Here is a 72089-nt window from a genome sequence, read left to right on the forward strand (position 1 = left end):
GACCGTTACATCCCAGCGGCTCCGATTCCATCAGCGACTAGACGAGACATTACTCACGCGACGTCCCGATCGTGCCGCTGACCGCCTGCCGGCCGATGTAAAACGATGCTAACGCATCGATCTAGCATTGCATCTGATCGCTACAATAAAACCCTAAAACTAGGATTTTACTCCAGTATAATCTCTCATGCACTTGTACCTCACCCTTATGACTCATTTGACATTTGCGCTTCATTTTCCAGCCCTAGCCTACTTTGCCTTTTGTCTGCGTCCTGCCCCTGATGTACCATATCTGGCGTCAATGTTCGGGTATGCGCTCGGCGTCCTTGTCCTCGTTGCCTTATCCACGGTCCCTCGGATGCTCCATCCTTCACCGGACCCGAAGCCATCAACCTGAGTCACATGTGTATCCTGCAAACCTACACAACTCAAATACACATATCAAATACAAGGGTGAATCTAACTTAAACCCTTTGCATAAACACCAAAACACATGGTCTCGCGGACCATCGGGATTGCTCCAACAGAGAGTTCCTCTTTTGTAAAATTTTGAAGTTTCAATGAATGCTGGCCCGTTCGGCTAAGCTTTGTCTTCTATTATTGTTTTTTCAACTCATCTCTTGAACTTTGCATAAACTTGTGGCCTCGTGACTCCTCCGATCGGCAACGACTAGTCTTATCTAGCCGATCGTTTCGCTTTGATTTTAGAGATGCTCATTATGACTCTACGACCTTCCAATCAAAGAAGAGTGTTTTGAAGAATAATCCCGAATGGTTATCGTACTTTGAAGACTTGAAGCTTTTTGAGTAGCTTGTATTCATGGTCGGTCGTTCATCGCTCTAGTATTAGAAGACCGGTGCTTGCCCACTCATTGAGCCAAGGGTTTAAGGTTGTCGCTCAACCGTTGGGGAAGATGAGGGTTTAAGTGTTGGAGCAATCCCAATGGTCAGCAGGACGATGTGTTTTGGTGTTTGGGCAAAGGGTTTAAGTTAGGTTTACCTTCGTTATTTGATATGTGTACTTGAGTTGTGCAGGACTACAGGTGACACATGTGACTGATGTGAAGGATGAGCCCGAGTGGACCGGACAGCTGCAGAAGCAGGCGACGAGGAGGCATGAGCGCTCTTGAGTGAAGAGTTGCAAGGATGACTGTGCACTAGCGGTGGGCGACTGACAAGTGAAGGCTGAAGTACGAAGAGGTGGAAAAAATCAGGCAGAGTCGTGGTCGTTGAAAGAAATGTTCTGGATGGGAACCCTATGTATAGGGTTGTACCGATCACTAGACTCCGATCCGGTGGTGAGTATAGAGGTTCTGTGCCCCTAAAACGTGGATCATCACCGATCGACGATCCTTGAGGTCACGAACCGTTGGTGGCAGACCGCAGGACGGTGCGGACATTGGTGCAACGAGCAAATCAGGTTGCTGATTTCTTCCAAGCTCTATAAGAAGGAGCTTGGGATGGTCGGCCAAGGCGACGAAATTAGACTTGGTTAAGGTCTAATTAGTAGTCTACAAGTGCTCAAGAGTTTCCCTTGTGTCCAAGAGGTCTTGGTGAGTTTGTGTTGAGGTTTCTCCACTCACAAGGAGGTTTGAGCTAGCCGGAGGTCTTCCGGGGAGTAATCCACTATGGGATTGTCCACCTTACGGACACGCCGTGGAGTAGGAACTTTATCTCCGAACCACGTAAATCAGCGCGTGTTGGTTTGCTTGCTCTTTCTTGTTCTTTGTATTTGTATTTAGCTTTCGTATTTGTGTTTGTATTATTTATATTCCGCTGTGCAACTAACAAATACATAGAAAGCGAGCAATTTGGGGGCGCCGTCTATCCAACCCCCCTTCCAGCTGGCCGTAAGATCCTCCAACAAGTGGTATCAGAGCGAGGACGCTCTCCGTTGGACTATCTGCCAAGGAAGCACAAGATGACCAGCTTGATATAACCGCCAAAGTTTGAAGGAGGAAGCCTTGGGGACATCACATTTTGGATGATGAAGATGGAAGTCTTCTTCGACACGGATTGGGATACAATGATGGTGATCAAGTACCCGTTCGAAGTCCCAAGAGACAAGAAGGGAAAAAGGCTCCGACCACGACATTGGACGGAAGAGCAAACCACACGATTGGAGGCAAATTCAAAGGTAATATCTATATTGATTGATATTTTGCCTAATCATGTGATAAATGGTGTAGGTGAGTATAAGAACGCCCACGAGTTGTGGAGCAAGGTGAAGATGGTTCTACAAGAAGAACCCAAACCTACTCAAGAGGAAGAAGAACCCATTGAGATGGGTCTAGTTGCTCAAGTTGAAGAGGAGCAAACGGAAGTTGAGTCATGCTCAACTTCCAAGGAGGAGAAGGAGGATGAAGAAGCATCGTCAACATCGTCAAGGGTTGAAGAAGAATCCAAGACGGAGGAAGAAGAGATCTTGGAGGTCAACCTAGTGAGCACCTCCACCGAAGCAAAGTCAAAGGACCATATCATTTGCTTCGGGTGCAATGAGAAGGGACACTACAAGAGTAGGTGTCCATTGGGTAAGAAGAAGGTAACTCCTAAACCCAATCAAGTTATTTTGAATACTAACATGGGTTGTAGGAATGAAGAAGCCCAAAGGAGGAGAATGTGCATTACATGCTTCACGTGTGGGGAGAAGGGACACTACCACACCAAATGCCCCAAGAAGAGGGAAATCAAGAAGCTTGCACATTTAAAGAAATGGGAGAAGAAGAAGAGGAGCTTGAGTCAAGGGGGAGCTTCAAGGGTAAGGGAGGTATACCCTAATTTGAATCGTAATTCAAATTCAAATTCAAATTCTTATGTTCTCATGCATGCTAGGAAAAATAATGATTATCATTTTGTAGCAATGAAAAATTTTGGTTTTAGATATCTTGATAGGAATAGGGTAAATGTCGATCAAAACCCTAGGAGACCTATGCATGATAGACCTAGGCAAGTTAAATTCTCATTACCTAAGGAGAAGAAGGTAATAGAGAACCAAGGCATTAATCCCAAGAAGGGGAGACATATGTCTAGAAAGGGTAGGTCTAGGAATGTCCAAGGTGGACAAATTAACTCTAGGGTTAGGAACCTAGAGAAGGAGAATCAAGCTTTAAAGGGAAAGCTTGATAAGTTAGAACAATTCCTTAAGAGATTCAATGTTGGATCTAAGGAATTAAGTATGATGTTGGGTAGTTAAAGACCCAACAATGATAGATCGGGTTTGGGATACCGATCTAGTCCCTCTAAGGCCAAAAGGAGACCATGTGCTAGGGTGGCACATGATAAGGGCAAGGCAGAGTCATCTAAAGCCAATGAGAAGAAATATGCTAGGGTTGCATATGATTATGGTAAGGATGATGTGTCCAAGGTGCACCACTGTGGTTTAGCCATAATGGAGAAAGCATCTATGAAAATGGCTAAGGTTAAGAGCTCTAGGGGGAGCTCAAAGAGTCAAATTGGGGCTCATGGCCAATGAATCTCAAGTGAGTACTACTTAGGAGTCTAGAGGAGCCATGGAGTGTGCCAAATGGTTTGGAGACGGACTTGAGTCTTAAACCTAGGGATTTGACACATATGGTTTGTGTTTCATGCAAGAAATATGACATTTGGGGTCATATAGCATGATAATTGGTTTTGGATGTATAGATACCATATAAATCAATTCTAGGGATGCATTGTGGGTTGGTATGGGCAAATACATCAAGAGGAAGCCAAAACTAGAACTTTAGGTCAAGATTCAATTGAACCATTTAGCTAGTTTTGGATTTTGTGTCAATCTTGGGATTTGTTATAGATACATTTTGTAATGTATTTTTCCCAAGTAGACAAGGGTACAATAGACCTCTCCACAAAATTTGGAGATTTTTGGAGGTCTAGGGAATTTCTGGTGCATTTCTGAAGTTGTCCTGAAAAGGTTGATTTTTGCATAATTAAGGTGCCAGTCGACTGGTGCAGATACCAGTCGACTGGTAACAATAGATTTCGACCACAGAATGCTTCTGTAAGGTTGTGTCGAGGGGGCAGTCGACTGGCACTTGGGGTAGCCGACTGATACCAACCTGAAAGTGTTTTTCAACGCTGATCTTGACCATGTCAACTCGTTTAGATGTATGAGATCCATGTGGGATAAATACATGAGTTTAGGGTCAGTTTGGATGATAAGTTTTCAACAATTGGGATATTGTTGGAGAACTTTTTGGATGTCAGGCAAAGGGAGAGAAGTAAGATTTAGTTGGGAAAACCTTAAATGCCTTTGCATAGGGGGAGCCTTGTGATAGGTTCTTAAAAATCCCTGTGGGAAAATCCTAGCTCATTGGGGAGCTTAGGTGTAGGGGGAGCCTTGTGATAGGTTCAAATGCATGTTGCATTGTTGTCCTTTCGGTGGTTGCCAAGTGTGTAGCCTTGGCAATATAAGTCCATTCGGCGGTTGCCAAGTGTGTAGCCTTGGCAACGTAAGTCCATTCGGCGGTGTAAGTCTAAGTGTGTAGCCTTGGCATCGTAAGTCCATTGTTATTAGCATGTTTATTTGCTATATGTTTTCCCTAACTTAAACGTATTGCCAAACACCAAAAAGGGGATATTGTTGGAGCAATCCCAATGGTCCGCGGGACCATGTGTTTTGGTGTTTGGGAAAAGGGTTTAAGTTAGGTTTACCCTCATTATTTGATATGTGTACTTGAGTTGTGCAGGACTGCAGGTGACACATGTGACTCAGGTTGACGATTTCGGGTCCGGTGAAGAATGGAGCATCCGAGGGACCGTGGACAAGGCAGCAAGGACAAGGGCCGATGGAAGCGACTTCGAGGCATACGCGAAGGATGACATTGGGGATGAGCCGCGGGCTTGGATGCATCCGAGGGACGAGAGCCGAAGGAAGTAGGCTTGAAGGCAAGAGGTCAAGGCTGCAAAGAAGAGTCAAGTGAGTCGTGAGGGTCCGAGTGCTGAGAGAAATGTACTCGGGATGGGAACCCTAGGTATAGGGTTGTACCAGTCGACTGGTACTAGGATCAGTCGATTGGTACTAGGATCAGTCGACTGGTGGTGAGCACAGAGAGGTTTTGTGCCCAAAACGGCTGGGATCAGTCGACTGGTCCTGGGACCAGTCGACTGGTAGAGAGCCGTTGGAGTGTCGTTGGGCTGGCACCAGTCGACTGGTGCAAGGACCAGTCGACTGGTAACGAGCAAATTAGGTTGCTGATTTCTTCCAAGCTCTATAAGAAGGAGCTTGGGATGGCCGGCCAAGGCGACGAATTAGACTTGGTTAAGGTCTAATTAGTAGTCTACAAATGATCAAGAGTTTCGCTTGTGTCCAAGAGGTCTTGGTGAGTTTGTGTTGAGGTTTCTCCACCCACAAGGATGTTTGAGCTAGTCGGAGGTCTTCCGGGGAGTAATCCACCGACGGATAGGGATCATCCACCTTACGGGCACGCCGTGGAATAGGAGCTTTATCTCCGAATCACGTAAATCGACGCGTGTTGGTTTGCTTGCTCTTTCTTGTTCTTTGTATTTGTATTTAGCTTTCGTATTTGTGTTTGTATTATTTGTATTCCACTGCGCAACTAACAAATACGTAGAAAGCGAGCAATTTGGGGGCGCCGTCTATCCAACCCCCCTTCTAGCCGGCCGCAAGATCCTCCAACATTAAGGTCGCCGCTTGACTGTTGGTGTAGATTAGGGTTTAAGGTAGCTGCTCGAGCGTTGAGGAAGACAAGGGTTTAAGGTCGCCGCTTGACCGTTGGGGAAGATGAGGGTTTAAGGTCGCCGCTCGACCGTTGGTGTAGACTAAGGTTTAAGGTCGTCGCTCGACCATTGGGGAAGACGAGGGTTTAAGGTCATAACTCAACCGTTGGTGTAGACCAGGCGAAGACTGGGGTTTAAGGTCGTCGCTCGAGCGTTGATGTATACTAGGTGAAGACTGGGTTTAAGGTCGTCGCTCGACTGTTGATGTAGACTAGGATTCACTACAAAAATAATCGCAAATAACGACTGAATATTCCGTCGGTATTCCGTCGGTAAATGCATTTTCCGACGGAATACCGACGGAGTTTTATCTATCGGAAAGAATTGGGTCGGTGGTCAATTTACCGACGGAAAATATATTCAGTCGGTAATTACCGACGGAATTATAAAATCCGTCGGTAATTATTACCGACAGAAAAGTTTCCCGTCGGAGAAAGGGCCAACGGCGGGTAACGGAGTTTACCGACGGATTATTATTCCGTCGGCAAATTGCCGACGGAATTATGAATTCCGTCGGTGATGTATCGTAAATGTCTATTGGAAATTCGATATTTTCCGACGGAATAGTAATTTCCGTCGGTGGTTACCGACGGAATTTAAGTTCCGTCGGTAATATACCAATGGAATTTAAGTTCCGTCGATAATATACTGACAGAATTTAAGTTCCGTCGGTAATATACCGACGGAATTAATAATTCCGTCGGTGATTGTATCGTAAATACCTGTTACGATTCGATAGATTACCGACGGAATGAATATTTCCGTCGGTGATTTCCGACGGAATATAAATTCCGTCGGTAAAATCCAGTAAGTTTTGAAATGTCTGCTCTGCATTTTCCAATTATCATACATACAAATTTTATACAATAAAAACCATCACAAATGATGGTAACACAAACTCAAATCATATATAATAACAATCCATACAATACACAACCAACACAACATACAATATGCTCACAAACAAATAATAAAACTGTATAAAAAACAATACAAAACATAGTAACAAGTGCCCATATCTCCAAAATTCCAAATATCCAAAACATACTGACAATCAAAAATATCCAAAAGTACTAACAAGTTAACATCAAATACAAAATATCCAAACTTACAATGATACATCACCTACACATATATCCAAATATAATCCTGTAAAAGTCAAATATAAAAGATTATAATCAGACTGAATCGATATAAATGTAATATATACCTCAAGAATTGTAATATATAAGTAATTTTGCATGTAATAAAATACCTGGATTATATTGTAGATATCTAATGATAGTACGGTGGTGATTGTATCAATACGAACTCCTGCAAAATGTAATACAATTTAAGATAAATATCTAAATTTGTTAAGAATCTAAAACCTAATAAGAATATGAAATTGTTATGACTACTCTATCTTATAAGAGATAAGGAAACAATTAATCATATTCAAGCATTAGTGGAAAGCAAGATGTATGCAACATGCTCATGGTAGTGTCAGATTTATTTTCAGCATGCATTTGGTATTTGAAATTTGAAAATACACAAGACATAGCAAAAACTTGGAAGTATGTATCTTGATACAATAGTTCTATCATTAATGAGTAATAATAGCTTTGTTAGCAACTACTATATATACCATAAAGCAATTGAATAAGCTTACTATAAGTTTTAATAGTTGTGTTATAATAAGAGCAATTTAACTTTACAGATATTTTAGTCAGAGGTGATGGGATTTTCAAATCCTTGCTTTACAACAATATGCAAAACTGAAAGTGATATAAATTAAACTCATGCTTTAACTAAAAATGAAACTTAAGTTGTACACTGCACATTAGTGAAACATGAGAAGAAAAATTAAAAATACAATAAATAAACATTAGAATAAGACAAATGACAGAAAAAATACTATGATTTAAAAATATAAACAATTAATCCAAATGGTTATTAAATGTTTATGAGAAATTTTATGATGGGGAAAATAAACCATATGTTCGGTTCACAATCAAACAACAGTAATATTGAATTAATAACAACTAGAATGCCGGCCAAGCTAGCTTGGGAACCAAGCTAGGGCCGACCTAGGTATAAATTTGGGTGGTCGACCCTAGCTTGAAAGCTAGTGGGGGCCGGCCAAATTAAATTAAAAAAAAATTTTAATTTTAATTTTTATTATGTGGAAGAAATAATTTATTAAAGAGAATTAAAATTAAAATATCTCTCTTGTAAAAGATCTACAAAAGATTAAAGAAAGAGATTAGATCTCTTTCCTTATTTGTAGATTGGTGAGATATTTTATTTTCTCTTTAAAATTATCCACATGTTGATAAAATTAAAATTATAGAAATTTTTTTTTATCAACCATGAAGAGATTTTAAAGAGAAATTTTAATTTTTAAAATTTCCGGAAACAAATTAGGAAGTTTTAATTTGTTGATTAAACTTGTCTAATTTATTCCTTCATTGATGTGGTCGGCCATGATTAATTAATTAGGAAATTTTATTTAATTTTTATTAATTAATTGTTGTCAAGGAAAATTAAGGAAATTTTATTGTAATTAAATTTCCTAATTTGCCAAAGCTAAGGAATATAAAAGAGGGGGTTGGGGTGCCTTCATGGGAGATAACCTCTATTATTTTTCTCCCACTTTTTCCTTAGTATAGTGGCCGGCCCTTCCCTTTCTCTCATCTCCTCTTGATGGCCGAAACCTATCTTTTTGGTGGAGCTTTTGTTGGTGGCCGGATCAAGGAAGGAGAAGAAGGAGAGAAAGCAAGTCTCGTCTCTAGCATCCTTTGGAGCATTGGTGGTGGCCGAAATTCTTCATGCTTGAAGAAAGTTATTTTGGCAGGCCATCTTCTTCTTTTCTTCCTCTTTGTGGTGGCCGAAACTTATCTCTTGCTTGGAGCTCTTGTGGTGGCCGGATACTACTTGGAGAAGAAGAAGAAGAAGGAGAGGAAGCTAGCATCTCTTGGAGCTTGGTTGGTGTTTTGATTTTCTTCCTTGGTGAAGCTTCCTTGTTGTGGCCGAACCTAGCTAGGAGGAGAAGAAGGTGGTTGGTGGTTTCTCATCTCGGAAGATCGTTGCCCACACAACGTCCGAGGTTAGAAGAGGAATACGGTAGAAGATCAAGAGGTCTTTCTAGAAGGTATAACTAGTAGTTTTTCCTTTTCCGCATCATACTAGTTATTTATGGAAATAATACCAAATACAAGAGGCTTACGTTCTAGTATTTCGAATATGTTTCTCGAAGTTGTGTTCTTTTGTTTTATTTTTTCCTTGTGATTTGATTGTTCTTTTCGGTTAACCTAAAGTTATTTTAGGAAATTAAATATTAGATTTCTATAAAAGGTTTTGTCTAGTCGGTGGTGGTTGCTCCCATATCCAAGAAGGCCATGTGCCTCGCCACGTCAGTACTGGGAACCAATTATGGAAATTAATATTTAATGGAATTAATGACTTAAGGCGATTTGGGTCGAACGTGTTAAGTTTCGCAGGAGACCCAAGTCAAAACCTAAAAGAACAAATAGATTAAGTTTTGGATCAAACGTGTTAAGTTCCGCAGGCGATCCAAAATTTAATTTAAAAGAACACATGGTAGCTAGGAAAAGGTTCAGACCTTTGTACAAATTTTTGTACAGTGGAACCTCTAGGTTTTCCGAGTAGCAACCAACACTAACAAGATATTTATTTATCTCATCAGAATTAGGCTGAGATACTGGGAGAAATCCATAACTATCTATTTGTTCAATGATTTCTTCACCCGAAGCATGGACTGCCGGAGGAGGTTTTCTGACTACAACATTCTTTAGAAAATTTTTCTTATTTCGCCTAAAAGGGTGATCCAGTGGTAGAAATTTACGATGATTATCAAACCAAGATATCTTCCCACTGCAAAGTAATGAAAATGCATCGGACTCTGTCATACAATGTGGGCATGCTAATTTACCCGCCGTGCTCCATCCCGACAACATTGAGTATGTTGGAAAATCACTGATCGTCCATAATAAGGCAGCATGCAATGTAAAATTAGTTTTACTTGCAATATCATAAGTCACCGACCCTACATTCCATAATTCATTCAGCTCAGCAATTAGAGGTTGCATGAAAACATCTATCTTATCTTTTGGATTAGCTGGACCCGGAATAAGCACGGTAAGGAACATAAATTCATCTTTCATGCACATCCATGGCGGTAAGTTATACGGTGTTAATATAACTGGCCAAGATGAATATTGTTGTCCCGACTGGCCAAATGGTTGAAATCCATCTGCAGAAAGTCCCAATCTCACATTACGTGGTTCCATTGCAAAAGAGGGAAACACAGTATCAAGATGTTTCCATGCAGGAGAATCACAGGGATGACACATTATACCTCCATCGTGCTCATGCTCATGCTCATGATGCCACAACATGTGGCCAGCTGTAGCTGCAGATGCATACAAGCGTTGCAGTCTAGCAGTTAATGGAAAATAATACATCACTTTTCAAGCAATATTTTTCTTTTTCTTCCCTGGTATGCGAGTACGATGCTTAAAACGCGGGTGAGTACATATTTTACATTCATTCAAATCACTATCTTCATTCCAAAATATCATGCAGTTGTTTATACAACAATCAATCTTCTGTACAGGCAAACCTAAACCTCTGATCAATTTCTTTGTATCATAGAAGCTATCAGTCATTATGTTATCAGCAGGGAGCAACTCTGACATCAATTGACAAATGTCATCGTAACACCTTTCTGAGAAATGATGTTCTGCTTTCATATTCAATAACCTTGCAGTAGCGATAGTTGAGAATGACCGAAGGAATACCTTCCCACACTTCTCTTTCACTAGCCTGTAACATTTCATATATTTGCTGATATTCAGGGGTTGGTATTTCATCTATATTTGAATAATCAACTGCATTCATCGCATCTTGAACCATTGATTGCATTGAAATATCAAGATTATTTGAGTTTTCAGGAGCGGTAATAGTAGTCCCGGAAGATGAACCAGCTGAAGACCCAATTGGTTCATATAAATAAGCCTCTCCGTGACGGTACCAATTGTAGTAATTTGGCACAAAACCATTTCTACATATGTGCATTTTTACAGTATCCTCATCACGAAATGCTCTATTTTGACATTTTTTATGATTGCAGGACACCGTAACTCAGCACCATTCATACATTCTGGATGGTCAACTTCAGCAATAAAATCCTCTCTAATAAAACCATTATCTAATCGATTGTACATCCAAGCTTTGTTCATATACATTGTTATAACCTAAAGAGAATATAATTTGAAACATTATTAAACTTATATCACTTGAAATAATTTTAAATGCGCACAATTTCATCTCACAATCATCGTATCATATTACAATAAATCTCCTCTACACTAAAGCAAATAAATGAAACTAATATATCTCCGAAATGCAAACTATAAAGTAATGCCTGTTTCGTTCAAAACCAATACGAAGGGACTTCTTATTGTTGTTGAACAACTAACATATCATATATCCGAATTCAAAGTGAAAGTTTAAGCAACAATTTCTTTCCAAGCATTAGAACTTTATACAACTAAAGAAAGAAATAAGGGCAGGTTACAATAAAACACTAGAACCAAGGAAGAGAGCTAGTGATCCAGTGATCCATTACATAAGCAGAATCAAATGATATATCGTAGTGCAGTTGAAGATTTGCTACAAGACAACTTTTTCTAATTATACCATTAAAAGAGAATACATGCTTTTGTGTACATATCAAGTTTGCATCAATTTCACTTGGTTTGTTCAATAGCAGGATAATTTAGATATGGAGGAGAATGAACAAAGTGCTTAACAGTTAACACTAACTTTATCAACTTCACTTGGCTGGCCGCGATTAGGCGGCGAGCGGTGCCTGCGACCGCTGGGATGCCGCAAACAAGGGAAGCTGGGCTACAATTGTTGCTGCTGCTGCTGCTGCGTGTGGGTGGAGGGGATGAGGGCGCAGGCGGCGGCGGCGCACACGCGGGGTGAGCAAGAGGAAGCGGCGGCGTGGGTGTCGGAGCCGCCTGCCGCGGAGCCGGGAGAGGTGGCCGGCGACGCGCCGGAGTGGCCGCGCGGGCCTTCGACGCGGCCGCGAAGCCTCCGCGGCGCCGCCGCGCGGATCAACTTCCCCGACCAGCTCCCGGCAGTCACGACGGCGGCCTCGTCGCACGGGCCCAGCCGCGGCGGCACGGCCGCCAGTAATCAGGCGGAGATGGAGAGAGACCTCGCCGGCTTCGCCGGCGCTTGTAGGCGAAGAATGCGAGCACGACGACTGGTGCGAAATATCCGTGGCGGCGGGGAGGAAGCAGATCGCACGAAGAGGAAAGCGGTCGATTTGGTGCCCTAATACTGAAATACCGACGGAATTATAATTCCGTCGGTAATTGCCGACTGATTACAATTCCGTCGGTACTTACCGACGGAATAAAATTTTAACGGGTTTAAAATTAGTGGGTGCGGGCGAAAACTCACCGACGGAAATATAATTCAGTCGGTGTTTCCCGATTGAATTCTAGGTCCGTCGGTAATTTACGAAGACCGCTAACCCGGATCTTCCAGATCCGTTGCCTATCGTTCGTATTCCCGACTGAATTAAATTCCGCCGGTAATCGCCGACTGATTATTTATATCAGTCGGTAATTACCGACGGAATATAAATTCCGTCGGTAATTTACCGACGGAATATATATTCCGTCGATAATTATCGACGGAGATATATTCCGTCGGTATATTCCGACAGAATTAAATTCTGTCGGAATATACTGACGGAATATAAATTCCGTCGCTACTCCCGTCGTTAATTACGGGTATTTTTGTAGTGATTTAAGGTCACCTCTTGACCGTTGGGAAAGATAAGGGTTTAAGGTCACCACTCGACCGTTAGGGAAGACGAGGGTTTAAGGTTACCACTCGACCGTTGATGTAGACTAGGGTTTAAGGTCGCCGCTCGATCGTTGGTGTAGACTAGGATTTAAGGTCGCCGCTCGACCGTTGATGTAGACTAGGGTTTAAGGTCGCCACTCGACTGTTGGGGAAGACGAGGGTTAAAGGTCGTCGCTCGACCGTTGATATAGACTAGGATTTAAGATCGTCGCTCGACTGTTGGGAAAGATGAGGGTTTAAGGTCGCCGCTCGACCGTTGATGTAGACTAGGGTTTAAGGTTGCCGCTTGACCGTTGGAGAAGACAAGGGTTTAAGGTCGCCACTCGACCGTTGAGGAAGACACATCTCAAGAGTGACATTCTTTGCTTTTATTCATATTTTGCCCTGTGTTCAGGAGACATACAAAAATACATGTATTAATTTACTCGCGCACCTCTCATTCGGCCCTGTAGGGTTGGAGATGATTCGTGCTCCAGGCCTCTCGAGCTGCCTTCCCCCCTCATCCTCCAAGTAGTAAGCACCCGAACGGAGCTTTTGCGTGATCTTGAAAGGTCCCGCCCATGAGGCTTCGAGCTTGGTGACGTTGCCGACCAGCTTCACTTTCTTCCATATGAGATCGTCGACCTGTAAGGATCTCGGGATTACCCTCCGGTTGTAGTTCTACTTCATCCATTGTCGGTACGCTGTTAGCCGAATAACTGCTTTCGCCCTCGTTTCGTTCACCAGGTTGAGCTCCATGAGCCTCCGTTCGGTGTTTCCTTCATCGTAGTAATGCACCCGATCGGATTCTACTCTGACCTCCACGGAGACGACTGCTTCACCGCCGTATACCAAGTGGAAGGGGGTTACGCTGGGCGCCTCCTTCGGGGTCTTGCGAAGAGCCCACAACACACTGGGGAGCTCGTCGACCTAGCTGCCTTCGACGTGGTCGAGCTGAGCACATAGAACTCTGAGGATCTCCCGATTGGCGACTTCGGCTTGTCCGTTGCCCTAGGGGTAGGTCACAGAGGTGAAATCCTGTTGGATGTCATAGCCCTCACACCATTTTCTGAGCCCCTGATCGACAAACTTGTTGGAACCCCAAGGTTGTTTTGATGTGATCAACAAGTTAAGTTAGGTTCTATCGTGTTTTAATCTTGTGTCTAAGTGTGCAAGAGCTTAGGAGAACAAGGAGTCGAGCAAAAGACGCAGCTAGCGAGAAGAATGACATGGGAGGGAGTCGACGGGCTCAGTGCGTCTGAGGTACGAGGCGCTGCGGAAGAGTATGCGGGCGGACAAGAAGGAGGCACGCGACATTTCGGAGGGACGAGAAGCCAGAGCGGAAGGTTGCTCGAGAAGGCTGAAATTGGATTCGGGTGAGCCTTATTTCGCTTGGCTGAAATCACCCAAGCGAGCGGTGTCGGAGCGGAAGATCCGGAACGAGACGAGCAGCACCGGAGAAGAGGACCTGGACTAAACTGGTCCGGGCGCCCGGAGCCATTCCGAGCGCTCGAAATCAAGTTTTGACCAGGATTGCGTTAAACGCGATCCGTTGCAAAGGGGATGAAAGTTTATCCCCTCCCAGGCGCTTGGAACCCTTCCAGGCGCCCCGACCAAGGCTATAAGTACAACCTTGGTCCAAAAACATTAAATCAACTCAAGAATTAGCAATCCAACACTTGTGTGCTTTCATTTCTAGTTTAGCTTCTATTTTTTGTGCTTTCACTACTATAAGAGGCTTCTTCGCCTGAAGGAGATATTCTAGTGCATGTTTCATTCCTTGGATCAACAATCTACTTGGTTGTAACCAAGTCAAGCCTGTGAGCCTCTTTCTGTTTATTTAATTTATGCAAGTGTTTATTTGAAAGTTCGAGAAGGGTTGTTCTTTTTATTTTTTAGGCTATTCAACCCCTGCTAGCCGACCCAACGGTCCCAACAACTGGTATCAGAGCGAGGACGCTTCAGGAGAACTAACCGCCGATCAAAGCAAAGATGATGGCCGAACCGAGCATATACCCGCCGAAGTTCGAAGGAGAATTCACTACTTGGAAAAAGCGAATGTAGGTATTTTTTAAAACGGATTTTGAGTTATTGTTAATTATGGAATTCGATTTTACAATACCAGAAGGTAAAGAGAAATATCAGTGGACAAAAAAGGAGTAGGCCAACTACGTGGCAAACGGTAAAGCAGAATACCATCTGCTGAGCGTTCTTCCGCCACAAGAAGTCAACCGAATCGGCAACTATGACTCCTTGAGATATATGAAGGGTGTCCGAAGCCAAGCTCGCAAGACGGGATCTACTTCGCAACCAGCTCACCAATTTGCGACTTGGAGAAGACGAAACAATTGCGCATCTGCACTCGAGAGTTAAAGAGCTTATCACCAAACTTTCGAATCTCGGAGAAAAGGTAAGTAACCGAGATTCGCTAAGGTACGCACTAAATTCTTTTCCTAAAAATATGAAATGGGCATCACTAGTAGATGGTTTTTATATTTCTAAAGACTTAGAAAAAATTACTTTGGAAGAATTATTCTCGACATTTGAAGTGCATGAATCAAGATGTGCAGGTACGAAGGAGTCCAAGCACAACGTCGCCCTCAAAGCATTGAGAGACGAACCTGAGTCAGAGCCTTCTCTCGACGATGAGGAAATGGTTATGATGGTAAGATATTTTAAGGAACTATGTAAGTCTAGAAATACTAACCATCCGCAGGGTAGAAAGAAAATGACGATCCGCTGCTACCACTGCAACGAAGAAGAGCACGTCAAGGACAACTGTCCCAAGCTAAGGAACAAGGACAAAGACAAAGGTAAGAAGCATGTCCAAAAGCGCAAGGTCTTAAAAGCGACGTGGGACGATACGTCATCCGAATAGGAAGTCAAGGCCTTCTCCGGACTTGTATTAATGGCAAGTCATCAAGACGACGACTGCGATTCAAGTTCTTCTGAAATGAGCATCGAGAGCATCGATAAAGGGGGAGCTACTTCGGAAGAAAGCAGCAGTTCTGGGGGAGACACGGATAATGAGATTGACAAGGTAAGTTAGGTACGATCTCTTCCTCCCGATAAACTCTTTAAGTTTGTTAAATTGTTAACTAAAGACTGCTGCAAGTTAGAAAAGGAAATTAAAAATTTAAAAGTAATTCTAGCTAAGTCTTGCCCATTAGAAGAGTTAGACAAATTAAAGTTAGAAAATGAAAATTTGAAAAGACAAATAGATTTTTTAAAAAATCATGCATGTTCCCATAATACAAATTTTAAAAAATACAATAATTTAAATTGGTATTTTAGATATCACCAGGGATAAATTAGAAATATTTCAAAAAGGTATGTCCCTAAGAAATTTTTAGTTAATCAAGTAGGCTGAAACCTATATTGGGTTTCAAAGTCATGTTTAACTTGAACTATTAATTAGATTTAGTGCTTTCAGCAAGAAAATTAAACAATTAATTTCTTTATGAGGTTTTGTCTAAGAAAGTGGTTATTGCTCCAATAACCAAGAAGGTCTAGTGCCTCGCCACTACTTGGAAGCCAAAATATTGAAATGAAATGTTTAATTAACTTTCTGATAAAATATTAAAGTTAAAATTAAATAATGCTTTAAAAGTCTTTCAAATATTTTTTTTTGAAAATTTAAAAAAGTTTAGAAAATTTGCTGGCTTAAGTTTTTTACTTAAAAAATTCTCAAAAATAATTTTTGCTTGCAAAAACTTAGAAATTTCTCAATTTCTTTTTGCTTAGAAAAATTTTCTTGCTTAAGTTTTTTTGCTTAGAAAATTCTCAAAAATAATTTTGATTGTAAAAAAACTTAGAAATTTTTTAAAATATTTTTTTTTCATGCAAAATTGTCTAACTTAGATTTTTTTTCTAACTTAGAAATTTTCTTTGAGATTTTCTTTCACTTAGAAATGTTTTCTAAAAATCATTGAAATAATTTTTAAAATTTTATAAGTTTTAACCCTTAGATTTTTCTTAGAACCCCATTTTTTTATGTGATCAAAGGGGGAAAAAGGAAAGTATAAGTCTAGGGGGAGGTAGACCAATTTTTTCCAGAGGTAGATTAATTTTTGTTCCTACAATTTTTCTATCTTTTTGTACTTTATTGCAATATTAGTTATTTCTTTTTATGTCTATTTAACCTAACTTAACTTGGTTTGCTTACATCAAAAAGAGGGAGATTGTTGGAACCCCAAAGTTGTTTTGATGTAATCAGCAAGTTAAGTTAGGTCCTGTCGTGTTTTAACCTTGTGTCTAAGTGTGCAGGGGCTTAGGAGCACAGGGAGTCGAGCAAAAGACGCAGCTAGCAAGAAGGATGACATGGGAGGGAGCCGACGGGCTCGATGCGTCTAAGGTACGAGGTACTGCGGAAGAGTACGCGGGCAAACGAGAAGGGGGCACGTGGCGTTTCCGAGGGACGAGAAGCCGGAGCGGAAGGTTGCTCGAGAAGGCCGAAGTTGGGTTCGGGTGAGCCTTATTTCGGTTGGCTGAAATCACCCAAGCGAGCGGAGCCGGAATGGAAGACCCGGACCAAGGCGAGCAGCACCAGAGTAGAGGACCCGAACCAAAAGTCAACTTTATTGACTTTACTGGTTTGGGCGCCCGGAACCATTCCAGGCGCCCGGACCAGTCTAGGCGCCCGGAATCAAGTTTTGACCAGGATCACGTCAAACGCGATCCATTTCGATGGGGATAAAAGTTTATCCCCTCCCAGGCACTTGGAACCCTTCCATGCATCCCGACCAAGGCTATAAATACAACATTGGTCCAGAAGCTTTAAATCAACTCAAGAATTAGCAATCCAACACTTGTGTGCTTTCATTTCTAGTTTAGCTTCTGTTTTTTGTGCTTTCACTGCTGTAAGAGGCGTCTCTGCCTGAAGGAGATATTCTAGTGCGCGTTTCATTCCTTGGATCAACAACCTCCATGGTTGCAACCAAGTCAAGTCTGTGAGTCTCTTTCTGTTTATTACTTTCTATTTATTTAATTTATACAAGTGTTTATTTGAAAGTTCGAGAAGGGTTATTCTTTTTATTTTTTAGGCTATTCAACCCCCTTCTAGTCGACCCAACGGTCCCAACAGAACTATCTTCCATTATCTGATATGAGTCGACGTGGGATGCTGAACCGGCATATGATATTCTACCAAACAAACTTAATGACCATATGCTCAATTATTCTTACAAGCAGCTCGGCTTCCACCCACTTCGAGAAGTAGTCGACCATAATAAGCAGAAATTTTCGCTGACTGGACACCATGGGGAATGACTCAACAATATCCATGCCCCATTGGTCGAACGAGCAAGATACCATGGACACCTTCATTTCCTCTGTCGGTCAGTGCAGAAGGTTATGATACTTTTGGCAGGACAAGCAGGTGGCCATCATCTGAGCGACATCTTCTTGGAGGGTCGCCCAAAAATATCCTGTCAGGAGTATCTTTCAAGCTAACGCACTGCCACTCGGATGGCCTCCGCAAGAACCCTGGTGTACCTCCCATAGAATGTATTTGATATCTTCCGATCCGACACATTTGAGTAGGGGCCTAGAGAAGACTCTCTTATAAAGCTGGTCCCCGATCAAAGTGAACCGTCCGACCCTCTTCTTCAGTAGGAGAGCTTCTTCTTGATCGGCAGGCGTTACTCCCGACTGTAAAAACTCTATCAGAGCTATCCTCCGGTCGTTCAGGAAGGTCATTCCTTCCATTTGGTCAATATGCGCCACTAACGAGACCTGTTCGATCGGCTGCCCTATGATGATCGACGATAATGAACTGGCTAATTTTGCCAACTCATCTGCTGCCTGGTTCTTTGATCGGAGGATTTTTTATATAATGACCTCTTGAAAGTTGATCTTCAGCTTCTCGAAGGCCTCCGCATAGAGCCTGAGTCAGGCATTGCTTATCTCGAATGTCCCGGATAGCTACTGAGTGGCCAACTGAGAGTCCGAGTGGATGAGGACTTTAATGGCTCCAACATGTCGGGCTGCTTGTAGGCCAGCTATCAATGCTTCATACTTAGCTTCATTATTGGTGGATCTATAGTCCAGCAGAATGGATAGCTGCATTTGGTCTTCCCATGGTGAGATGAGCAATATGTCAATTCCGCTACCTTGCCGAGTGGACGAGCTGTCAACATATATCCTCCATGTTGCCTCCGACTCGTCACTCTAGACCTCTATAATGAAATCCGTCAAGGCCTGAGTCTTGATTGTCGCTCAGGGTTGATACTGTATGTCGAATTTGCTCAGCTCGGTCGTCCATTTGATTAGTCTTCTTGATGTCTTGGGGTTGAGAAGAACTAGTCCCAAGGAGCTGTTAGTCAGCATGAGTGTGTGAGGAAATATGGACGAAGCCTGCGAGCGGCGATAATCAAAGCATAAGCTAATTTTTCTAGACCGGTGTAGCGAGACTCTGCATCCTTTAATATATGACTTAAAAAGTATACAGGCTGTTGCTCTTAGCCGTTCTACATAAGTAGAGCTGACCCAACCGCATACTCGTTGGATGATAAATAGATCCAGAGTGGCTCACCAACAATTGGCTTGGCTAATACAGGTAAGGAGTTAAGATATTCCTTAAGCTCTTCCAATGGCTGATCACATTTAGCGTCCCACTGGAATTTTGTAGCTTGGGGAAGCACTTTGAAAAAAGGCAGGCTTTGGTTGGACGACTTGGATATGAATCTGGATAACGCCGTGATCCAACCGGTCAGCCGTTGAGCTTCCTTCAAGTTCTGAGGTGGCGACATGTCTTGCAACGCTTTGACTTTACTTGGATTGGCTTTAATGCCCTGCTCGATGATGATGTAACCCATGAAGCGACCACTCTTCGTGCCAAACAGACACTTGCTCGGGTTCAGCTATATTTCATAAACCCTCAGCGTTTGATAGGTCTCCTCAATATCTGCGCATAGGTCAGCAGCTCGGAGGGATTTAATTAATATGTCGTCAACGTATACCTCCATATTACAGTTGATCTACCGTCGGAACACCTTATTCATTAGCCTCTGGTAAGTGACTCCTACATTCTTGAGTCTGAACGACATGACATTGTAGTAGTACGTTCCGTCGGCCGTAATGAAACTGACCTTTTCCTTGTCCTCTCAAGCGAGCGGCACTTGGTGAAACCCTTGGTATGCGTCGAGCATGCAGATCAGCTTGTAACCCGCCGTCGAGTCCACCATTTGGTCTATCTTAGGCAATGGATAGAAGTCTTTTGGGCACACCTTGTTCAAATTGCGGAAGTCGATGTAGACCCTCCATTTATTGCCCGGCTTGGAGACTAACACGATATTGGCTAACTAGCTTGGGAATTGAACTTCCCTAATATGACCGGCCTCTAGCAACTTCTCTATTTCCGCCCAGATGATCAAATTTTGCTCCGCGCTGAAGTCCCTCTTTCTTTGCTTCACCGGTCGAGCATCCGGTCGGACATGAAGCTCATGTTGAGCCACACTCGGGGAGATACCGGGAAGCTCATGTGTCGACCATGCGAATACATCATGATTCTGTCTAATACAGGCGACCAACTCTGCCTTCTTTTCCACCTCCAGGTCGGTTGCGAAAAAGGTGGTTGCTTTCGTTCAGCTAGGGTGGATCTGAACCTCCTCCTTCTCTTCATACACCAATGTAGGAGGTTTCTTAGTGATTGCGTTCACCTCCAAGCGTGGATTCTTCCGAGCGCTTCTCGCTTCGGATTTGACTATCTCGACGTAGTATCGCCGAGCGGCCAGCTGATCGCCTTAACTTCGCCCACCCGGTCGTCCACCGGGAACTTGATCTTTTGATAATAGGTAGACACTACCACCCAGAATTCATTGAGGGCTGGGCGATCCAAGATGACATTATAGGCCGACGGTACGTCCATCACAATGAAGTTGGTGGTCATGGTTCTCCTCAGTGGCTCTTACTCGAGTGAGATGGCCAATCGGGCCTGTCTGAGCGGCAGTATCTCGTTGCCTATGAAACTGTATAGTGGGGTCGTCATGGACAACAACTCATTTCAATTGATTTGTAATTGATCGAATGCCTTCTTGAAGATGATGTTCACCGAACTCCCTGTATCAACGAAAGTTTAGTGAATAGTGTAATTAGCAATTTCCGCCCGAATGATTAGCGCGTCATCATGAGGGATCTTCACTCCCTCCAAATCGCTGGTCCGAAGTTGATCTTGGGCCCTTCGGCTTTCTCCCTGCTGCATCCCACAACGTGGATCTCCAGTTGCCGAGCGTAAAACTTCCTGGCTCTGTTGGAGTCGTCGTCGGTCGGCCCACCGGTGATCATGCCAGGATCAGCGTTGTTCCTTCCCTGGTGCCGATTGTGTCGTTCGGGCACTCTTCTTTCGTCCTCTTGTCGCTAGGCAGATCATTGTCTATGTTACTGGTCGGGAGTTGGAGATCAGTGGTGGTATTCTCTCGGAGCAGGTCGGCTGTCGATCGGTGTCAGATCGTAACAGTCGCGCGTGTTGTGCGTCGCCGACTGGTGAAAGAAGCAGAACACGGGCGTCCATACCTTGCCTTTTGTAATTTTCTACCGACTGGAGGCCACATGTTGCACGACATGTGTCATAGCCTCTTGGTGTGGCCGTGCTCCCTCCGCCCTTAGCCCTTTGGGTGGTTGATGCCTGCTCAACGGTCGCCGTTCGGGAGTCGACGCGGGCTCGGTCGACGTCTCCTTCTTCCTTGCTGCCTGAGCTTCTTCCACATTTATGTATTCATTGGCCTTTCTGAGTAGGTGGTTGAAGTCCATGGGTGGATTTCGGATGAGTGATTGGAAGAACTCTCTTTCAACCAACCCTTGAGTGAAGGCGGTCATCATTATCTCGGATGAGACCGAGGGAATATCCATGGCTACTTGATTAAAACGCTTGATGTACGCTCAGAGCGCTCCTCGAGCCCCTACTTTAGGGCAAAGAGGCTGACACTCATCTTTTGATAGCGTCGACTGTTGGCGAAATGATCCTGGAATGTAGCTTGGAAGTCCTTGAAGCTATGTATTGAGTCGTCCAGCAGCCTTTGGTACCAGCGTTGCGCCAAGCCGGAGAGAATTGTGAGAAAGACTCGACACTTCACCCTATCTGTGTACTGGTATAGCGTGGCCACATTATCGAACTTATCCAGATGATCATATGGATCGGTCGTTCCATTGTATTCCCCGATTGCTAGTGTGGTATAGTGCCTGGGTAAAGGGTCACTCAAGATCGCCTGAGAGAACTACAGATTGATCCATTCGGGCGAGGTGTGACTTCTGGGCGCCTTTCCTTTTTGCGCATCCTGAACGGGAGCGTCGTCCGAGGATGACCCCTCTCTTGGTTCGTCTGAGCTATTTTTTAGGGGGTTTGGAACAGGGCGCAATGAAAGGGGATGGGCGTGGGCGACGCTTCCCCTTGCATGCCGGTCGGGCATCTATTCTGCCCCCATATGGAGACTATCTAGTTTTGGTCGGTCTTCCAGTTCCCCTCGCCCTCCTGCTACCGACGTCACCGGCTGTTGTACTAGCCGATCGACTAGTGCCTGCTATTACTACTGCTCGAACATGTTTGCCACTCGGGCTTGCACGAGCATGTCGAGCTCCTCTTTGGTGAGCGTCACGGCTGTGAGTCGTCTAACGTCCTCCATATTCTCAACTCGGATGGAGGTTAAGATCCCACAGACGACTCCAAATATGATCCTGTTTGAAAGTCGATGAGATGGAAAGCTGGGGATGTGGCGCTTCTGCTGACCACTTGTAGACTCCACTCCGACCTGCAACACAGATTATGTCAGTGTCGAGCAAGGGAAGGGGTCCCCAACGTTGGCCATCTGACGCTCAAGTCAATCATCAGCGATGAAGTAGAAGACAGAGCAACATGAATGAACAGTAGCGAGAACAGTGTCTATCGTGTATTGCGTACCTCCGCCGATGCTTGGACCCCCCTTTATATAGAGCTCCTATAACACGCGTGCACGCTCCCCAAGGCAATCATGCTTCCCAAAGTTTTTCGCAAAAGACTTGTCAGTAAAGTGTCCCTGACACAGTATCTTAACGGGTCGAGCATATCTCTGAATTGACAGTGGAAGCTTCCGCCGAACGATCTTCTGATTGTCTATGCCCGGTGTCAGCGATACCAACTCCCAAAAGGATGTCGATTGATATCAGAGGGAGTGTACTGCTAGGCCGAGCGGGTTGACCGCTCGGCCAGAATTTCGCTGCCCCTGTACCCGTCCGCTCGGCCGTAATTATGCTGTTCGTGCGGCTCGTCCGCTCGGCCGAAGTTCCTCTCCATCAATGCCGAGACCTGCTGCCTGGCCGAACGGGGTAGCTGCTTCACCGAAGTTCCTGCACACCATTTCTTCTTCCATCCGACATCCGATACTCCATTAGGCGCTAGTCATTTGACCTCCCCGTGTCGAAGGAGGGATCAGACCGGGACCTTCTGCCCTCGGTCGGGGCATGCTCGCCCGACCGGCCGATGCTATCTGCACATTGACCGCCTTGACTTTGCCCTCCACCATGGCCGCTATCCTCCGCGAGGTAGGGCCCCTCATCATGACCGCATTAATACCCCTTTGAAGTGTAATTCAAATAATGTTGGATAGGAATTTGCGGAGTTAGTGAATCCTAATAATTTGGATAAGTTGAAATATAAGTTGTGTGGAAAAATTACTAGTGGTGGAATTTATAGAATCAAATAACATGTTGCCCATATCAAGGGAAATATTACCTTGTGTAAGAATCCTTTGTATGAGGATAAAGTGAAGTGTAAGAATGTCATTGAAGAAGCAAGAACAAAAAGGAAATAAAAGAATATGAATGAAATGGAGGTGAGAGAAGTTGTTCTTGAAGAATATGAGGAAGATAAAGGAAATCTAGGGATAAGGAGAAACTCACTTACTCTGTGCCCTATGGATCGATTTGCATTCATTATTGATCCAGAATATTCATTGAGTGCAAGTAAGAAGACAAAACAACAATAAAATATTATTGATGCACTTTGAAAGCAAAGGACACACAGTGTGCACCAATATTTAACTCGATGGGTGTACGAGTCCGGTATTTCTTTTCATACCATTAACAATGATAGCTTCAAGAGGTTTGCAGAAGTGGTTGGTCAATTTGGCTCGGGTTATCGTCCTCCAACTCAATACCATTAAGGGAGCCCATATTGAAGGAAGAGGTAGATAAAACTAAAAGTCTATTAAAGAAGCAAGAAGAAAAATGTGCTTTGAATGGTTACTCAATTTTGACCGATGATTGGACCGATTAGAAAAGAAGAAGTATCATGAATTTGTGTGTCAATTGTAAAGAAGACACAACTTTCATTTCTTCTAGGGAAGCATCAAATGAAGCACACATCGGGAATTATATATTTGAATATGTGGACAAGTGCATTGAAGAAGTTGAACCCCAAAGTGTAGTTCAAGTGGTAACAGACAATGCTTCGAATAATATGTTCACAAAAGATTTATTGAAGGAGAAGATGCCACATATATTTTGGACTTCATGTGCAACTCACACCGTGAATCTTATGTTTCAAGGAATTGGGAACCAACCAAAATTCAAAGGGGGATTGAGAAGGTAAAGAACTTGACAATCTTTATTTATGCACATCACAAGACATTGTCCATAATGGGAAAGTTACAAAAAAAGGGACATAGTGAGGTCGAGAATTACACGATTTACAACTACTTTTCTAACTTTGCAAAGTTTGATGGAGAAGAAAAGTGAACTAAGATCTATGGTTGTTAGTGAAAAATGGAATACATGTAAACATTAAAAAAGTGTAAAGGGGAAGGCGACACATAATACTGCTAGTAAGTTTTTACTTGAAGATGTTTGCCCCTTTAGTTAAGTTGTTTCATCTTGTTTATGGGGATAAGAAGCCATCTGTATATTTTGTATATGAAAAATTACTTAGAGCGAGAGAGGAGATTAAAGTGACATTCAAAAATCAAGAGCTTCATTATCTTCCGATTATTGATATTATTGATGAGAAAAGTCATAATCGGCTTGATAGTCCACTACATTTGGCGGCCTACCCCTTGAATCCTTATTACTCCTTCAATGATCGGAGCATAGGAAGTGAAGAAGTGGTCATAAATAGCATATTCACTTGTATTGAAACATTCTTTCCCAATGATATTGATAGCCAAAGTGAGGTAGTAAATGTGAAGTCATTGAAGTATATCAACAAGACGGGGGGATTTGGAAGACCATTGACTATAGTTGGATGCACAAAAAATGATGAAAAATACGATCCGGGTAAGAACTAACTACTTACTTTTTTATAATTTTATTATTCGTTTGTTGTTTCTTGATTTTGCTTATTGTTATTATTTGATTTGTTTTTATTTAGTTGGATGTTGATAACTTTTTGGACATGGTGCACTTAAATTACAAAAGATGGCTAAAAGAATTCTTTCTTTAACTACAAGTTCTTTTAGTTGTGAGAGAAATTGGAATACTTTTGAGGGGATAAGTACTTAATTAGTAATTGCTTATTGACTTATTGTTTATTGACTTAATAATTAATATACTTATTTAATGTAGATCCATACAAAGAAAAGAAATAGACTAGATACTGGAAGGTTGAACAATTTAGTCTATATTCAATTCAATGCCAAGATCATAAAAAAAAAAAAACAAGAAGAAAAAGGAGTAGATGTGTTACTTGCTAGTGAAGCAACTATGACACAAGGATGAATTGTTGATGGTGTAGATGAAGATATTGAGACAAATATTGAAGATGTCAGAGAACTATAGAAAGAAAAATTTGTATTAGATGAAGAAGAGGAAGATGATGCTATGAATTTTGAGTTTGAATCTGATACAGAAGAAGTGTTGAAGAAATATGTAGATGAACTATAAGAAGAATTAGGGATATAGAAGATTATATGAGTTATGTTGTGACTTGTGAGAAAACTTTTGTTGTTTTGTATGACTTGTCTGTTCCAGACTTTCAGTTTGTAGTTCGTACTTTGGTCTTTTAGTTTGTATATTTTACTATTTCGGTATTTCTATTTATCTATTGGGATCAAATTATGTATCAATTTCAGGATTATGCATTGTCGCAAAATCATGCCGAATTGATCGATTCAGCAAGATTCTGCGACAAACAAAATCTTGCCGAATCGATCACATGATCGATTCGAAAGTATTATGCGAGTCTGCGACAAACAGAACCCTTTCGAATAGCTGATCGATTCAACATGGTTCTATTTGTTGGGAAAACTTAACTGAATCAATCAACTGATCAATTTGGTAGGCTCCCCCAAAACAAGGTGGTGCCTAGGCACCCAGGCGCTAGGTGGTGGGCAACCGTCCGTCTACCGCCTAGCACCTTTTTAAATACTGATGTGAATATCAACTCGACTATATCTATGAGGTAGATCCTTCCTTAAACGTTAGATTATTATTTTAATAAAAATTTATACATATTTAGAAAAAATATTAGCTAAAAAAGAATATATACTTTTAAAAAATTAGAGGCGTATAAAAAGTTGATTGTTATTTTAATAAAAATTTATACATATTTAGAAAAAATATTAGCTAAAAAAGAATATATACTTTTAAAAAATTAGAGGCGTATAAAAAGTTGATTGTTATTTTAATAAAAATTTATACATATTTAAAGAATTTATACTTTTAAAAAAGAAAAATGATTTAGAAAGAAAAATTGTAAGAAACAATGATGAGTCCATAAAAATAAAAGCAAAAATAGTGAACTATAAATTTATATATTTATTCTTTATTTTTTTTTAAATTTTTTTTCCCTTTATATATCATTACTCTTAACAAAATCAGAGATATATAAAAAATTTCAATTTACAAGGGAATCTAAAACGTCGAAAAAAGATGCCTCATTGTTTTTTTTGAAAAGTCAATAGATAATTTTATCCCAAAAATATTCTTTATTATAATATTATTGGTACCAATTACAATATCAAAAACTGACAATCTCATTTTAATTAAAATTATTATACATAGAATATTCTTTTTAATTGAATTAAAATTATTCAAATATTATTAAAATTATTTTAAAATTAGATAGCTGCTACACAATTATAATTACACCTTAAATTTTAAAATTTTAAATCCTAAATTATGTATTCATTATATTAAAATATTCTTTATAAATTATTTAAATTTTATTCAAATTATCTTAAATTAATTAAAATTATTTTAAAATTCTTGTACCTACGCTACTATAATAATGCTGTATTAATTATTAGATGTTGACGTTGTGACATCTACAATAATATTGAAAGTAAAAAATAGTCTTATAATAGCTGATAAAAGTATTTTTGAGATAAAATATTATATATATTTATTTGTTATTTAATTTAAGGCAATAGAGACGTTTTATTTATACAAACTATGGGACGCAAGTGAGAAATAATATGACGTTGTATTTAACTAATTAATTTAAAATCATTCTAAAATTTTTAATTATGAACTATAAAATAGTATTTTCTTTAATTTCTAGACACATTTTGAAAAAATAAAGAATATATATAATGTGAATATTTTTTTACTAAATAACTTTAAACCCCCCTATGTTTTTCTTCCAAAAGTAGTTTGCCCCCCTATATTTAAAAAATGACACTTAGTCCCCCTATGTTTTAAATAAAAAAGGAAAAAAATAATAAATGATCAAAATAACCCTTACTTTGCTATTTAAATATTAAACTATGGCTAAATAACTTTAAACCCTTTTTATTTTTCATCTAAAAGTAGTTTCCCCATATATATAAAAAATGACACTTAGCCCCCTATGTTTTAAAGAAAAAAAGAAAAAAAAATAGTAAATAATCAAAATAACTCCTTTACTATTCTAAATGTTAAAATTATTCTAACTGAAACATCCTTATTCAACGTAACCTTAGATTTTTAGACAAAAAGAAAAGTAAAAAATAAAAAATCTCACATAATCGTTGAAAGCTTAATCTTAACCAAACCTGATTGATATATAGGTCAAAAATTTCACTTGTTCTTAAAAAAATTCTCACAAAATTTATACGTACACCAGTATAAACAATAGATAAGCAACGACTCTAAAAAAAATAACTATTCAAAAACTCATTCCACCACCCTTACCAAATAAAAAAAACCAAAATTTTAAATTAATGAACCAAAATCAAATAAAGATGGAATAAAGTTCATAATTAAAAATCTCTTTCTTATTATCAAATGTGACATACAATAAAGCAGCAATGAAGTGTTGGTGTGACAAAATTGTACCAATACAAAAATAAGGGTAACCTCAGATTTCTAGAAACAAAAGAAATATAAAAATAAAAAATCTGGGATGGAAAAGGAAAATGGCTTAAAGTTATTTAGCCATAATTTTAACACTTAAATAAAAGTAAGGGTTATTTTGATCATTTATTATTTTTTTTCTTTTTTCTTTAAAATATAGGGGATTAAGTGTCATTTTTTAAATATAGGGGGGCAAACTGTTTTTGGATGGAAAACACCGGGGGTTGAAAATTATTTTTTTTTAAAAAGGAACTTTAATTAGACACAACAGCGACAAAAAATGGTCCAAAATCAATCTTAAAATCGTTAGAAATCCGGAGCTCACGCCGACACATGATAAACGATCGACTCTCCTCTACCCTATCAAAGTACCCAATGTTTTGATTGGCGGTGCTTGACCGTTAGCTGTACAGGTAGTCAGTCGAAAAGTGGGAGAAGGGAAGATGATCAGTGGCTGCCTATTTTGCCGGTAACGACAACTTATCGCTATTCCTGACGAGTTTGCTGCTGGTGAGTACACGCGTGGTTTTGTGAGAGCGAAAGGGAGGGTAGCGTTTGGGTTTTTGTTCTTATGCTGATCTCACTCTTCCGCCGGCGCCAAATCTCTTGTCCTTGATCGGCAAAGCCCTTTCCCGAAACCCTAGCCGACATGGCGGCCGACGAAGTCGACCCTGCAGTGTGGAAGGCCTGCGCCGGCACTGCCCCTCGCGTCCCCGCCGTGGGATCTCGCGTCTATTACTTCCCCCATGGCCATGCCGAGCAAGCCGCGTCGCCACCTGATGTCCTCGAAGCCATCCCCTCCATGATCCTCTGTTGCGTGACAGCAGTCCACCTCCTCGCCGATCACGACACTGACGAGGTCTTCGCCCGTATCCAGCTCGACCCCTGCTTCCACCTACTCTTTTCGCAGGCTCCGAAGGAGGGTCTTCCCTCCTCACAGGAGGAAGATGGCGTCTTCCTGTCGTTTTCCAAGATCCTGACCGCCAGCGACGCGAACAATGGGGGTGGCTTCTCGGTTCCGCGATTCTGCGCTGAGACCCTCCTTCCCCCGCTCGATTACGAGAAGCGTCCACCGTCGCAAACTATCTACGTGCGTGACCTGCACGGGAATTCCTGGAGCTTCCGGCACATCTACCGCGGGACGCCGCGGCGTCATCTCCTGACCACGGGATGGAGTACGTTCGTTAACGAGAAGAGACTTGTTACAGGTGATTCGGTTGTTTTCATGAAAAAATTGTCGGGACAGCTCCTTGTCGGTATCCGCCGCACCAGCCAGTCTCGCGGCACCACAGAGTATTCGCCTTATAATCCAAAAGCAACATCGTGGAAGATAGAGAAACATACCGCGGAGAAGGTACTCCCTAAAAATGCTAGGGGTGAAGTTCTGGCCTCGTCCGTGGCGGAGATAGGCAGATTGGCTGGGAGGGGCATGCCTTTTGAGGTCCTGTACTATCCTAAGTCTGGCTATCCGAACTTCGTAGTGGCGGCGGAGGCTGTTGATACCGCGATAAAGCTGCATTGGACCATTGGATCGAGAGTTAAGATGTCAGTGGAATCGGAGGATTCAGCGAGGATGACTTGGTTTCAGGGCACCATTTCCAAAGTGACACAGGGTTCACCATGGCGAATGCTTCAGGTGCTTCACTTTCTTAATCTCTTTATATATATTTTTTTCGTTCTTTCGTTTTGATGATCAGATGCGGCTCTAGACTTGAAATCAGATTTAAGTGTTCGTTTGTCATTTTGGTATTGATGGAGCTATTGATATATCGTTCTTTAATTTTGAAGTGTTGAAATTTATAAATTAGAATCCTCTTATCATTCTTGGAATTTCGTTAAGGAAGAAGCGCCCAAGAACAAGTTTTGATTTTTTTTTCCTGAAGGGAGTTGAAATGATTTGTTTAATCTAGTTGAGGCGCAGAAGTCTCCATGCGGTCATGTAAGAGAATATTTGAGAATCTTTGCTGGGCTTGGTTTCAGAGCTTTAAGTTAATAAATTACAGTCAAATGCAAGAAGATGTTTAGCAATACCATCTGCCTGAATTCCCATTGCGAAGGATGTGATTTACTTGTACATGTCACTACTTGTTTAGGATCTCTATAAGTGTAAAGATCTCCGAGTCAATGGGCTGGTAGAAAGAATTAGGAACATGCTTTTTGTTTAGTAGCTGTGAAGCAAACAGTGAGTCAGTTTCGTCTGTCATTCATTAATCATAAAGAAAAGCGATCCCTCTTTTATGCTCAATACATCTTCCTAGAGAGGGGAAGGTTGCCAATAAGTGGGAATAACCTCTGGGACATTGACCCATTTGATCTCTTATTATCCCTCCAGTGTTTGCAAGTCCCTTGATGATCTTCATGTTGCATCCAGAGTTCAGCCTCCATGTTCCAAGCTGAGCCAACAACATGAACTTGTGGCCGTAAGGTTAATGAAATAGTCTAGATGTCAGTTATTTCAGGAGCTATTATGTGGCAGTATGGGGACATTTAAAATTATGAGTCAGGTACTGTTTTGTTTCTACAATGTCAAAGGAAAGGCAGGATGTTGTACCAAAAAAAGATTGCCCAAGGGGTTTTGTGTATGAATAACCTATGTTGGCAAAAGTCTAACAGTGCAAATATAGAAGTTGGAATTGTCTAGGAAAGGATGGAAGGAACTCCAAACACTTAAAGCTCAAGAGCAATGTAAGATATGCAGTGCCAACTAGCTTCTTGTTGGATAGAAGTGACCAAAACTGTTGGTGTGATAAATATAGCTTGATTAACATTGGTGAGGCCTTCATGAGGAACCAACCAAAAGAAAGCGTCAAACTCATTGTGGGACAGTTCAGCTTCCAAATGCACTTCAACAAGATGTTGCTTTTTGAGAATTAGAGAAGTTTTTTTTTTTTTTCATATTCTGATATATAAAGACCATAATTTGAGAGAATCCAGAATGGCAGGTCCTATGACTGGTGATCAAGGCAAGTTGAAATCTGTAATTTTAATTACTAACAAAGCTGCAAGGATAGTTTGAATTAAAATCATTCCATTGACCAATGGGTGCTTTGACTGTAGCTACATATGCTCCAATTAATCCTCTCAGAATGGATCCTACAAGAAACCCAGGGCCAAGACCCAAGTGTTGTAGATCCCTCACCAAGTTGGATAAACTACAGATAGGTTGTAAGGAACCACAGAAATATATTTAGGCCTCTGTGCTTATTCAACAAGCTTGATACAATAGCTAGGATTAATCTACACTAGATTACAGTGGAGTTTACCAAGCGATACTAGATTAACCTTGGATTCCTCCTAATGCTGAGTTGTGTGGTAGGGTAAGACTTTTCAGTTCTAGGAGACGAAACTTCTTTTGGCAAGTAGAACCTCCTTATGTAATCTTGTGCCTTGCTTTCTCACCTGATTGTGTAAGGATAGAGGTAATTCTGGAAACTCCATTCTACAAAAGGATAAACTGCAATGGGTGACAGCATCACTTGAGCGAGAGTAATCCTTCCTACAAAAGGAAAGGTGTTAGAACTTAGAAGTCCTCCTGCAAGTTTAGCATTGATTTTTCCCATTGTACATGTTATATGTTTTGTTGCTGATTGATTCAAAGGTCACCAAGCTGCTACTTCTCCATGTTGTTTATAGTTTTCAAGCCACTTGGTACATAATTTTTGTTTGACATCACCAGCTTTTCCACGCTGTTGCTTCAGAAGAAAGGTGAGATAATCCTTCTTGACACATGATGAAGATATATGGTAAAAGTGGGGATCCTTTATGGATGCCCCATGAATCATTGGAAGAGTTGGAGGGTTGTTTGGTTGAGCATTGTTGTTGACTGTTTATTAGGTAAAGATAGTTATGGTGTTTGCTCTAGTGTTGGTGGTAGTGTGTTATAGCTTCTCAATGACCAAACCAGATGGCTCGATACATTATTCTAATGTCAATTAGACTCACCAATACTCTTCCCATTCAGATGAACAATAAATAGATGGAACATATGAATATTGCTTCTTAGATGAACAACTGAATTGTTGTGTGACACTTTGGATTACATTTGAAATGGGGCTGATCTTGACACCAAGATGTTTCCTCAGCACTTGAGTTATGGCAGATTCTCAATCCTTGGATGCACTTCAAGAACAAAAAGTAGAAATCCTTTGTTTTGCCATTTAAATCAATGTCTCCACCAACTAACCTATGTTGTTCATAATTATAGTGTTCGAATCAAGACTCTTCTTGATATTGTTCTTAAATGTGAAAGTCCAATACAAGAAATAAGTCTTTGATTAAACAATAAGATGGGCAATGATATGAGATGGGCAATGATATGAGATGTGGCTTTAATACTTTCAATAAACTAATTGATCACGTAACTCTGGCTGTCATTTAGTATTTCATTAATTCAATGGAAATGATAAACTAATAGTATGTTGTTGATTGTAAAAGTGTGATTCTCTGATAACTTTATCATTGTTTATTAGGTTACTTGGGATGAGCCGGAGGTTTTCAAAAATGCCAGAAATGTTAGTCCATGGCAAGTTGAGTTGGTTTGTGTTAGTTCTCAGATAGATACTCCATTTCACCCTATGAAGAAATTGAAGGGAACAGAAAGTTCAGAATTTTTTCATCATCAACTCATTGGAATGCCCAGTTTTCAGATGACTGGATTGGATGGTAGAAACCAAAGACTCTTCAATTACCATTTATCTCCTCCTAGCATACAGGGAGCCAGGCAAGATGCAGTCAATGCATTAAATATATGCGACTGTATCAACCAACCTAACAAATTGTTAGTCAATGGTTTAGCATCACTTAAGAAAGATCTCTTCACAGATTTGGGTACTAATATCAGCACACATTCAGTTTCCTGTCCCCCTAGTGAGAATAGCACCCAAACTTCAGATGAAAAAATTAGTGAACCAGAAAATAGCACGGTCAAGTCTTCTACACAATCATTCCTGCTTTTTGGTAAAGTTATTCACTTGGGGCAGCCAAATAATGGTGATACTGTTGATGAACATCAGCTGTGGGCCATTTGATTCTGAAGGGATTCTTGTCGGGAGCTTTGTTAAGGTATTCCTTTGATGCATCCTCTGAATGGTTAAATTATTAATACTCTATTGCTAGTCTGAAATTGCTCATGTTTCTGTAAGACTAAGACAAGACTTGACATATATTGTATGCGAAATTAACAATAAACTTCATATATTTCATATTCATTATATATTATGATTGTAAAGCTGGAGCATGGATGTATCTAGTCATTGGTTGATTTATTTTTATTTTCCCTCATAGCTTCTATTGTTTTGTCTAATTAGTTTGTTAAAATGTTCATCTAGTTCATTTAAACTAATTCATTCATGCCTGAAAGTTAAAAGCTAATTGCTGGTATAGTTGAATTTCTTGTATGGTTACCATGTTCTTTTTCATTGTTTAGTTCATAGTTCCATGATATCTTGAAACTATATTCATTGAATGAACATCTGATTTAAGACGATAAAGTGAATGAATTTTACTGGCCAAATGTGACCTGCAAATTAGATATTTTATTAGACATAGATCCGAATAAATTCTTCAGTTTTTTGAGTAGAAACAAAAGGCAATACGTAATTAGCCATACAAGTAGTGAACTGAGGTTTCAAAAATATAAGAAACCTAAATTTGAATTACTTAGCAGTATAATCTTGTCTGCAACCCAAAGTATTTTAGAGTAGGTTGATTCATCTGATAATTTAAACTAAACTCTGAAGGTTTCTTGTTAAATTTTTACAAGAGAAAAAGATTTTTGTCAGAGATGGCATATGTTCTGTTCCACCATTCATTCGATAAACGTTAAACCAAAGTGACCACACAAATAGATGAATTCTCAGTCAACATTCTAGTTAACTAACTTGTTCGAAAGGGGATAATAGTGTTAAATACTACTTGTAGTAATTGAGGATTAGAGAACATGGCTATTAACCACAATATCTGGGTGTTGAATCCCTCCTCACCCGCAACCTTCCCTTTTGGGAAGGGCCTTTCCCTCTAGGGATAGAAAAATAATAATCAGGATAGCAATATAACTATTGATCTTGGGTGCATTTTTTTTGGAAATTGAATGTCCTTTCCTTTTCATTTATGTGAAAGATTTGATCATTGCATATAGGAACAATGTCTGGAATCAACATATTTTTGCTCTACTCCCTGTAGGCTTGGGCAGAGTACCAGAGAAGTTATTAGTAGCATAATAAAAATGTGTTCCTTGTAATTGATATGTTTACTCATTGGTGTAATAAGTTAGAACTGTTATATAACACGAATTGCATTGTTACTGGAGTAAGTAGCTGATATTCTAACTGCAACAGATGACCTGAAATAAGATGTAAATCTAATTCTATTGGCCATATTGGCTAGCTGGGAATGCAGGAGTTGAATGACAGCTTTGAATTAACTGTGTCGAGAAAGGAGATTATCTTCCTACTCTTCTACTTTACTGTCTTCAATGCCAAAACAACTTCTTGATTGATCATAATTTCCTACTATCTTGAAGTCTAATTTTTCTTCAAAATTTTTCTTTTTTCACCATAGTTTTTCCATTATTGCAATATACAACATCCAGTAGACTTCAGCTTTATGTCTTATGTATCATTTTGTCATTCAACTATAGAAAACACTATTGTTTCTATCAACTGTAATCAGTCGTAATCTCGTCTCACACTTCTTGTCTTGTTTGATCTCTAATTGATGGGAGGCTGCAGGTCTGATATAATAAATACAACCTTCCTTATGCTTGAATCAGCACTCAGTGCCTACCTTTCTGTGCTATTGTTAATACAACCTTCCCTCAGGGTAGACATCTACTTTTCAATGCTATTTTCTACATCTTATCATGACTTGTATCCCTTGCAATGATCTCATCTTTTAGTTGACACACTTTCTGCTAATGACCATTACTACCCTCACTATTATTAGTCATCAAATTTTCTTGACATAGGAACATCTCTATATGGTCAACTTTGAAAGCCCGCTGCCATACTGTCTTTGTCTTCTCTCACAGTGTTTCTACATCGGCCTTTGCATTAAACATTCACACTGATCTGTTTTCCGATGGTCGATGACATGTAGTGGACTCTTCCTAGTCTCTCTACTACATCGACAACTGGGACACTGACATCAACTTGTTTCGTATTTAGCTTCTCATACTAAAGCATTGTCCACTATAACTCGTGGTTGCACTCTTTCATACTACTAGTCATGTTCCATCCGTCCACAAGTTATTGCAGAAATCCAATCTATGTGCCAAGTACATCCTTTGGGTTGAGGTGTTTGACCTAGCCTTAAGAAGAGTAATCCGGATCTCCTGCATTTTTGGTTTTGTTGTGGATAAGTCATTTCAATTAAATGTATTACTCGATCTCACATAGTACGGTAGTCTGCTGTCTGAGAATCTGCACTGTGTTTATATTTTATATTCTTTGAGCGCGTTATGTATTTATAAACTAAACGTAGCAACATCTTGAATTTTAAGAGAGTGTTAAGCAAAGAGATTATCCTCTTAATCTGCTAAAATTTCTGCAATTAACCTCCAAATATCTCAAGTATTTGCATGGTAATGTTCTTTGCTTTGCATTTCTTGTTCGTTCTTACTATGTAACCGCATGTATTTTGAGTTTTATCTGTGTATATCATTGAAACATCTAAAGAACATCATTTTCCTGACAAATTGTATTAACTCGTGTTAACATAGTAAAGCTACGTAGTGCCTTGCTGCATTGCCAATTTTAACTATTTGTTTGATTTCTATCTTCTTTTCAGGCTTCCACCGATGAGGATCGTGGGAAGGTTTATGTTTGAAGTGATCTCGCAGTACCCAGAAGGAATCATCTATGCATTATCCTTGTATTATTAACTGATATCTTATTTCTGCTGCTGTAGCTACGATAGTCACGCTTCGACATTTAAATTGTCTTTCAGTGTCGTGTTTGCATCAAACTGATTGTTTTATGTCGTTTTCTAGTATGTCGTTTTCTAGTTGGATATTGCGAACTCCACCGCTTGCCATGTAGAAATGGCAACATTAATTGACTGTGCCATGTGAGACGATAATTCTTTTAATTCCCGAGATATGAAATCAAGCATGCTGTATCGGTAAAGTAACTATTTATTGACCGGAATTAATTAGTTCTTTATCAGACAGCACAAACCTACTAAACCAAATTTGCCATAATTACGCCATGTGCACCCACCAAACGCCAGGAACCAACCATGCCAAGAAGCATGGTTTGATTCCACTCTACCGAACTCTTACGGCAGTAGTTAGAAGCAGAGGAGGACGACGGAGGCGGAGACCACGAAGCCGTAGGTGCACACGAGGAATCCGAAGTGCAAGGCCCAGCTGCGTCTGAACTTTCCCAGGTAGCTCTCCGGTGCTTCCTGATAGTGGACTTCCAAGTCTCCGGTTCGCACCGGCGGCGGTTCTGCTCCGGTCACCGCGGCTGACGTGAATCGCATCCTCAAGAGCTTGAGGCGGTCGGTGGCGAGTGCGAGGGTGAGCTTGTGGCAGCGGCGCTGGTACTTAAATCCGTTGACGCAGCGCAGGGTCTGGGCGACGGCCACGTAGTAGGCTAGGTGGGCGAGTGAGAGGAGTCCGATTGGGACCCATGAGTGCCGGCACCGGAGGCGGGCCGGCGGCGCCACCATCTGTGCCGTCAGCACCACCGCTAGGAAGAGGAAGAAGAGCTGGAAGAGGCGCCACAACTCCTTCTTCTGCGCGTCTATCTCCCGCTTCTTCTCCATTATCTTCTCCAGATGGAGCTGCACGATGCTGTTCAACGTCTGGATCGCCGATTCCCTCGTCACCGCCATAGTTAGTTTACCGATCTGCTACCAGACTTGGACTCTCTCACCCTGCCAGCTCCACTGGGTTGTATTAAAGATTCATATGACCAATTTTAAAATTTATAACGGACGATTCGTCTCGTGTTACAGAGTCCATCTTTGTCGTAACGCTGCTACAAACTACGAGTAGAATCATGGCATCCGCTAGATGAAGATCCACTGGCTTACAATTTTCATACGAATAAATTTCGTACGTCAAATAATTAAAATTTGTGGACCGCAATGTAAAGTGTGACCACTTGCGCACCACTCGCGATCTTTTCAGTTCGCTGGTCGCGAGCCCATACCTGCGTCGTCTTCTTCGTCTGTCTGTAGGGCGTCAGAGAGGTGCTGCGAGATGGGTGTAACCAAAGAAGAGGTAGAGGCCACCTTGAACTCCAGCCTCAAGCCTTCTCATCTCGTAAGCATTGATCCGAAAAAGCTTCTTAATTTTTTTTTTCTCTTATTTTCTCGCGGATTTTTACGAACCCTAACGATCTTCTTTGCATCTTGTTATCATCAGTCGGTGATCGATACATCGGGAGGGTAAGCATCTCTGTATCGTCCTTTTGATTATTATTTTTCTCCTTTTCTTTATTGTGAAATGTTGGTGGTGATGAACGGGAAGGTGCGGTGCGAGCTTTGAGGTGGAGATCGTTTCGGAGCAGTTCGAGGGGAAGCGCCTGCTGGAGAGGCACCGCCTGGTGAACTCAGCGCTGGCGGAGCAGATGAAGCAGATTCATGCCCTCTCTATCAAGAAGGCCCTCACCCCGGCCCAGTGGAACCCTAGCCCTGCCCCAACCGAGTAAAAGTAGGAAAAACAATACCAATGGAACCGTAGAATAATTGCAGGTATGTGAGGATTTATCTCTCAAAAACCCATACCCATGCAGCCATGCTTATATGTAACTTGCTAGTATACCTTTGATGCATTTTGAAGTATCGCGATGGTGATTTTCACTGTTGGTTTCTTTCTAATTGCTGCTTGTGTGCTAAGAAATGAGGGAGGAAACATAATCAAAGTTATTTCTCCGTGACAATTTGTGGTTCTGTTCACAGTAGTCAATCTTAACAAATTATTCTGCTGTTTCTCTATTGGAATGCTCTGATCCTATGAAGCTAAACCAGAAAATTCCCTCTCTGTTTGTTCTGATGGATTTGTTTTTTTTGGAAGTGAAAATAAATTTGACAGTTCACTTGCGTTCCAAATTCACAAACATGAGGTGCCCCATTTTACAAAATTAATTCCTCGAACTGCAGTGCAACATAGACTAAGATTACTGACAACCTGAAGCTTTGCTTTTGTGAAACATATAGTTGTCGGGAAATTGTATGGTAAAGTATGTTCAGATAGAAACTTCTTTCTGCCAGTTTCTTCATGATACTTCTCATCCTTTATGTTTCTTCATCTGTTTTCTTTTGCATATAACAAGGTTAATAGACAAAATACTAGTTTTATTTGTTTGTTGAGCTAGCATATATTTTAAAGAAAACATTTTGAATGTTGTGCTCTCTATTGATCACTAAAAGGGATTGTAGCAGCTAATTCTATCCATCTTGCTTGCTTGATATTGAGGTCTATCAAATTGAACTTATTTGGAGTAAATTTCGTTTTTGATGAGATCTTTCCATGCTATGATAGACAGATAGGTGATAGTTGACAAACAATGATTTATTATTTGCTTTAACACAACATTGATGTTGTCATATGCTTTTGATTAGGAGAAATTGAGTCAAGTGAACTCTCTTTTAAGAAATATATGCAGAGTTAACTCTCGCAGTCAGATTATGCTTTTTTGGGTGCGTTTAGGAGTTAGACTATGGTTTTTTTATATATATATATATGCCATAATCTGCTGATAACGCTTCAAACAATCTCATTCAACTTTGCTTTTGTGCTCATCGAATTTGGTGGCGTACGGATATTACACTTTTTTACTACTGTTGTAGTACATAGAGTCGGTTTTACGATCTTCTTTGAAGAGTTAAATCAGAAAATTACAGTTCATCACTGTAAGAGAAGATATTTCGATAATTTATCAAACAGGGTACTTAAAATTTTAAATTTACTAAAAAAAATGTTTGTTATTTTACTATTTACTAAAGGGTGTATTTTTTCAAATGCAGTTTCTATTTTATCCTCATGACAATTTGATTTTTTCTATCGTTTTTTTTTTCTACTATTTTTCTCTTTTTTTTTAACGGCATGCATAACATATGAATCATATTACATAGATTTAGTCAATTTTTTAAAAATATTTTAATACATTTGAAGAAGTCAAAATAAATAATGGATAGTATATTTGAACTCCTTATAATCTGTCCATTGGAATTGAAATGAGTGTAATCGAAGCTTTCTAGGTCTATCAATGAGTTTCGGTCAAAATCTATTGATGGACCTAGAGAGTTCCGGAAATCTTAGAAATTTATAAGAATTGAAATGAGTACAATAAGAGTTTTCTAGGTCCATCAGTGGGTTTTGATCGAAATTCACTGATGGACTAATAGAGTTCTGATTATACTCATTTCAATTCCAGTGAATTTTTGAGATTGCAATGAGTTCAAATATGCTATCCATTATTTATTTTGACTTCTTTAAATGTATTAAAATATTATTAAAAAATTGACTAAATTTATGTAATGTTATTTATATGTTATGCATGCTGGTAAAAAAGAGAAGAGAGAAAAATGGTAGAGAAAAGAAAAACGGTAGAAAAAAATCAGATTATCAAGAGGGTAAAACAAAAATTGTATTTGATAAAGTGCTCCCTTTGATAAATAGTAAAGTAATATAAGTCTTTTAGTAAATTTAAAATTTTAGGTGCATTGTTTGATAAATTATCAAAAATATTTTTCTCAGTTTTATCAAAAATCTAATTCCTTACCTATTATAGGTACATCCTTTGTCCATGTCTCCTTATCCTTTTGTCAATCGGACAGGTTAAATTATATCTTAAGAATATCGTGTGAATTATGAGAATGTCATATCCGTTCGATTGACAAGAGACATGGGGACATGAAATTCTTGAGACAGAGCATCTGATTTGCACCCAACCAGGGGTTATTTTTTTTACTACGAACTTACATTATTGTATGTTTGTGAAGCGGTAACTATCACCCGAACTCGTGCCTTGCATGCCACTACGTTACTGAATTGTCATATCTGGCTGGGTTCTCTAAATTCTTGTACCGCCTCCAATCTAGGCACTTAGTCTCATGATGTCAGCTGTTCATTGACTGTTTTTCTATTTTTTGGATGTTCAAACTTTGAAAATTAAAAAATATATATTGAATCGTCGTGCCTAAAAGGTCACACGGATCTAAACTGGCCGGGACGCCCTCTAAGCAAGCTGGGCCGGCTCTGCTTGACCGTTCAGGGTTTTATCGGTGATGGGTGCTGAACCCACTTGACACTACATGACGTTCTGTCCGTAGCATGACACAAAGTGTGCCGAGTAGTTTGTACGATGGTTTGTGGAGTATTATCTTTTTTTTCTTCTTCTCTTCTGTTATCCTTTACTTTTCTTCATCCTATTAAATTACTTTTAAAATCGTAAAAATAAAAGATTAGGCATCCTTGTTTTGGCTTTTATTTGTTTTTTTTTTAAATTAGTGTTTTTTTGAAAGTTTGTTATTAGTTTGTCTCAGTAGGTCAGCCCCGACACGGCATGGAACGTTCCCAGGCTTGTTGTTGCCTGAGCTTGGGGTATTATAGTCCTGTGACTTACTGGACATTATGAATTGTGTCTTGCCTTGCTTGACGCTATTCAATCAAAAACAAACTGAGTCATTTTGTGGCTTAATTGATATGGACCGTTTTGAATCTGTGTTTTGATTCATCAAAATTTTAGAAAAAAAGATAACAAGGTAGGAAAAACTTATATATATATATATATATATAGTGAGAAAAACAAAATACCCGTGATCCTCGGCTGATAGAAAAACAGCAGATTGAAGACCAGCTGGATCATGAAAAACAAAATAAAACACCCAATGCCCCCATCTACTAATAGAATTAGTGAAGCAATCATACATAGAATAATTGATCCCGAGCAAAAACGAGTTCTAGACTAGTTAACCCAATAATCAGAAAACAAACAACTCAGAGCCAGAAGCTCAGTGAATAAACCTCCATGACGGCAGAGAACATACTGAATGCAGATTATAAGACATTAAGAGTTCCTTGCTTGACACACTGCTAACAAAATGATAAATCCTTTGAGATAATCCGGCCGGAAAGAAACCTTGCTGCTACTGTCGATACCAACCCTCGCCACTGGGCGTTTTGTGTAATGCTGCAAAAGAGATTGAGCTAAAATTGAGCAACATCACTATCGACATTATCAAAACAACTGAAGTATAAATTTTATCACAGCCATGAGCCCAATCTAAAGCTGACAAAATTTATAAAATCATGTGATAAAAAGCGATTCGCGCACTCTCAAATTTAATCCAACAAAATTTGTAAAATCATGTCACTATTCAAGTTGGATTTTCATAATTTCATTCAATTGAATCATTTCATTACCCAGTCGGATTCTAGAACCATGAATAGAATAAAACTTATCTGGCATGCAACATCCACACTATCTTAAATAAATTTCCAACATCGTCTATTGTTTAGTCACATATTCTTCAATGAAATCACTAATTTAACGAATAGTGAAAGTTTCTGTTTAATGTTGTACTTAATATATTTATTCCTTCGGTGTTAATGAAATGGTTTATAATAAAAAAAATCTAAAATTTCTTCTTTTTTTTTTTTTGAAAAAATTAATGGGTCTGATGGAACTGGATTTCAAGATTTTCAAATATAAAATAATCTCAATTCGAGTAAATTTATATTGGCTAAAACAAAACTTTAATAAAGCACCCCTCTCTCACGGGCTCAGGCGTCTAGATATATCCCGGCATTTCAATATTAAACTCAGTTTTTTTTTCTTTTTTAATTTTCACTGAGGTGCCTTAGTACACGTAGAGTTTTTTTTATATGTTAATTAGATTTTATCTTTATAATTTAAGGGTTGGATTATAATATTCAAATTAAAAAAAAATTAAAATGGAAAAAATTGTAGGTACTTACAGAATATAGTATATAATATTTAGAATATAGTATATAATATTTAGGGTGCTATTTTTTTTTTTTAAGCTTTGGGTTTAGGATTTAAGATTTAGATTTTAAGGTTTAGTGTTTAGGATATACTATTTAGGGTGTATAATTTTTTTTAGGATGTAGGATTTTGAATTTAGGGTATAATATTTAGGATGGAAGGATTTTAAGAATTTAGAATTTTTTAAAAATAAAAAAAAAGTTACGCTAAACTAAAACTTGAGGCGCCTGAATCAAATCTAGACGCCTTGAGCACTTGTTGGCATAGGCACGGACGAACAATATATATATATATATATATATATACACACACACACACACAATTTTAATACTTTGCACACCCTTACGTGAGCGACCAAAGGTGACATCCGACTTGGCCATCTGACGCGACCAGAATCTTTTTTTTTTAATCTCTCTTTCCTCGCGCGAGCTTATTTTTTCTCTTTCTCTTCCTTTGCTTGCCTCTCTTCCCTAAAAATAAAGCCCTAAACCCTTTTCGTCTCTCTTTCGCTCCTCTCTTCCCTCAATTCTAACCCTATTCATAGGTCATCTTATTCAACTCTCAGCTCATGACAAGTGAGGTAGGGTTTTCGTCGAAACTATACTGGTCATCTTCCTCTCCTTATTTTGCTCGTGTTTCAGAATGGTGCAAGGTGTTGCAAAGGCGTATGTTGAGTATTTATCTTTTATCTATCATAGTTTCTATGAACCAATTGTTTAAAATCCACCACGAGATGACTTTGGTGCTTGATTTCAGAGAACATGATGGTTCTAGTTTTCACCAATGCTTATATTAGTGTTGATTTTCAAAACCAGCACAAACATTGGTGCTAATTTTCACCAACATTTGTGATTATTTTTAAAAACCCATTGATTACTATATTGGTGTTGGTTTAAAAAAATGAGCACATTGGTGCCAATTTTTTTAAAATTGGTACCAATGTGGTGTTGTTTCTGAAAACTAACACCATCCAATTTTAAAAAACAGAAAAGTTAGACCAACGTGTTTTAGTGTCTATCTAAAAAATCAACATCACAATGATACTATAATATGAAAACTAGTACTACCCTAACATATTGATAAAATATAAAAGTCAGAAGTTATATTGTTATGTCAATGTCAAAATGTTAGAACTATTATTTATGCATATGTACATTTATTTATTTATGTTAATAATGTATATTTTGAATAATTCCAGTCATCAATTGATGTTGACTATAAATTCCAAAGGATCAGTATTTTAGGTCACTTTAATGACTTTTTTATTCGTCCAACAATGAAAGGATAGGATCATGGGTCTGTTCATTTACATGATCCACACATAATGATCGTTAAACAATCCCCTTTTGTTATTTTTTTTGGGCATACAAGATATTCACCAAATTTGTGGTCTATTGATGAATATATTTCAAAGTTGGGATTCAGCATCTCAAACCTTTATATTTTCAGGTAATTTTTTAGTTTTAAAAGTTAGAAGCACATAATAGAAAACTAATCATTATAAATTTTTAGATGTTCCAGTTGCTTTCACTAGAAAAAATGTATTTCTATTACTTGGTATTTCATAGAGAGGTGCTTTCGTTTCTATGAACTCAACTAATACATCGGGTGACCTCTTTCTTGCCCACTTCTCTAATAAAAAAGAACCTACTAGATCAATAATTGAGGAGTTGCTTAAACTCTATTCTCATAGAGTTGAAGTAGATAATGATATTTTAGTATTTTATAAATTATATATTTTTTATATATTTGTTTGTGTTATTTTCTTCTAGTACATATAAGGTTCCATTAGGTCTTGTGGATATTGTAAATGATTTTGAAAATCTAGGTAGATTTAATTGGGTTAAAGTAATTCATCAATTTATTGTTCTCCAATTATCTACCATTGAGGATCTTTTTTTAACCAAGTCGGACATATCAAACGATCAATTTAGTTCCATATCTAAAGGAGGGGTTGCTAGTCTTTTAGTTGTAAGTTTTTTTTAATGGTAAACATGATTTTTTATATGGACATTATTATGTAAGTAAAATTATGAAGTAGACATCATTTTTAGAACTTGTCCCAATCCAGAAACCATATAATAGGGAAGGTCAACGAATAAATAAGTGGAGGTCTACTCCTTCACATATTAGTAAGGTGAGAGTTTTGTCGGACCAAATCTCACATGAAGAGGTAAATATCGAAGACTATCACCTAACTTTTATTTGTAATTTTTAAATAATTATTTCTAATTTGATAGGTTATTAGTGAACCGGTCTCTATCCCTTTTGAAAATACATTGGTAGAAAATCTCTCTTACATTGATCATACTCCACATTCATTAGAGACAACACCGGTACATGATAAAGAAGCCAGATGCCCAAGTGATAGTGAATGTCCTAATTGTATTCTTTATCAGTGTAAGGGAATAGGTTGTTAAACACGCAAAAACGAAGCGGAAAAACCTATTTCCTCCAGAAGATCCATGTGAAGGGAAACATAATCTTATACTAAGTTAGATCTAAAGACATGATAGAGTTATACCTTTGAAGCGTGCTCACAATCTCCCGACAGCTCGGATCACAGTACGATCACGCGTTCGCGCCTCTACGGTATCCACACGAACAAGCTTTTCCTTCGTTTGTCTCACAAACTCAACAAGATGGAGAAGGAAACACACAAGGTTGTGCTAGCAACCTCAAATGTATGTTTCAGCCAAGCTAGGGAAGGAGGAAGAAGAAGATGCAAAGAGACCTTTCACCTTATCAAGTGATGAAAATCTTATGAAAAATATCATCCAAATGATATTTATAGCCATCCCATGGAATACCAAGAGTCTCCACCCTTTCATCTTCTAATCCAATGACTCAAAATCAACCATTCAATCGAATGGTTAAATTTTGACCATTCAACTTCCTTGGTGAACTCAAGCTCACCCAATGAGTCTAACCCATTGATTCCCATGCAATTCGACTCAATCCAACAATTGGATCTATTTGAGTCTAACTCAATGAGTCTAATTCGGATTACACTTAATCCAATGAGTGGGTTCATTTGAGTCTAACTCAATGATTAATCCAAAAAACCTAATCATCTCATGATTGGTTCTTATGGCTAATTACTAACAATCAGAACCGAATCAAGGAGCTAACAATGAAGAACATGTAGCTAAATGAAAGGGTGAAAGAATGACTTGGAAAAATATAAAAGTAGGGCATCTTAGCTGAATCAAGTGACCCTGTAGTGGATCCTCATCTTGAACCAGTTGCTTCTAGAACAAGGACTAGGAGAGGATATGATTGAAGTCGCTATGATTACAGAGATATTCCTATTGATAGTCCTATGTGGTCCAAGCTTTTACCTCAGAAGAAGAGAAGCAAGATAAAAATTTGTAACCTTTCTGAGGGCGTCATAGGACATGGAGGTGTTCTTGATTGGAGAAAAGAAAACATTAATATGTATGATACTCAAGAAGAGGGAGAGATTATTTTAATTCTTGAAGGAAATTCTAAAGAAGATGCCAAGAAAGAGGTTGAAAGAATTACCAAACTTAACAAAATGAGATTGTAAGTCATTGTAGTAAGTCTGTATTTACAAATCAATTAGTTTGAGTAGTTTGATTTTAATCACTAATTATAATTTTTTTTGTTTATGGTAGTATGTCAAAAAACAATTTAAAACTCCCAAGAAGAAAAAACAAGATGAAGATGTGACGTACTTGTTAAATATATTGGAAAAATTAAACTATGGTAGTTTCAACCCTCATTATATAGTTAATATAATTTTGTTACAAGTTTAAAAATTCACCGGTTCTAATATTTATTTACCTTATTGAAAGTAATTAGTTTTCTTTTTAGGTCTACTATAGAACTTATTTGGGAGGAAACACCCTTTTATTTAACTATGACTTCTTTATTATCGAATGAAAATACTAATATTTTTCAAGAGGGGAGTTAATTGATCTCTATTGTTTTATTCTATTTAGGGGGGGTCTCCTCATCTAGTCGGTCATACAACAACTCTATATATTTTTTAACTAGTTTCACTGTAAGAAATTGCTTTTTTTTTTTATCATTTTTATTCCCTCAAACGCTCAGAACCGGGTCTCTTTATGGTGCAATCTCGGACCGGGTATAAGTTTTTCGAGGGAATGCCTTCTTCCAACAAGGGTTATGAGTCTCGATTTTTTTTTATGTCCAATTGCCTGAGTCTGGGTCTTGGCCTATTGAGTGGTGTTACACTCTTCCAACTCCCTCCGAGCTGCGTGATCACCAGCATCAGCCAGACTGCCTCACAGCTTCTGAGAAACTGGAGGGAGTGCAGCTTCGGCTTTTCTTGCTATTGCTAGAGAGTGTGCTATACACTTTCGGGCTTAGCCCTATCCGGACGTCTTTGGGCACTCCTTTTGGTAAGATCCAATGTCTCCCCTTCTAGGTCTTTGCTAACTAAGGTATATTCTTTTTGTTTTGTAGAAGCTGCTATATTTCGCGCTTATGCCCTCGACTCTTTTAAGTTGCCAAGCGAGATTCTGAATAAGTGAGGCCAAGAGATTTTGGCGGGCCAGGAGGTTCCTCCGGCCTCTCAGGCTAGTGCCTCAGCGGAGGCTTCCTCACAACAATCTAAGGACCCCAAGACCCTCGGAATCGAATCGCTCCCCACTAAGGCAACTGTGGGTGAGAGGACTCCCTCACCGCCTCCAGAGTAGCATTTGCGCCTTCAGCGCAAAAGGAAATGCATGACTTCGGCAGTCCAATCTTCACCACAGAGGATACTTGAGTCCCGGGCTTCCTCCAAACACAAAACCCCCGCCTCGGTGACCCCTCCCACGACAACAGAGGCGGTGACCTCTTCTCCTTTTCTCGTCCTCGTTCCGGAGAAGACCAACTCCCAAGCGGGAGACCAGCCCGGGGCTTCCACACCTTCTGCTCCTACTTCAGCACCTGCTTCTTCTTCCCGCCCTAAGGAGTACCTCAAAAGCAGGTATGCCTTCACCTCCTCCTTCCAACTGCCGTCTCTACAAGTGCTAGGCCCCATTCCTTCTGCCAGCGCCTCTCCCCATTGTGGTCAGGTGCAACTCCATGGGGCCCTAGCTGACTCATGGAAAACTACTGCCGACCAAATTTTGGAAGGCCCGCAACTGGAGTTGGCTGACTTGTTCTCGCAACGGTTAGTATCGGTGAGTTTTCTCTGTTTCTTTTTCATATCCTTGAGGTAATGCTAATCCTCCCCTGCTTTTGACATACCTGTGTCATTGGCCTAAGCATATCATAGTACGTGGCTGGTCTGCAGCGAAAGAACGAGTCTCTTAGGGCTCGCCTTCGGGAATTGGAATCTCCCACGACCACCAATCGGGTTTGTGATATGACCACTCCTGATAACCCGATGTAATCCTATCTTCAGACTATTAAGGAGAAGGCCCAAGTCACGAGGGGTATGACTCAGGTGGAATCAGGGAAAGTACAGACCTTGTAGAACTCTAAAGACGAGCGAATCCAAACTTAAGTCTAAGGGACTGAGGCGTGCCAAGATCGTGGCCGATCTAGAAGAGAAGGAAGCTGAGGTGACCACCCTCTCTTCGTGGCTGCAGGAGCTTCAAGAGGCCCACACTATTCTGGAGAGAGATCTGGCGACCAAAAAGGTAGATCTATCTGCAAGCGTTGATTGGGAAGTTTCTTTTTAGAAGCAGTGGGAGGTAGCCAAGGCTACCCTCAAGTCTCTTCAAACGAACCTCTCGAAGGCCCGGGACAAGGCCGCCACTGTACATCAAGAGATAGCTATGGTTCGAGTTGATGCAGACAAGGCCAAGGGCAAGCTGACGAACTATCAAGCCAGCGAGGCTGCTCGCCTACAAGCTTACAAGGCCACCTTCCTAGCTTCCAAAGAATTTGGAGTTAAGATAGACAGTCTCATTGATCGGATGGTGTGCTATGGTGGTGTATAGTCCCTGCTGCAGCTCTGTGAGAAAGGTTACCTCTGGTTAACCCCTCCTGACGACTTCTTGGACCGCGCTCGCCTTCTCCGAGAGCTTCTTGATGAAACTTTTCCCTCTTTTGATGATTAGTCTGTGCTTATCTTGTACCCTATTATTCCAAGGATGTAAGACTTTTTCTCCTTCTGTAACTTTGATTTGAAAATTATGAGAGGTATGTGTCTGGGTGGACTATCCTTGTGTAATGTATTGTTCACTTAGTACGTTCACCAATAATCCACGCTACTTTCCACTTGATATGTTCAAGTAACATGTTAAGTTTATCCCACTCGCGGGTATTTAATTAACTTAACATCTATGTAGACGTCAAGCCATGCTACCGAGCAGGTCCCTTTATCTGACTAGGCGTCTATCCTGACCGGCTAATTCAATGTCCCGATCGAGTTTATTGATGTGGCTACCTGATCAATCACTTTGCCTGACCAGCCTACTCCAGGGCTCCCGACCCGCGTGATCTTGCTACTCACCTAGTCATGAGCCACGATACTCCAGAATCTACTTACAAGACCAAGGGGGAGCTATTGTAGCATCACCTACTCCCGAAACCACAACTCACTACAACAAAAACTGCAAATGACAACACCCCTACGACAACGGTTTTAAGAGAAACCGTTGCGTATTTGCTCAAAGACAACGGTTTTTGCCAAAACCGTTGTCTTTGAATTCCCCATTAAATATAAAAGACAACGGTTTTGACAAAACTGTTGTCATTGAGCGATTTTTTTTAAAACGACAACACTTTTTACAACGGTTTTATAAACTGTTGTCTTTATCCGCATTTTTAGCGACTACGACTATAATTTTGAAAAAACCGTCGTAATTGAATTTGGTCATTTTCCCCCTCGTTGTTTTCCTTTCCCTCACTGTTTTCTTTTCGGCGCCATGTTTTTCCTTTCATGCTCTTGAACCTAGCCATTTTACCTTCTCCTTCTTCGCGATGGAATCAATGAACTGGTGGGAGGCGGCTCCGGCCTCCGCTCCCTCCCTCCCTTCTCCCTCCACGACCCCAACACTGTCCATCGCTCCACGCGCCTTTTTGTAACAGAAACTTCTCGATATCTCTCAAATCCCTTCCCCCTCCGCGTTTTTTGTCACATTCCCATTCCCACAGCCATGACCATCTCCCCCTCTCCCAGCCTCCATCATTTTTCTTTCGCTGTCCTCTCGTCGTGCTTCGAAAGATGGCCGATCTGACCGCATGGAAGCGATTTCAGACTCGCTCGGCCTCGCCTTTCCTGAACAGTCCGCATATGAGTGGGATAATGAGATAGAACGTAATCCGTTGGATTGAAACTACGAACGGCGATGTACGCTCCCACATAACGATCAGATGAACCCGCAACTTTGCTTCCTTAACAAGAATTCCTCGTGTAATTACCCTTCTGTGCCTATAAATCACCTGTCACTGCAGTCATTTGCTTTTATCTTCTCATCACTTCTTCTCGCTGTCGTTTGTTGGATCTTGATCTCGATGGCGAACCCGAGCGAGGCTTCCTCTTCTGATCCGTGAGTCTCCACTGCCTTCTTCATTTGATTTTCGTTTTTTGGCTTCGTGATTTCTATCTGGGTTGTTAAGATTTTGTTTTTTGTTTTGTTTTTTATGTTGGTTCTAATTGGATGGATGGTGGAAATTGATGCAGAAAGGGGAAGAAGGATTACAGCACGGCGATCCTCGAGAAGAAGAAGGTGCCGAACCGTTTGATTGTGGATGAAGCTACAAATGACGACAATTCGGTTGTTTCGATGCATCCCGACACGATGGAGAAGCTGCAGCTGTTTCGTGGCGATACCATACTCTTGAAGGTTCCAAGATGGTTTCCTTTTGTTTCCTCTTAACTGTATCCGGATGCAGCTAGTCCAGCAGTAGGGTTTTAGATGAACTAGAAAATTAGGGTTTTTTTAGGATCTTAAGGATTTGTGATAGTTTGGGGTTTTGTGGGTGATTGTGCTTCTTCGGATTATGCCTTTTCTAACATTACATGAATTCTAATTATGCTCGACTTCTGACATCTATTAGGCGAACTTTGAATGTATAATGATTTTACATTTCTAAGTGACTGTCAATGTCCAGAATTAGGCTGGACTTCAGTTGGAAAAAATCTGGTCTTCCTAAGCTGACAAATTTCACACTATTTGTTTTCTTCAGGGGAAGAAAAGAAGGGATACAATCTGTATTGCTCTAGCTGATGGTACATGCGATGAACCAAAGATCAGGATGAACAAGGTTGTCAGATCAAATCTCAGGGTTCCTTTCGCTTAGCCTCCATCGTTTTGTTGCTTTGCCTTATTCAGGTTTTAGCTACTATGCCTTCCTTTTTTTCCTTTCAATTTGTCTTCTCCAAGTGCATCTGATATCTGTTTTCATGATCAAAAAATCTCTTCATCATGGTTTCCTCATCTCATACTTCAACCTAGCCCTTGGGTTGAATAAGTTTGGGCTAAGAGAAAAAGAAATAATTGTACCAATGATATTATTAATTTCTATACCTCATTTCTCTCCATCACACTGATAAGTGATTGTTTTTATTCATAAAGGCTCCTATTTTTGACATGTTATTTGGCTTGCCTCTTTTTTTATTTCATCAACATGATTTTGTTTACATAAGTGTAGGACGAAAGGTGTTACCCTCATATATGTATTTAATTGTGGATACTTAATATTATTTGCAATAATGAGTCCATCAATGTATGACATGATTGATTGTCTTCTAGGGTATGTCAGTTGCACTGTCACTGGAATCAAAGTCCAATATTGTGGCCTATGGTATAGTTGTTCATGCCAATGGGGATGGAAAATTACTTCATGGTGTCCCGTTACCCATGAATTGCATGCGCGTCTCGATTGATGAGGTTGTGGAGAATTCAGCAAGGTTGCCCTTTCCCATTCCAAATGAATGTGACACCATTGGTGGTGCTATAGGCACCCATGTTGCTTGGCCTGCACGTTGGGTAGTGATGAAAAATGAGGTAAATTTCTGACTCATTCGGCCACCACACTGTGAGTACAAATTTAATTCTTCATTGGGAATTTTTGAGGACTCGTTTCAGCAACCACAAATTCTGGTTTTTTTTTTTCATTTGCTTGGCATAGTTGTTTAGCTAGATTTTTCCAACCAAACCTTCTTAGATTTTGATTGAAGGTTGTACGTATTTGTTGGATAAAATTTAGTAATACAAGATATATAAGAGCTAGCACACACATGTAATCTGTACATTGAGGATACATGCATGAACAAGAACATTGATGGTAATTGAAACCCAATTAAAGGGTTGTTCAGAAAGATGCTGAACATAAGTGATAGAACTTTCCACTAACATGTTTATATTTGCAATTTGTAGAAGCCTCAAAGGAAGAAAAGTATTGCAAAAAGAAGTAATCCTGTCTTGCCATCAAATGTGTCACGGTCATTACATTTATTGTACTGTTATTCTATACGTGTTTTGGACAGCCCTGAAAAAATTATATCAATTGTTTTTTATCATGATTTCTTTGACCATGAGTACGAACTGCTAGTGAACATTGAAGACATCACACCTTTTTATGAGTTGGAGCCAATATCTGCTAATTGTCTGGTTGCTTACATGTGGTAAGTTTTCGCATCACTCATTTTTTTTCATTTTATTTGTATTAACATACTAACATTTTTTTGCTTGAATGGAAGGTTTCTCTTCAAAAAGCTGAAAAAAGAAAACAAGGTTGATAAGTTCAGATTTGTGGATCCACAAACACTTCCAGTAATGCCATATGTATCTAAACTTGACAAAAATGAAACGATGGTTGAACACTTTGTTTGTGACTCCATGACTTATTGATTTTGATTCCTTATTGCCAATAATTTGTTTGTTCACAGCTAGCTATCTCCTTTGCTTAATCCTTCATTCTTGCATTTCTACCATGAGCAGAATTAGCTGACATTTCTCTTATTTATTGCCTCTCTTTGTGGTCCAAAATTAATAATGGCTGGGTTGTGTGAGTAGCTTATTTAGTTGTTTCCGAATTATGCAAGGACTGACAATGTGGAAGTTATCTCTTTGTGAATTGTTAGATGATGACCTTTTGTATCTTATGAGTTGCTCTACAAATTTCTTGTTTGTACTCTCCTTATGGTTTTCGTCTATATGTCATGACTTAATTTTGTTTTTCCTCCTATCTCACAGTCTCCATGTATACATCTTTAGCGTTTTACCTAGTATTTTTCTACCGTCCAAGGAATATCTGATATATGGTGGGAAGTCCTAAATTCTGTACCTGTGTTTGTTTCATTTGCTAGTTTAATTTTCTTGTCTAATCCTATAATTTATTATTTTTTCTTTTTATGATCCCATTTAATTTTTTACTATGTTGAACTACATACTTTGTTGATGACTCCTTGAGCATAATACTACTGTGGCAAAAGTACATTCGAAATTCATTATTGATGACAAATTTTTATTTCCTACTTTCATCTTGTTGGACCTTGCAAGTATCATCGCGAATGACAATTATGATGCTTCATCAAGCACAACTATGTTAATCTATATGCATGTTAGTGATTGCTTGAGAATAATGAAATGAAGAGCTTGTAAATGCATTTCGTGTATGATCCATAGTATATTGATATACAAAATATCTATATACTGCAGTTTGATTTCTTAATAGTTTGCTCTATATACTTTTGCTTGGATGAGCAGTGCAAATTACCCGTGAATTGCATGTGCATTGCAGCTAAATTTGTTAGATTTTCTCTTTGTATTGATGAAATGGGAATGAAAAATCTATTTTTTCAGCTAGAATGTAGTGAATGTTATAGCTCTTAATCTACACTTATTTGATTGACACTTTGGTTCTTTTAGGTGTCTTATGTAACTATTAAAGCTGTGCGTATGTGATTTCTATTTTGAGGAATTTGTGGAATTGTTTTAGCTCTACAAACAATTCACCCTACCATAACTCATCATGATGATCCAATTCTTTTTGTTCAAGTTTTAATTGGAAGATTTTGAACCCATGTTTTTTTACTTTCACTTATGCTTGTCATGGGTCTGTTTATTGCAGATCAATTTGCAGCTCCTGACAACTTGTTACTTGTAAAATGGAAAAGCATATTGTGTCTACGCAATACTCAAAGGTAATGCAGTCTGGAAAATGACATAGAAAATTGCATGAATATTTTGTTTCAAGATGTTAATGGATGTAATGCACTTTGCATGGATTCTATTGATCTTGGATCATAGTTCACTTAAATAATGTTAGCTGCATGCAGTGCTAATTATTTAGTAAACTATGCTAAGCTAGGTATCACTGCTCCTAGTAGATTCCATGTACTGTTATTCTCTAATAAACACATCTTTTTGTTTCCTTCATTTAGTTTGTTTTTGCCTTCTATGCACTATAGATTGGTTAATTACATTCTCCTTTTGGAATTCTGGAATTTGATAAGTTTTGTTAAATTTTTCTCTTGTAGGTCGGGCAATTCGTGAGGCTTGAGTTTTTTTTATGCAAGAAGTGAGCTTTGTTAGGATGTAGCTAGCCTTGCTAATTTGTAAATTAAAAGTCATATGGAGAACAACAAATGGAAAACATGTGATTTGATGTATATGGAGAACAGTAATGAAAAACATGTGTATTTTGATGAGTAACAACTCATTTTGTATATTTTTGTATATGTGGCTACAAGATGAATTATATATGGATGTTTATTTTGGATTTAATGTAGTAAATATTTAGTTTTGTATTGGTGGTTTTCTTATAGTAAAATAAGATTGGTTGTTTGGTATTAATGAATATTAAAGACAATAGTTAAAAATGTTGTAAAAACTAGGTAAACCATAACGAATTTTTTTTTGTAAAAAGTGATAAAAGACAATGATTTTATCTATTGTAAAATATATTAAAACTGTTGTAAAAAAAATAAAACGTGTCAAATATTATCTACCACAATAGTTTATATCTGTTGTAAAAAAAGTCTACCACAACGGTTTAATTCTGTTGTTAAAATTATCTACCATAACGGTTTTAAAACGTTGTCGTATCCTTCGTAGCCAAAATTTGAGCATATATACAACAACAGATAAAAACCGTTGTCAAATGTCTACAAAGACAACGGATTCAAAACCGTTGTCGTAGGGCCATACATTCTACAACACCCTCAGTTACAACGGTTTTTTCACCCTACGACAACGGATAATATCCGTTGTCATTTATACTTTTTGTTGTAGTGACTATTGATGCAATCAACCTCTAGGATTTTGATATTTGAAAATATACCTAAGTTTGGTGAATTTGACCAAGGGTTGATCCAAATAGGACTTGATGTTTAGAAGAGAGAAGTCTAGTCAGGAATAGATGACTAGTAAAGGTAAGTCCTACCCAAAGGATAGGCAGGTGAGAAGTCCTGGTGAGTGAAGTCAAGCCCTAGTGAATGAAGCTAGGTAGTGGAAGTCCTGGTGAGTGAAGCTGGACCCTAGTGAGTGAAGCTAGGTGGTGGAAGTCCTGGTGAGTGAAGCCAGACCCTAATGAGTGAAGCTAGGTGGTGGAAGTCCTGATGAGTGAAGTCATGCCCTAATGAGTGAAGCTAGGTGGTGGAAGTCCTGGTGAGTGAAACCAGACCCTAATAAGTGAAGCTAGGTAGCGGAAGTCCTAGTGAGTGAAGCCAGACCCTAGTGAGTGAAGCCAGATGGTGGAAGTCCTGGTGAGTGAAGCCAGACAATGGAAGTCCTAGTGACTGAAGCTGGACAGCCCTAGGGGAGGTAACCTTAGGTTATATGTGACTGATTGGTTTTCGATCGACCGCGCGTGGTCGACCGGACCAACAAATCTTGAATATGTTAACACTATCTTACTTTACTGCTTTATCTATTATGCTAACTCAGTATTGTAGGGAAGTCCAACTAGGTCAACGGGTCGATCAGATAGCTGACACGAAGTCCAGACAGGTCAACGGGCTGACCGGATGTCTAGCAAAGTGGTAAGTTAAGGTAAGTCAATGGAGGGGAGTGACTTGGTGAGGACGTGTTCCCCGTTTGAGGGAACTATAGGCGTCGATCCAACATAGATCCATTTTGAAAATCTAAGTTGAAATCGTGACTAGATTCTGGTCTCGAGGAGATAAAATCTAATTACTACTATGTTTTTATTATATGTTTGTGCTAACTTTTATTTTGCAAGGTAGTATAATGTTTATTGGCTCGGACTAATCTTTTTCTTGCAGGAAAAAGCTTTTGCTAGAAAAAGGGTCCGGGCGCCTGGAAGGGATCTGGGTGCCCGGAGCTAATCCGGGCGCTCGAAATGTAAAAGTTTATCTCGTCGTAACGTGGAGCACACTGATTGGCTAGGCCGACGTCACGCTCTTGGCACTTGGAAGGGATCTGGGCGCCCGGAGCTTCCTATATAAGGAGCCCTCCACCTGGAGCAAAGTACAACAACTTCTTCTCGACTGCTCTGTTGCGCACTACTCCTGCGACGCTGCGAGACTTCTCCAACAACCTGCGACTCGATTTCCTTTTCCTGTTGTCGATATTCTTTTAATAATTCTTGTACTAAAGTTTGTAATATTTTGCAAAATATTAGTGATTGTCCAACGAAAGCACTCGACGAGTACGAGGCTTGGAGTATGAGTCGACGAAGGTTCCGAACCAAGTAAAATTGGTTTTAGCGTTGTGCTTATTATTTTCCGCCGTGTACTCTAATTACTAACGAATTTTCAATAATCATTATTCACCCTCCCTCTAGCGACTTTACGATCCAACAATAACAAACCCTTATCCCCCTCGTGTCCCTCACCTCTGCTTTTTTCGACACGCCTCCTTGGCTCGGGTTTCTAAGATGATCCTATGACCATCATTGCTTTTAAGTCTATAGCTAACGCCGGCCACCTTAGGCACGAACCGTCTGATGGGCGCTGATAACGAGGTCCTTTGTACCCCCCTTGACAGTTATAAATATCCTTCCCCTTCCGCTTCACTGAACTTTTCATCTCCAACATAAGCTTTCCTCTTGTTTCTGGTACCCACTGACCGGGTGGTGTCAGCCTTTTTGATTGTCACGAGGCGCTCCAAATTAATAAAGATTGAAACTCACATAAACTAAATGAAACACGTGTAGTAAGGAGTCCCAAGTCGTATTTTTCCAAGATTAACTAGTGAATGTGTGTGATTTCTAGAATTGGTTCCAATTATACTCGTACATCATCAAAATGAATGCAATATCAATTTAACTGAAATTAAATTCGAATTCAATGCATCAGTAAAACAAGGAAAACAATCCATAAAATCTTCAATGAACAACTAAAATTCAACTTGACAATTAAACTCATAAGATCAAACAAAATTATATTGAACAGAGGTAACAATCAATATATCAAATTAAGCAGTCCAAATGTAAGCATGATCCCAGTTATAAAATATCACTGAACAGAACAAAAACCTCGCTAACTACAAAACTGAAACTAACAAGCTTGTGTCAATCTTAACTTCTAATCCAAAACAAAAACTACATTACAAACTAATCTAGCAATTAAAAATAAGGATCTAATTATAGAAGTTAACAGAATCTAGGTCGCTAAGCTAAGTAATCCAAACATATTTGTAAGCATCTAAAGTAGCTGATTATGGGTTTGAATTGCCGAAATTCAACAAAATTAGAACTACAGATAAGAAATCAGAACAAAATTATAGAAGAAGAACTTAAACAGAACCAAATTGCAAAGAAAAGATTCAAATCATCAGATCATCAGATCTGAGCCAGTTCAAGAACAATTCGAAGATAAAAACAAAGAAAACTAAAACCCTATCATTCCACAAACCAAATCCTTACGGTAGCTTCTTCATCCTGCTATCACTATAGAACCATCACAGAGAACGCCCTTCTGGTGATCAACTTTGAATCTTGAGCTATCAACTAATCCAACCAGATGATCAAAGCTTCAGAGAATGCCCATACAGCTCACCTCTGACTGTAGTTCACAACGCACAAGGAAACAACACCGATTTCTGGAAATTGCGACACCAATCGATTGATCAGATCGATTCCGGAGTTGCTGATGGAATGAGGAAACGGGAGTGTCGTCGGAGCCTCAGAGAACACCCTTCTAGCTCCGGTGTGATGGAAATCGCGGATCGGAGAACACCCCTAAATCCGGATTGTGAAATGGACAGAACTCAACTGCACGGATTGGAGAACGCCCCTGCCGCTTCTGTGACCTTGGACGATGATCGTCGGAGCTCAGGAATCGCCGCCGGTGAAAAATGCTAACATCTGGATCTGGAATTGAAGAATGGGAGTTACGGATCGCGCGAAGAAGACGAAGATACTGTAGACGAAAATCGCAACCGAGCCCAAGTGTTCCTGTAGGTTCTCGTGCGTTTTAAACCCTCCTCAGATTTGATCCGACGGCTGAGAATCATCGGGGCTTGATCAACGGTGGAGATGTCTCAGATCGGAATAGAAAGCTCTAGATCTTCATCAATAGCTGAGATGTGCTCCTCATTAGGTTGGATGGGCCAGATCTTCAACGGATGACCTAGATCTGCTTAATCTTCAATGGACGGTCCATAATGCTCCAAGGTTTGATTGCCTCATTTAGCCCTTAATTTAAGCCCAAATGTGGTCTGATTTGATCGGATCCATGGTCCTTTTTGATACCTACAAAATAAGAATCAAATATTAGCATCAAATACCATAATTATAAGTCAATTTGCAATTAAGTTCAAATTCAAATGTAATTATGAAATATGATGTAAATGTGAGATTAAACTATAAAAAGACCATTAAAAATGTGCATTATGAATCAAGATAACATAGCCAAAATCATGGTTAACAAATCCCCCACACTTAGTCTTGGACGTCTCGTTCAAGTTAAGAAAACTAAAAATCATCTCCACACAAATTCTCTTAGCAATACCTAGAAGATAGTAAAAAGAATTTAACTAAGACCATCTTAAAGATCACAAACATTCATGAATACAATTCAAACAATAATCAGTAGGTATGGTAGTTTCAATCCAATTGAAAAATTAAGCAAGTTGCAATCTCACAAGGTATTCACCTATTCTAGCCATCACACTCAAAAATGCATATTAGTGGAGCTCACTCAATGCAACTCACAACATTTCACTACCATAAGTTTGCTTATTTTCTACTTCTCCACCACCATAAACATAGCATACATGAATCAAAAGGATTTTATCAACAAGAATTGAAATGGAATCAAGAAGAACAATTAAAGTGAATGAAATGACAAAAGAAAAAGCATTAATGAAGAAAATGAGAGAATGAGAGTATTGGAGGAATATACTTGATGAGTTGACCAATTTGATGTGAAAAGTGATAAATACCATTTGTCATTACCACTTCAAAGTATCAAGTTAACCTCTCTTTCAATTTGATGGCAAACATAGAATCTTGATACTCTATCTCCACTCTTGATACTCTCTTGCTTGCCACTTCAATTTTTTTCTCTGTTTTCTTCACTATTTTTTCCATTCCAAATCCTCTCAAATCAACTTATGAAGAATTCCCTCCCCCACACTTAGAACATTGGTCGTCTCGGGCAATGAAAATACAACATGTATCCAATGTCTTGATATCCTTTTAGCCACTGTATTCTCCTTTAATTCTGCAGATTTAATTTTTTTTCTTTCTTCGTTTCTGTGTCTTTCTACTGTTCCATTTCCAGCAGTAAGCCAGCATGAGATTCCTTCACTTCAGTACTGTAGAAATAGAAGCAGATTTCTATTCCAAATTTGCTGTATTTGATCTCTTAAGTGTCAGCATATCAAATGTCAAGTTGAGCTCAAAAAATTCACTTGGCATTATAACCTGTAATCAATTTGGCACACAAAAATTAAAATGTTCTACTTGAGTATCCGCAAAAACAGATTCCTCTAAACTTATCCTCAAATGGAACCTTGAATTATCTCATCTACCATTCTGAAATTCAATTATATGACATTCTATATTTCAAATTCCAGCAGCTCATGATTCTGGTTTCTAACAAATACACTTCATTAAATCATATACATTAAGCTTATTCAAACTAACCAGCAGTTTCCTCAACATCCATGATAGCAAGAGAAAGAAACAAATTAAAACTTCACAAATTCAGCAACAAAACTCCTTTTGAATAATTGGAAAAACCAGCTCAACTCAACTTGCAAAGCTCAGTTACTAATTCTGATATCAATTTCAGAAACAGTACAAAAATTTGGCACAAAACAGTTTTATGTTATATAAACAGGTATTCTACTGATTTCAGTGCAATTGATTCCAGTTCTGATTCTGAAATTTAAATGCAAGAGCATCCCCTTAGAGTGTTGCCATTGAAGCCATAGTAAGTTAATCTTTAACAACAGAATTCAAGTTGTATCCTCATCACTCTCTGATTTAGTCATTCACTCAACCTCTGAAATCACAGCTTCAGTTTGGAACTTTGATTTCATTTCTGCATATGCTGCAGAAATTTCGAGTTTGGATCTGGATTTTCAGAGCTGCAGAAATAGCTTAAAGGGTTTTTTTTTCAGAGCTAAGTTTCAGCATTTTGATTTTAATTTCAAAAATCAACACCAATAAACATTTCAGCACATACCAAGTTCTTTCCCAAACTGAAAAGAAACGGAATTCATGATGTTGCTAATCAAAAATAGCATAGAGATTTAGCACTGTGTTGCTAAAGCTTGAATCTGGATTCTAAATCTACATAGTTGCTGTATTTCAAGAATCAGAATGCTCACTTTAAACTCTGCATCTTTTGATCACAGAATCAGAATATTCGCAACTTACAATTCCAGTTCCAAATTCAGCATTGCCATTTGTAATATCAACTCAGATTATAAGCTCAAAGATTTACAGCTCCCAAGTGATTTATGACTTTAGAAACCTATAGTGAACATGAATCTGAATTTGTTTCTAAAGTCATGAATCACTATAGGTTTGTCATGTTCAGAAAACTGCTCAAAGAGTTAAGCACACCACAGATTTCAATTGGCACACAACATCTAACTTCTGATCTGCCCTAACAACCTTATTTTGAAAGTGTGTTCCTCATTTCAGCAATTCAATTTCTTGTAATCGATACTCCTTGGCACAAAATCTTGCATCTTCAACAAATTCCTGCATAATTTTTTTAAAACTGATTCCTGCTGATTTCTGCATTTTTCTACATTGTACAACCTTTCTTCTCAGATTTAATGATACCCTCCAATTGAGTTATGAATTATAGTCCATTGTGAACATATTTCAATAGCTACAAAAGTTCACTGTTCTTGAATTTTTTACTTCCATCCTGTCACAGATTCAACTTTCATATTCTTGTTTATGTTTTTTTTTAACAATTTTATCAGCTCCCTAATTCCTATCTTAACAGCAAGCATTTTCTCTGTTCGAACTCAAATTCTGAAGCAAAATTTATCAATTCTGAGGTCTGGAATAATTAAAGCTTCACTTCATATTATGTTAAGAAAGACAACATTATCAGTTGGCACATAGCAATAGCTCACTTGTCCTTTTGAAATCAACATCATCAGCTCCTAGGAGATGCAAGATCATCATTTATCAATATTCTACAGTAGCTAGCTTCCAATTTGTTGTGTATTTTAGAAACCAGCAAGTTGTTCTCTCACAAAAATAGCTTTTCACTTCTGAATTACTGCAATGATCAGATTCTGCATTTTTTCTTTTCTGTGTCCAACGGATGCCATGAAAGCAAGAATTCCATTTGATTCAGCACAATAAAGAACTTAACTTGATTTCCACATTGGTTTTAAGGCTGCTCCTGAATTCTGGCACAACTTTGATACTTACTCCTCATTGCCAAGTTACTGCAACCTTCATTTTCCTGCAGAATTCAGCTCTTCCCTCATTGTTTTGAGTATTTCCGGCACCTTCTTCCAACATGTCTCTTAAAATTTTGAATGTATTAACAGAGTGTCAACTTTTACACTTCAAAACAATTGGAGCTTACTCTTGACATGATAAAACTCAAGATATGGAGACATTTAGCATACAATCTAAAGAGTACTTAATTCATAACAACATTCTTCCAAAACTCCATCATTGGCTTGAATTTTCCCATCCATTAACAAATGAATCCAAGCATTCAAAATCACTACACCCCTCCCCCACACTTAATCCTTTATCATCTTGCAAAATCTAACTCATCAAGTATTCAACCAAAACTTCTAATGGAATGAAGGTAAGGCAAAGTGATCAAGGGTTAAAATGCTAGATAAGAATATTGGAAGAAAATTGTGGGAAAGAAATTAAAAATTAGGGTAGCATAAGAATGACAAAATCCTTCATTACCACGCATACATATGCTATTGTGGCTTTGAAAAGAAGCTAAACAAGTTCTAGAGTTCAATTATTGTAAGCGCATGCCACACAAAAGAAAATAATGAAGTATAGGCTTAAAGTGGTCATCTCTAGGTATTTTTATGCAATCAAGCTTAATTGATCAAAATGGAATCCACTACCAATTTAACCAAAATCATGTAAGTAGAGTATCCAATCATGTCAAATGACCTAAAGTTGATGATCAAATTTAAAACAACTTTTACCATCTTAAAAATATTACTAGAAAATTCCATTGAGAATTTTATTCAAATGACATGCTATGTATACCAACTAAATGCAAAGTATGGAAGCAAATGTGGAAATAAAATGCAAAATGTAAAAACAAAGTGAAAATGCAAAGTATAGAACTAAAGAAATGTATCAAGAATTTATTAGACACAAAGCATGAATTAAAATACAAAAGAAAGCTAAATTGGAATCAACTCCCCTTTAATTCCCGATGGTTGAAGAAGGTTCAAAAGAAGTATCCATACCGGTAGTGGAGTAATCATTGTTCCACTCAAATTCTTCTTATTAATCATTTTTCCATTGAAATTTTTTTCCAGAGGTCGTAGACGATTCAGATTTAATACCCATTTCAAACATCTATTATGTCCTGCAAAAGCAAAGATAAGCAACACATTCCGAACACTATCATGAAAAGATAAATGGGTATCACATTCTACAAATTCAATTAATGGTACCTCTATGAAATTTTTGGATAATTCACAAGAAATTCTTATCTTATCGTGTTGAAAAGTACCTAAAGGTTCTAAAATGGTGTTTATTACCTCCTCTTCATCAACTAATGGCTCATACTCCGATTCTGGAGAGTGTTCAACTTCATGTAGTGATTCTTGGGTGCTTGGCTCCATAGCACAAGTTCCTACACTTACATCCTCTATCCTTGGTGATTCTTGAGGTAATGCTTACAGTAAGCATTCCCCTACACTTACATCATCTTCAAAAATATGTTCAGAATCACTAACAACATCTTCAACAACAAAATTATTAGGATCAGAAATTTGCATAATTACATAATCATCACAAAAAAAATTAGAAAAATCATGTGAAGTAATGGGAGTAGGGTCAGGTCTGACAGAATCGCTACTTTCCATCTCTCCACTGGAATTTCGTGCTTGCAGCTGATTAATAGATGATGCAATCTGATCTAACTGTAACTGTAGGTTCGGTATCCTTGAAAATTGTTACTCTTGATGCTCACTCATTTATTGCATGATCTCCTTGAGTTTCCATGTTGTCTCATTCATCTGAGGTTCATTTTGTTGAAAAGGTTGTGGGATAAAATTTGTTGAAACTTCTTGAAACTCATATAAACTCTGGTAAGCTAGATATGGCTCAATAAATGGTCTTTGTGCACTTTTATACCTGAAACATGAATTATCCACCAATTAGCATTAAAACCATTTGAAAATGACTCATACCTATTTTGTTGATCCATGTTTGGGTAAATTTGATACTCAGACTGAAAATACTGATTTTCCATTCCACCTCCATAATTCTGAAAATATGGATCCATGCTAAAGAAATCTCCAGTTCTTCACTACAACACTAAAAATCAATGTTAGAAGACTCAAGAGCATAAAGTTTCAAACACATGAAAATATGAACAGTAAAAGCACTTACAAATTCAAGAACAAGCCAACATGAAAATACAAAAAGAATAAACAATCAAATCAATCAAGAAAGATGCTAACAAAGTAAAATCAATCAATCTAAAATAAACACACATTGCTAATTATTCCCCGACAACGACGTCAAAATTTGGTGTCAGCCTTTTTGCATGTCACGAGGCGCTCCAAATTAATAAAGATTGAAACTCACATAAACTAAATGAAACACGTGTAGTAAGGAGTCCCAAGTCGTATTTTTCCAAGGTTAACTAGTGAATGTGTGTGATTTCTAGAATTGGTTCCAATTATACTCGTACATCATCAAGATGAATTCAATATCAATTTAACTGAAATTAAATTCGAATTCAATGCATCAGTAAAACAAGGAAAACAATCCATAAAATCTTCAATGAACAACTAAAATTCAACTTGACAATTAAACTCATAAGATCAAACAAAATTATATTGAACAGAGGTAAGAATCAATATATCAAATTAAGCAGTCCAAATGTAAGCATGATCCCAGTTATAAAATATCACTGAACAGAACAAAAACCTCGCTAACTACAAAACTGAAACTAACAAGCTTGTGTCAATCTTAACTTCTAATCCAAAACAAAAACTACATTACAAACTAATCTAGCAATTAAAAATAAGGATCTAATTACAGAAGTTAACAGAATCTAGGTCGCTAAGCTAAGTAATCCAAACAGATTTGTAAGCATCTAAAGTAGCTGATTATGGGTTTGAATTGTAGAAATTCAACAAAATCAGAACTACAGGTAAGAAATCAGAACAGAATTATAGAAGAAGAAGAACTTAAACAGAACCAAATTGCAAAGAAAAGATTCAAATCATCAGATCATCAGATCTGAGCCAGTTCAAGAACAATTCGAAGATAAAAACAAAGAAAACTAAAACCCTATCATTCCACAAACCAAATCCTTACGGCAGCTTCTTCATCCTACTGTCACTACAGAACCACCGCAGAGAACGCCCTTCTGGTGATCAACTTTAAATCTTGAGCTATCAACTAATCCAACCAGATGATCAAAGCTTCAGAGAACGCCCATACAGCTCACCTCTGACTGGAGTTCACAACGCACAAGGAAACAGCGCCGATTTCTAGAAATTGCGACACCAACGATTGATCAGATCGATTCCAGAGTTGTTGATGGAATGAGGAAACAGGAGTGTCGTCGGAGCCTCAGAGAATGCCCTTCTAGCTCCGGTGTGATGGAAATCACGGATCGGAGAAGGCCCCTAAATCCGGATTATGAAATGGACAGAACTCAACTACACGGAGTGGAGAACGCCCCTGCCGCTTCTGTGACCTTGGACGATGATCGCCGGAGCTCAGGAATCGTTGCCGGTGAAAATGCTAACATCTGGGATCTGGAATTGAAGAATGGGAGCTGCGGATCGCGCGAAGAAGACGAAGATATTGTAGACGAAAATCGCGACCGAGCCCAAGTTTTCCTGTAGCTTCTCGCACGTTTTAAACCCTCCTTAGATTTGATCTGACGGCTGAGAATCATCTGGGCTTGATCAACGGTGGAGATGTCTCAGATCGGAATAGAAAGCTTTAGATCTTCATCAACAGCTGAGATGTGCTCCTCATTAGGTTGGATGGGCAAGATATTCAACGGATAACCTAGATCTGCTTAATCATCAATGGACTGTCCATAATGCTCCAAGGTTTGATCGCCTCATTTAGCCCTTGATTTTAGCCCAAATGTGGTTTGATTTGATCGGGTCCATGACCCTTTTTGATGCCTACAAAATAAGAATCAAATATTAGCATCAAATACCATAATTATAAGTTAATTTACAATTAAGTCCAAATTCAAATGTAATTATGAAATATGATGTAAATGTGAGATTAAGCTATAAAAAGACCATTAAAAATGTACATTATGAAACAAGATAACATAGCCAAAATCATGGTTATCACAGGGCCCCACTGACCTATGGTAATTGCAATAACGTGACCCTCACTGACCGGGCCTTGGGGCTTGAACAGCTGCCACACGTTGGGCCGGCCTGGAATCCTAACCGGGAGGGAATTGCGGTTGAGCATCCCGGGCTCATGGAAGGGGATGAGCTGGTGGTTAGGGTAGCCTCTTCTCTGATTTGTTGGCGGAAGCAGGCGCCTTGTCTATTTTCCGCCAAGCTGCCTGAACTTCTTCTACGTTGATGTAACTGATGACCTTTCCTAGCATCTCATCGAAGTTCTTCACGGGCTCTTGGATGAGGTCTTGGAAGAACTCTCCTTCTACCAGTCCATGAGAGAAGACACTCATCAATATTTCAGAGGTAGCAGATGGGACGTCTTGGGCCACCTAGTTGAAGCGTTTGATATAACTTCTCAAAGGCTCGACAGACCCTTGGTTAAGGGTGAAGAGACAGTGATATGTCATTTGTACTTCCTGCTGCTGGCGACATGGCGTAGAAAAACATTCTTGAAATCATGAAAGTAGGTGATGGACCCGTTCGGCAATCCATCGAACTATTTTTGTGCCGAGTCTGATAGAGTATTCAAGAACACTCGGCACTTGATGGCGTCACTGTATTGGTGCAACAACGCAGTGTTCTGAAACTTCTGAAGATGATCCTCTTGATCCTTACTACCGTCATACTCTCCAATGGCTGGGGGTTATATCCCTTCGGTAGCTTTTCCTCGAGTACCCTTAGAGAGAAGGACATTTGCTCATTAGACTTCTCCTGTGGCTCCTCCCTGAGGACTATGGCTTTCCCTTTCTTTGAGTCCCTGGGCGGGGAGCTTTCCACCATGGAGGCACTGCTGTTGCTCTTTCTTATTATAGCAGTCCGGGCCCTTATGGTAATAATCCGGGCTCGGTTCCCGATGGAAGGCTGGAGGAAATTCCTTGCTATGTTTTTCTCTTAGATCCTCTATCAGAGACATGAGTAGGGTGTTTGGAAATTGCAAGCGTCTTGTATGGTCGCGAAGCAGTGGTCTGTTTTTCGGACGCCGCTCGCCTCTTGATTTCCTTGAATAGTTCGTACTCCCCTGTCATCATGGTCACGTTGATTCTTCCAGTCTCTTCCATCTTCACACTCCAGAACAGGTGAATGTGTTCCCACAGACGGCGCCAAATTGATCCTTTCTGGAATCTGAGTCAGGCGAAGGACGAATGATCTATTGCTGGCGTTGACGGAGAGGCGAATAGGACACCCTTCTCGTACGTACCCACAAGAACGGGCCCCCACATGGCGCTGATGGACAACGATGACTGAGCCGGCAGTACTTGAGGTCTGTGCACACTCGGACGAGCACACGGAACGTTAGAGGCCAAAAACCAACGAAAAAGTCCCCGGAGCAGACCCTCTGACGCTCATGTCAAGTACTTTTTCTCGAGAAGAATAGTATACGATGGAGAAAGAAAAGTAGAAGACAAGTGCGAATGTGCGAGAGAGCGGACCTGCGCAAGGGAGAGGACCTCCTTTTTTATATGATAGTGCGTACCTCTGGAGCCTGACTGATGTCAAGGAATATCGGGTGTCAGGACTTGTCTAGTGATGGGGGACGCGTGACACCCTTTTGTGGACTGGAAGAAGGTTCTATTCACAGATGACCGCAGACCATTGGAATATTCCATAACATACAGTAGTTATTCTCTGACAGACGGTTACGATTCCCTGACCTTGCTGTCATGTAGCACTTGCTATCCCGACCGGGTATGACTAGGATAGCTCGGGGTGATATGTCAGGCATAACACCTGGCCTAAGTCTTGAGAGGCAGGGAGTGCTGTGGTGAGATCGCTCAAGAGTTGATCGGAAGTTGGTCTACTGAGAGAATCAAGTCTGGATATAATCGAGTTGTGACAACCTGACCAGTCAGATCAGGTCAGGCTTTCCCCTGATTGCACATCCTGATTAAGATCTAGTATCCTGATCTGTAAACACCCGATCAGGCATTATGCGTCTGACGACACCAGGCAGTCCTACCTCTTCTTTTCCTAGTTGTTGACTGTCACGTCCTCCTGACTGTTGACTGTCACGTCCTCCTGACTGTTGACTACCACGTCTCTTTGACTTCTGACTACCACGTCTCATTGATTGTCAACGACCGGGCTCTACCATTACGCATTGTATCAGCAGGCATTCTCGGTTTGAAGTCTTCTTCCCGTCAATCTTTAAGCCAAATCACCGGTAGTCCACCTTTCACTGCTTCCCGACGAGATCGGCAGTGAAGCGAATAGAATCTTCAATGCTGAGTAACAAAGCGTGGGATGAGTTCAAAGCCGAAATTGGTTCTCTCAAGAGTCCGCCACCGTCATTTGGTACCAATATTGGGCTATTCTGCAGAAGAGAATGAAATGCTTCTTGTTTATGAGTATATGCCCCAAGGGGCTTTAAGCAAGCATCTTTTCCACCGGAAAAGGGAGAGGTTGGAGCCTTTGACGTGGAAGAAGAGGCTTAACATTGCACTGGTTGTCGCTAGGGGACTTACGTATCTTCATAGATTTGCTGATCAATGCTTTAGTCACCGGGATTTCAAGTCATCTAATATACTTCTTAGTGATGACTACAGGGCTAAAATTTCAGATTTCGGGCTAGCCAAACTTGCCCAAAACACTCTCTTGCTACTAAACTTGCTGGAGCTTTTGGGTATTTAGCTCCAAAGTATGTTGGTATACTATTTTGTTCAGTATTCCAGTTTACTTATATCTTTTACTACAACTTTGATTAATTTAAATCCTCTTGCCATGGCTGAACCAGCGACCGGGAAGGTTATAGTAAAGGTTGATGTGTTCAGCTTTGGAATAGTGCTGAGGGAGCTATTGACTGGTTTGTGTTGAATTTTGTATTAAATTCAAAACATTTTTTGGTAGTGTTTTTAGTCCCACATTGCTAAGTGGAGAAGCTTGGAAGGGCTTATATAGGAAGCCCTTCCATCCTTGCTTAGCAATGATAAGGGGACCTACACGCATGCGCGGGCCAAGCCCAAATCGAGTGGATTTGGGGGGTTCGAGCCGGAAATCCATAAACCGGGCGTCACGTACGTGATTAACGCGCGCAGGACCGCGCGAGAGGAGACACGGACGTGACACCACGCGTGAGGAGACGCGGACGCGTTTCCTCGCTAGCGAAGCAGTGCTTCGTACCTCCTCAGAGTGAATAAAAGGGGACAAGCAGTGCCTCTATTCTTCACTCAATCTTCCTTCTTCTCCCTTCTCTGTGCGATACATTCTGCACAGCACCTCCTCTATTTTTCTTTTCGAGTTCGAGTCTTTCTGCGCCTTTGTTGTGTCCTGAGGCTTGGTCTTTCGGCGATCTGAGGTTGGGTCCGAGTGTCGCGTCCGTTTTGGAGTGCACCTACGGACAAGACGAGCGGTTGTCGGATCTTGGGGGAATTTTGCCGGGGAGCCTTTGCACCGTGAGGCGGCAATAAATTCTCTAAGGACAGTCGGCGTGCCGACGCTTCAACCGGATAACTATATTCTAAACCCGACTACTTTATTTATTGGTCTATTGCATGCTATTCTTGTCAATATAAAACTGCTGTTTTTATTGCTTTGTTTATAACATTCTTAGAGAATTTATTGCTTGTATCAATAGACATGATGAATGATAGGGTAATAGGATCTGATGAGGCTAGTGCTAGACCCGAGAAATTTTACGGGCAAAACTTCAGACGTTGGCAACAACGGATGAAATTTTGGCTTACTACCCTAGGGCTATTCTCCGTTATAGAAACAGACCCTCCTTCACCTACTGAAGAGGAACCTGCCCGTAGTGCTGCCTTAGAGAGGTTTAAGCAAAGGGATTATCTCTGTCATGGGAGAATCTTGTCTGCCCTCTCAGACTAAAGAGCTGTGGAAATCTTTGGATAAAAAATATAACTCCGAAGATTCTGGTTTAGAAAAGTATACTGTGGCAAAATTCCTGAACTTCAAAATGGTTGAAGGCAAATCTGTGGTTGAGCAGACACATGAATTCCAAGTTCAAATTCATGGTCTTGCTGAAGGAGATATGCCATTACCTGAAAAATTTCAGGTCTTGTCTATCATCGAAAAATTGCCTCCGAGTTGGGAAGATTTTGGCATGACTCTTAAACATCGGAGAGGTAAAATCTCTCTAGAAGATTTGATGATTGCCTTAAATATCGAAGAAGAATATCGGAAGCAACATAAAAATGATGATACAAGAATGTCTATGGATTTTATTCCAAAGGCAAATGTAGTAATCTCATCTGACAAGAAGAAATTCAAAAATCAAAAAATGAAGAACAAGATGAAACCCAACCCAAAGGTTCAAAAGAAAACTAGAACTAAACCTAAGCTTTGCTGGGCATATGGACAGGTTGGACATTATGCCAAATTCTGCCCTAAGCGAAAGGACAAGAACCAAAGCAATACGTCCAACACCAAGGCACAAGTAAATGTCGTGACTGCTAGTGACGACTCCAGCGATAGGTTTGTTACCTTCAAACCCGAACTAAACTTGATCTATCAACCCAATGAATGGTTAGTTGATACAGGTGCTAATGTACACTGTTGTGCTGATCGATCTGCCTTCCTTACTTATCAGGTAATTGAAGGCACTTCCGTGACCATGGGGAACCATTCTGCAGCCAGGGTGTTTGGGATAGGACAAGTTGACCTGAGGTTCACCTCTAGAAAAGTCCTGTCACTGCATGAGGTGCATCATATTCCAGCGGTCCGTCGGAATTTGATTAGCGGATCAAAGTTAGTTCGTGCTAGTTATGAGTTGAACTTCAAATGTAATAAAGTTGTAATATTACATTTAGGAACCTTTATTGGAAAAGGTTACCTTAATGAAGGTTTATTTAAACTCAATGTAGAAAATGCTACTTTAAATAAAACTTCTAATATTGGTTGTTCATATAACATTGAGTCTTATGATATGTGGCATGACAGATTAGGACATGTCAATTTTAATACCGTAAAAAGGATGATGAATCTTGACATGATCCCTAAGCATGCTATAAATGATAAGAAAAAAATGTGAAATTTGTGTGCAATATAAACAACCCCGTAAACCCTTCAAATCAGTTGATAGAAATTCTGATATTTTAGAATTGATTCATACTGACTGTTGTGAGTTTAACGGTGTAATAACGAGAGACCATAAAAGGTATTTCATTACCTTCATTGATGACCACTCTCGTTATGTTTATTTGCCTAAAACCAAGGATGGAGCTTTAGATAAATTTATGATTTTAGCTGAGAATCAAACCGATAAAACTATTAAGAGATTAAGGTCTGATAGGGGTGGAGAATTTACCTCGAACTTTTCAAAAATTTTGTCAAGATACGGTATAATCCACGAGGTAATCGCTCCATATAGTCCTCAATCCAACGGTATAGCAGAACGAAAAATCGAACCCTTGAAGATATGATTAATTCCATGTTAGATGGGTTACCCAACTTTATGTGGGGGAGGCTCACTACATGCCATGTGCTAAATAGAGTCCCAATGAAGTCAAGGATAAAACCCCATATGAGCTTTGGAAAGGTGAAGGATAAGTTTGAAATACCTTAAAGTGTGGGGTGCCTTGCAAAGGTACTAGAAACGAATCGGAAGAAAAAACTTGGTCCAAAGACCGTAGATGATATTTTCTGGTTATGCTCAAAATAGTATTGCATATAGGTTCTTATTAAATCAGAAATTCGAATAGATGCAAATACTATTGTAGAACTCGCGATGCTACCTTTTTGAGGATATATTTCCTATGAAGACGAAAACACCTCAATCTAGTATTCCTACTAGAAATGAGCCTTCTTCTGTAGAGGTCCCATTATCCGTAGTGGGTACACCTTCCTCAAGTCACTCTAGACTAGATGAATCTAGTGAGTGTACAGAACCGAGAAGGAGCAAGAGGCAACGTGTGTCTACGGATTTAGGCCAGGACTTTATCACCTATAATATAGAAGGTGACCCTGTGACATATAGAGATGCTATGGCTTCTCCTGAAGCTAAGCACTGGAAAGAGGTCATTAAAAGTGAAATGGACTCTATTATCTCTAATGCCACTTGGGAGTTGGTAGATTTACTTCCTGGGTGTACCACTATAGGATGTAAATGGGTGTTTAAGAGAAAACTAAAGCCTGATGGGTCAGTAGATAAATTCAAAGCCCGCCTAGTTGCTAAGGGATTCAAACAAAAAGAAGGGATTGACTATTTTGACACTTATTCTCCTGTTACCAGAATTACTACAATCCGAGTGTTAATCGCATTAGCATTCATATATCATCTTGAGGTCCATCAAATGGATGTCAAAACGGCATTCCTAAATGGAGATTTAGAAGAAGAGATATATATGGATCAGCCTGAGGGATATGTAGTCTCTGGAAATGAGAATAAAGTCTGTAGGTTAGTCAAATCTCTTTATGATTTGAAGCAAGCCCCAAAGCAGTGGTACGAAAAATTTGATAGAGCTATGCTATCGTTTGGCTTTGAAGTAAATGACTCTGATAAATGTGTGTATGCTAAAATGAAAGGTGATAATTGTATTATCCTATGTTTATATGTAGATGATATTCTACTATTTGGAACTAACCTTTCTATTATTAATGAGACTAAGGCCCTCTTAAGTGGTAAGTTTGATATGAAGGATATGGGTTGTGCTGATATGATTTTAGGGCTGAAGTTGACTCGTTCAACTGATGGAATAACAATTTCTCAGTCACTCTATGTTGAGAGAGTATTAGAGAAATATGGTTATAGCCAAGTTAAATCTGTTGTCACACCATATGACCCTTCAAAAACTCTCCACAAGAATAATAGTGGTGTGACAGTGTCTCAATTAAGATACTCATAAATAATAGGTAGTCTAATGTATTTAGCTAATTATTCTAGACCTGATATTTCTTTTGCTATAACGAAATTGAGCAGGTTTACCAGCTGTCCGGACAGAACGCATTGAGATGCATTAGACAGAGTACTCAAATACCTGAAAGGTACTATATCCTTGGGCTTGTGGTATGGGAGATTCCCTGCAGTCCTGGAGGGATATAGTGATGCTAGTTGGATAGCAGACACTGCTGAGTGTAAAGACGTTACTGGTTATGTCTTTACACTTGGAGGCGGTGCAGTTGCTTGGAGGTCTGTTAAACAGACGATTATATCTCGTTCTACATCTGAGGCAGAATTGTGTGCTTTAGATACCACAGTAACTGAAGCTGATTGGCTTAAGGGTCTTCTTTCAGAAATTCCCTTGATGGTAAAGCCAATACCTTCTATTTCAGTACACTGTGATAATCAAACAACATTAGCTCAGATTAGAAGCTCTAAGTATAACCAGAAACAGAAGAGACATGTACGAATAAGATTGAAGTCTATTCGTGAGCTAGTGTCTCTTGGAGTGGTATCATTGGACTTCGTAAGTTC

The 72089-nt window shown here is 39.5% G+C and overlaps 3 protein-coding genes across 3 annotated transcripts; 2 read left to right on the forward strand and 1 right to left on the reverse strand.

Annotated features, from left to right (window-relative positions):
- The first annotated feature begins 28304 nt into the window (after window positions 1-28304).
- On the forward strand, window positions 28305-35847 carry LOC122020831 (auxin response factor 17-like). Its single transcript, XM_042578861.1, has 3 exons — window positions 28305-29476; window positions 32310-32901; window positions 35626-35847. Exons 1-2 carry the CDS (start codon window positions 28490-28492, stop codon window positions 32865-32867), a joined length of 1545 nt encoding a protein of 514 aa, XP_042434795.1. The 5' UTR covers window positions 28305-28489; the 3' UTR covers window positions 32868-32901; window positions 35626-35847.
- Window positions 35848-35952: 105 nt separating this feature from the next.
- On the reverse strand, window positions 35953-36801 carry LOC122020841. The gene has a single exon (XM_042578872.1). The coding sequence runs from the start codon at window positions 36673-36675 to the stop codon at window positions 36127-36129; it is 549 nt and encodes a 182-aa protein (XP_042434806.1). The 5' UTR covers window positions 36676-36801; the 3' UTR covers window positions 35953-36126.
- Window positions 36802-36949: 148 nt separating this feature from the next.
- Window positions 36950-37782, forward strand: LOC122020852 (protein BOLA2-like). The gene is made up of 3 exons (XM_042578883.1): window positions 36950-37108; window positions 37211-37233; window positions 37316-37782. Exons 1-3 carry the CDS (start codon window positions 37046-37048, stop codon window positions 37494-37496), a joined length of 267 nt encoding a protein of 88 aa, XP_042434817.1. The 5' UTR covers window positions 36950-37045; the 3' UTR covers window positions 37497-37782.
- Window positions 37783-72089: the final 34307 nt, after the last annotated feature.

This window comes from Zingiber officinale, chromosome 1A, assembly GCF_018446385.1.
Source record: "Zingiber officinale cultivar Zhangliang chromosome 1A, Zo_v1.1, whole genome shotgun sequence".
Classification (NCBI taxonomy): domain Eukaryota; kingdom Viridiplantae; phylum Streptophyta; class Magnoliopsida; order Zingiberales; family Zingiberaceae; genus Zingiber; species Zingiber officinale.

Bases quoted from the DNA above. Each gene is read 5' to 3' on its own strand.
- LOC122020852 (XM_042578883.1), top strand. From the start codon at position 37,046: ATGGGTGTAACCAAAGAAGAGGTAGAGGCCACCTTGAACTCCAGCCTC. The intron at 37,109-37,210 runs GTAAGCATTGAT...TGTTATCATCAG, and splicing joins GCCTCAAGCCTTCTCATCTC to TCGGTGATCGATACATCGGG. The intron at 37,234-37,315 runs GTAAGCATCTCT...ATGAACGGGAAG, and splicing joins GTGATCGATACATCGGGAGG to GTGCGGTGCGAGCTTTGAGG.
- LOC122020831 (XM_042578861.1), top strand. From the start codon at position 28,490: ATGGCGGCCGACGAAGTCGACCCTGCAGTGTGGAAGGCCTGCGCCGGC. The intron at 29,477-32,309 runs GTGCTTCACTTT...ATTGTTTATTAG, and splicing joins CACCATGGCGAATGCTTCAG to GTTACTTGGGATGAGCCGGA.
- LOC122020841 (XM_042578872.1), bottom strand. From the start codon at position 36,675: ATGGCGGTGACGAGGGAATCGGCGATCCAGACGTTGAACAGCATCGTG.